The 70,708-nt window shown below is 45.4% G+C and overlaps 3 protein-coding genes across 6 annotated transcripts; 2 read left to right on the top strand and 1 right to left on the bottom strand.

Annotated features, from left to right (window-relative positions):
* The first annotated feature begins 20,476 nt into the window (after positions 1-20,476).
* Positions 20,477-24,985, top strand: LOC115196401 (motor neuron and pancreas homeobox protein 1). Its single transcript, XM_029757203.1, has 3 exons — positions 20,477-21,570; positions 23,533-23,690; positions 24,249-24,985. Exons 1-3 carry the CDS (start codon positions 21,063-21,065, stop codon positions 24,633-24,635), a joined length of 1,053 nt encoding a protein of 350 aa, XP_029613063.1. The 5' UTR covers positions 20,477-21,062; the 3' UTR covers positions 24,636-24,985.
* A 6,414-nt stretch (positions 24,986-31,399) lies between these two features.
* LOC115196400 (bifunctional purine biosynthesis protein PURH) lies at positions 31,400-37,623 on the top strand. The gene is made up of 14 exons (XM_029757202.1): positions 31,400-31,510; positions 31,872-31,998; positions 32,280-32,423; positions 33,183-33,271; positions 33,734-33,885; positions 34,948-35,104; positions 35,316-35,441; positions 35,531-35,724; positions 35,800-35,889; positions 36,016-36,141; positions 36,240-36,332; positions 36,519-36,701; positions 36,886-37,041; positions 37,201-37,623. Exons 1-14 carry the CDS (start codon positions 31,447-31,449, stop codon positions 37,318-37,320), a joined length of 1,821 nt encoding a protein of 606 aa, XP_029613062.1. The 5' UTR covers positions 31,400-31,446; the 3' UTR covers positions 37,321-37,623.
* Positions 37,624-39,655: 2,032 nt separating this feature from the next.
* Positions 39,656-68,821, bottom strand: LOC115196398 (fibronectin). Of its 4 annotated transcripts, none has more exons than XM_029757198.1 (42): positions 68,455-68,821; positions 68,091-68,213; positions 67,767-67,904; positions 67,537-67,668; positions 66,531-66,668; positions 66,287-66,433; positions 65,518-65,751; positions 65,132-65,314; positions 64,806-64,982; positions 63,959-64,114; positions 62,754-62,882; positions 62,063-62,206; positions 60,552-60,673; positions 58,193-58,361; positions 57,804-57,983; positions 56,106-56,234; positions 55,670-55,954; positions 54,533-54,811; positions 54,017-54,280; positions 53,356-53,619; positions 52,995-53,081; positions 52,344-52,535; positions 50,703-50,984; positions 49,045-49,236; positions 48,759-48,848; positions 47,261-47,527; positions 46,459-46,740; positions 45,924-46,079; positions 45,604-45,720; positions 45,177-45,446; positions 44,866-45,053; positions 44,643-44,730; positions 44,364-44,543; positions 43,833-44,114; positions 43,630-43,719; positions 42,615-43,039; positions 42,205-42,343; positions 41,831-41,995; positions 41,482-41,607; positions 40,829-40,935; positions 40,603-40,704; positions 39,656-40,487 (listed from the first exon to the last, which is right to left on the bottom strand). In XM_029757198.1, the coding sequence occupies exons 1-42, from the start codon at positions 68,600-68,602 to the stop codon at positions 40,398-40,400; spliced, it is 7,458 nt and encodes a 2,485-aa protein (XP_029613058.1). In that variant the 5' UTR covers positions 68,603-68,821; the 3' UTR covers positions 39,656-40,397. The 4 variants fall into 4 exon arrangements, with proteins under 4 accessions (XP_029613058.1, XP_029613059.1, XP_029613060.1 ...); XM_029757199.1 differs by having other exon boundaries at positions 57,804-57,980; XM_029757200.1 differs by lacking the exon at positions 50,703-50,984.
* Between the last annotated feature and the right edge of the window lie 1,887 nt (positions 68,822-70,708).

The raw sequence follows: 70,708 nt of genomic DNA, 5'->3' as shown, positions 1-70,708 counted from the left end.
GTCAGGCCAGGTGTATAGCGGTTAAGAATACAATTATGAATGTTTCCTTCATCCTTGTTCTCCGCCTTTAATTGGGCAATCCGGGATTGGTATGTTATTTTTTTACTTTAAAGTGATTGGTATAGCATATACTGCAGCCATGGATTGCTGAAGAATATAACTTATTAAAGCCTCATGAGGTTAGTTCAAATGTCCAACCCATCAGAACCCAAAATATAAGCCTGTTCTACTCTATGTATCGTCGTGGCCAAAAGTTTTGAGAATGACACAAATATTAATTTCCACAAAGTTTGCTGCTTCAATGTCTTTAGATATTTTTGTCAGATGTTACTATGGAATACTGATGTCACGGGTGTCATAGGGTAGAGACCAAGACGCAGCGGGAAAATGTACACTCATCTTCTTTTTTATTGGTGAAGAAGGAAAAACATATAACGTATACAAAACAAAACGAACTTGACAGTCTTGTCAGGCAAAACAGCTAAACAAGAACAATCTCCCACAAAAAACCCATGAAAACAAACTCCTAATTATAGGACCCTCAATCAGAGGCAACAATAACCAGCTGCCTCCAATTGAAGGTCCAACCCCAATTAACTAAACATAGAAATACACAAGACTAGATAGAACATAGAAAATATACTAACATAGAACAATCTAACAAACCCCGGACTAATAAATCAAATACCCCCCTACCTAAACACATACACAAAACACACCCTGAACCACATAAATAAAATACCCCCTGCCACGACCTGACCATACTACAATAACAAATAACCCCTATACTGGTCAGGACGTGACAACTGAAGTATAATTACAAGCATTTCATAAGTGTCAAAGGCTTGTATTGACAATTACATGAAGTTGATGCAAAGAGTCAATATTTGCAGTGTTGACCCTTCTTTTTCAAGACCTCTGCAATCCGCCCTGGCATGCTGTCAATGAACTTCAGGGCCACATCCTGACTGATGGCAGCCCATTCTTGCATAATCAATGCTTGGAGTTTGTCAGAATTTGTGGGTTTTTGTTTGTCCACCCGCCTCTTGAGGATTGACCACAAGTTCTCAATGGGATTAAGGTCTGGGGAGTTTCCTGGCCATGGACCCAAAATATCGATGTTTTGTTCCCCGAGCCACATAGTTATCACTTTTGCCTTATGGCAAGGTGCTCGTGCTGGAAAAGGCATTGTTCGTCACCAAACTGTTCCTGGATGGCTGGGAGAAGTTGCTCTCGGAGGATGTGTTGGTACCATTCATGCCTGTGTTCTTAGGCAAAATTGTGAGTGAGCCCACTCCCTTGACTGAGAAGCAACCCCACACATGAATGGTCTCGGGATGCTTTACTGTTGGCATGACACAGGACTGATGGTAGCGCTCACCTTGTCTTCTCTGGACAAGCCTTTTTTCCGGATGCCCCAAACAATTGGAAAGGGGATTCATCAGAGAAAATGACTTTACCCCAGTCCTCAGCAGTCCAATCCCTGTACCTTTTCCAGAATATCAGTCTGTCCCTTGTGTTTTTCCTGGAGAGAAGTGGCTTCTTTGCTGCCCTTCTTGACACCAGGCCAACCTCCAAAAGTCTTCGCCTCACTGTGCGTGCAGATGCACTCACACCTGCCTGCTGCCATTCCTGAGAAAGCTCTGTACTGGTGGTTCCCCGATTCCGCAGCTGAATCAACTTTAGGAGACGATCCTGGCACTTGCTGGACTTTCTTGGGTGCCCTGAAGCCTTCTTCACAACAATTGAACCGCTCTCCTTGAAGTTCTTGATGATCTGATAAATGGTTGAGTTAGGTGCAATCTTACTGGCAGCAATATCCTTGCCTGTGAAGCCCTTTTTGTGCAAAGCAATGATGATGGCATGTGTTTCCTTGCAGGTAACCATGTTTGACAGAGGAAGAACAATGAATCCAAGCACCACCCTCCTTTTGAAGCTTCCAGTCTGTTATTCAAACTCAATCAGCATGACAGAGTGATCTCCAGCCTTGTCCTCGTCAACACTCACACCTGTGTTAACGAGAGAATTACTGACATGATGTCAGCTGGTCCTTTTGTGGCAGGGCTGAAATGCAGTGGAAATGTTTTTTGGGGATTCAGTTCATTTGCAAGGCGAAGAGGGACTTTGCCATTAATTGCAATTCATCTGGAGTATATGCGAATTGCCATCATACAAACTGAGGCAGCAGACTTTGTGAAAATTAATATTTGTGTCATTCTCAAAACTTTTGGCCACGACTGTAATTGTAAACAAACACGGTTAAGTTTCAAAACATGGTTAAAACTGTATTTGATAACATGTACGGTTAGTCCTTGCATCCATAGCTCTGTCTTACATAAAACAAGTGGAGGGGTGGCCGATTTTTTGAATCCCGGATTACACCTTTAAGGATTGTACATTGACATTTGGGATTATAACACTGCAAACATTTTTGGGGAAAATCCAACCGACCATTTCAGTTGCCAAGGAGATAATAATAGTTCTAAATCCATATCATCATCCACTGAGTCTCCCAGTCTCACCTTGTCCTGCCTTATGCTGGTCTACAGTGCAGAGGTGGGTGATCCAGGGGGAGTGGGGGACTGGTTGTCTCTTGTGTGTAGGGAGGGGCTGCCGTTGGGGGTGGGGAGTGGTTTAATTAGAGCGAGTGCCTGGTCTCCGCCTGGTCCCTCGTCCACATTACAACATGCTGCCAGGGGTTAACTAGATTGATAAATGGGCCCTGACACACACACACGCACACACACACACACACACACACACACACACACACACACACACACACACACACACACACACACACACACACACACACACACACACACACACACACACACACACATACATACAGAATGCGAATACATCTGTTTAGTAAAACGACCCTCACACTCTCACTCATGCATCCATACACTACAGTCAAAGACGTGCACACACATACACACACTTTTACCTGGTCCTCTGTGGTCAGCCTGTAAGACGGTAATTGAAAGATGCCCAGACAAGCGCTCGTTAAGTCTCTGATTGGGTAGCAGCCTTAATGACCCCGGCCCAGCGCAGTGACATCTGGTGACTGGGCGTAAAAGTGGAACTACCGTCTCCATTAGGTTTGAGTGTCTGCATCTGTCTAGGATAACTCTCTCACCTCATCTCTCTCCTACTAATCAGACTTCATGTTCTTTTCCGTTGCCAGTACAGAATTCAAATGTTAATACTTTTAGGAACCTTTGTCTTGCGTACATTAGAATATATTGGAATACATTTTTAGCGTAAATCATGAAATGAAAACAGAACGATTGCTCTGGTTGCGAGGATGTGTGTGTGAGTGCATGTGTGTGTGTGCGTACGTGTGTGTATGCGTGTGTGTTACAGAGACGTGCCACTAGTGTGTGTTTCTTCATAAATCATGTGTCTTAATCAAAGGAGGCCTGGGCCATTAATAACTCTGTGTTGTTGGCCGGACGACAGAGCATAATGTAGTATAATGGAACTATTTATTCCATAACGCCGCATTGTCACCGCAGCCACCAGGAAGGGGACCGAGGGGAGAGGAGAGGAGAGGGGGAGGGGCAGAGGGGAGAGAAAGGAAAGAGCGACAGGGGAGAGGGAGAGTGAGGTAGAGGAGAAGAGGTGAGAGAAAGGTGGTTGAAAGATAAGTTAGGGTTATGATGGGGAGAGAAATGGATGGAGGAAAAGTGGGAGGAAAATCAAACACAAGGTTGGGGTTTGAGGTGAGGGATGAGAACACAAGGTTGGGGTTTGAGGTGAGGGATGAGAGCACAAGGTTGGGGTTTGAGGTGAGGGATGAGAACACAAGGTTGGGGTTTGAGGTGAGGGATGAGAACACAAGGTTGGGGTTTGAGGTGAGGGATGAGAGCACAAGGTTGGGGTTTGAGGTGAGGGATGAGAGCACAAGGTTGGGGTTTGAGGTGAGGGAGGAGAACACAAGGTTGGGGTTTGAGGTGAGGGATTAGAACACAATGTTGGGGTTTGAGGTGAGGGATGAGAGCACAATGTTGGGGTTTGAGGTGTGGGATGAGAACACAAGGTTGGGGTTTGAGGTGAGGGATGAGAGCACAAGGTTGGGGTTTGAGGTGTGGGATGAGAACACAAGGTTGGGGTTTGAGGTGAGGGATGAGAACACAAGGTTGGGGTTTGAGGTGTGGGATGAGAACACAAGGTTGGGGTTTGAGGTGTGGGATGAGAACACAAGGTTGGGGTTTGAGGTGTGGGATGAGAGCACAAGGTTGGGGTTTGAGGTGAGGGATGAGAACACAAGGTTGGGGTTTGAGGTGAGGGATGAGAACACAAGGTTGGGGTTTGAGGTGAGGGATGAGAACACAAGGTTGGGGTTTGAGGTGTGGGATGAGAGCACAAGGTTGGGGTTTGAGGTGTGGGATGAGAACACAAGGTTGGGGTTTGAGGTGTGGGATGAGAACACAAGGTTGGGGTTTGAGGTGAGGGATGAGAACACAAGGTTGGGGTTTGAGGTGTGGGATGAGAACACAAGGTTGGGGTTTGAGGTGTGGGATGAGAACACAAGGTTGGGGTTTGAGGTGTGGGATGAGAGCACAAGGTTGGGGTTTGAGGTGAGGGATGAGAGCACAAGGTTGGGGTTTGAGGTGTGGGATGAGAACACAAGGTTGGGGTTTGAGGTGTGGGATTAGAACACAAGGTTGGGGTTTGAGGTGAGGGATGAGAGCACAAGGTTGGGGTTTGAGGTGAAGGATTAGAACACAAGGTTGGGGTTTGAGGTGAGGGATGAGAGCACAAGGTTGGGGTTTGAGGTGAGGGATGAGAGCACAAGGTTGGGGTTTGAGGTGAAGGATTAGAACACAAGGTTGGGGTTTGAGGTGAGGGATGAGAACACAAGGTTGGGGTTTGAGGTGAGGGATGAGAACACAAGGTTGGGGTTTGAGGTGAGGGATGAGAGCAGAAGGTTGGGGTTTGAGGTGAGGGATGAGAGCAGAAGGTTGGGGTTTGAGGTGTGGGATGAGAGAAAGAAGAAGGAGAGAAGGGTCAGAGAGCGACATAAGGAGAGTGAGCAGGACAGAGAGGTGGCAGGGGGAGGAGGGAGGTAAAAAGGGGGGAGTACAGAGTTCTAATTAGCTATTGAAGTTTCATGTTGGGCGAGGAGCAGGACAGGGCGGGAGATAAATCGGCCATTGACAGCTGCAGCCTTTCAGCTTGTCACCAGGCCTGACAGAACGGGCAATTATAGGATTTCTAATTCCTCAGTTAGCTCCACTCCTCGCTCCGGTCCCGTCCTGCCCTGGCACCGCTGGACCACTTCCTGAACAGAAACACATAGTAACACAACACCGGCTCGGCCTGGACAGAGAGGAGAGGTGTAGTAAAGCTAGAGGTGACACAGGACAAATAGACATTAAATAGAGATTCAGCAGCCACAGGTAGTGACTGTTATAGCAGTGTTATAGCAGTGTTATAGCAGTGTTATAGCAGTGTTATAGCAGTGTTATAGCAGTGTTATAGCAGTATTATAGAAGTGTTATAGCAGTGTTATAGCAGTGTTATAGAAGTGTTATAGAAGTGTTATAGAAGTGTTATAGAAGTGTTATAGAAGTGTTATAGCAGTGTTATAGCAGTGCCCTGTACTAGTCTTACCATAATAACATCTCCATCACTACCATTGTTTCATATTTGCAGGTGAATTCACGTTGGTTGACAATTCAATCAAATATCAACCAAATGTGGATGTTGGTCTGATGTCTTTGCCACATGGGAGCGTTTGGTACTTACAGTCATTAACATATCATTGCTTTTCCAGTCTCCTTTAGTTAGATGGAGTGAGATGACCCTGTTGATTAAACCTACCTGCTGTATCGGGAGGAGGGGCCGCTCAGTTAAACCAATTAGACTCCAGGTCTGAGAAAGATGAGCTCATTGACCTGTCACCTTTTACACAGGTCATCTTCTACAGGGAAGGAGGAAGGGTAGGGAGGGAGAGAGGAAGGGAGGGCAGAGGAATGACAGATATGTAAAGATTCATGAAGAGGACACACACTACACACACGTGCACACACACACACAGTCAGATGGACAGCCTGTCTGAAGGGTTAATTAGGCATGGAGATGATTGGATCAGGAGCTGAGACACACTGTGACATCATCTATCATTGACCTCCAGTAACAGACACTACATAAACATTACTCACACTGGTATAGTCAGGCATTTTCCTCAGAATGCACTTTAAGCTTCAGAGAGCAAATGGGTTCAAGAGCATGTAGATGATAGACTCTACATCACATCATATCAGTTCCATATAATACATGTCTCTCTGACTCAGAATGTTCTGGAACGTTGGGTCGTCCTGATCAGGGCCAAGGTCTCCTGATAACAGAATAGCAAAGTCACTGTGACCCAATCTTGTCACAGCTAAGGTAATGTTACCCTCATCGATCAATTCAAAGCCATCACAAAAAGCACCAAAGCCTTGATTTACCCATTCGACAATTTCATAGATCGACAAAACTTCACACTGGTCAACTATTGATAAACCAATTGATTAATCGATTGATTTTCACATTTTTTCACCCCTGCGATTCTCTACCCATTTTGAGATGGATTGAATATGAGGTGACACATTTGCTGGAATTGACAAAGTTAACACTAGCCAATGATTTGTTTTGCTTTAGCCAATGAACAATATTTATCACTTTGAAGGACTTATCACTTTGAAGGATCTACACCAGTAACCAATGTTCCCTCTAAACTGCGCACTTCCTCCAGGACTGCCACGCAAAATAAATGCCAGGCTGTTCAGAGACGCAAGATATTGAACTTCACTGAGTTCGCCCCATTAGCCTGCACTTTATAGATCAACGTTCTGTGATTGAATCAACATTATATCAGCCCCTTTGCAATGCAACAAACCAAAACATGATTTTGTTGTAGGCAGAGTCAGATCGCAACGGAGTAGAATTCTACTGACAGGGGTAACTAACGACCGGACTTTCAATCACGGGAGAGAGAATGCGCTTTTCATATCAGTTCAGATCAGTGCGCAGAGCCGCGCGTGTGCACATTTGTTGATATTCTTTGCTATTTAGCGAGTTATTAGCCCAGTTGTAGATAAGTATAGGTCAGAAATGTGGAGTTACTGCTCCCTACAAGAGCACAAAACCTGTTGGTTTCATTTTAAGCGTTCTTTGAAAAGCCAGTCAGGTAAAACGTTTATGTCTTAGTTAAAGGGACAGTGTTGTATTTTGAGACAGACTTGAATATGCAATAATGCCAATAGGGAGAGAGGTAGTCTACATTGTCTAATTGTCTGTATGGTAATAACAATTCATTGTATTTTGTAAAGTGATCTCTTGCATCATACAACACAATACAATGCAATGTAAAGTCACCTATTTGGCCCATGGTGTTACAGACCAAGTAAAAAATGATTAATTAATGTCAAGCCCTTCATAATGTTTTTAAAAGTCTCAAGCAATTTAGGCCTGCATTGAACACCACATATAGACTACTGTAGGCCTGCATTGAACACCACATATAGACTACTGTAGGCCTGCATTGAACACCACATATAGACTACTGTAGGCCTGCATTGAACACCACATATAGACTACTGTAGGCTTTATCATAGAAATCAAAAGTTATTTCCATGTGAAAATGTTATGGGATTTGCTCCATTGGTTTTGTTGGTAGGCCTACATTATGCTCCAATCCCCAGAATAGCCTTTTGGCTACTGTCTAAAACTGTAAGGATACAGCCTATTGGCTACTGTCTAAAATTGTAAAGGTACAGCCTATTGGCTACTGTCTAAAACTGTAAGGGTTCAGCCTATTGGCTACTGTCTAAAACTGTAAGGATACAGCCTATTGGCTACTGTCTAAAACTGTAAAGGTACAGCCTATTGGCTACTGTCTAAAACTGTAAGGATACAGCCTATTGGCTACTGTCTAAAACTGTAAAGGTACAGCCTATTGGCTACTGTCTAAAACTGTAAAGGTACAGCCTATTGGCTACTGTCTAAAACTGTAAGGATACAGCCTATTGGCTACTGTCTAAAACTGTAAAGGTACAGCCTATTGGCTACTGTCTAAAACTGTAAGGATACAGCCTATTGTCTACTGTCTAAAACTGTAAGGGTTCAGCCTATTGGCTACTGTCTAAAACTGTAAGGGTACAGCCTATTGGCTACTGTCTAAAACTGTAAGGGTACAGCCTATTGTCTACTGTCTAAAACTGTAAGGGTACAGCCTATTGGCTACTGTCTAAAACTGTAAGGGTACAGCCTATTGGCTACTGTCTAAAACTGTAAGGATACAGCCTATTGGCTACTGTCTAAAACTGTAAGGGTTCAGCCTATTGGCTACTGTCTAAAACTGTAAGGATACAGCCTATTGGCTACTGTCTAAAACTGTAAGGTTACAGCCTATTGGCTACTGTCTAAAACTGTAAGGGTACAGCCTATTGGCTACTGTCTAAAACTGTAAGGGTACAGCCTATTGGCTACTGTCTAAAACTGTAAGGGTACAGCCTATTGGCTACTGTCTAAAACTGTAAGGGTACAGCCTATTGGCTACTGTCTAAAACTGTAAAGGTACAGCCTATTGTCTACTGTCTAAAACTGTAAGGGTACAGCCTATTGGCTACTGTCTAAAACTGTAAGGGTTCAGCCTATTGGCTACTGTCTAAAACTGTAAGGATACAGCCTATTGGCTACTGTCTAAAACTGTAAAGGTACAGCCTATTGGCTACTGTCTAAAACTGTAAGGATACAGCCTATTGGCTACTGTCTAAAACTGTAAAGGTACAGCCTATTGGCTACTGTCTAAAACTGTAAAGGTACAGCCTATTGGCTACTGTCTAAAACTGTAAGGATACAGCCTATTGGCTACTGTCTAAAACTGTAAAGGTACAGCCTATTGGCTACTGTCTAAAACTGTAAGGATACAGCCTATTGTCTACTGTCTAAAACTGTAAGGGTTCAGCCTATTGGCTACTGTCTAAAACTGTAAGGGTACAGCCTATTGGCTACTGTCTAAAACTGTAAGGGTACAGCCTATTGTCTACTGTCTAAAACTGTAAGGGTACAGCCTATTGGCTACTGTCTAAAACTGTAAGGGTACAGCCTATTGGCTACTGTCTAAAACTGTAAGGATACAGCCTATTGGCTACTGTCTAAAACTGTAAGGGTTCAGCCTATTGGCTACTGTCTAAAACTGTAAGGATACAGCCTATTGGCTACTGTCTAAAACTGTAAGGGTACAGCCTATTGGCTACTGTCTAAAACTGTAAGGGTACAGCCTATTGGCTACTGTCTAAAACTGTAAGGGTACAGCCTATTGGCTACTGTCTAAAACTGTAAGGGTACAGCCTATTGGCTACTGTCTAAAACTGTAAAGGTACAGCCTATTGGCTACTGTCTAAAACTGTAAAGGTACAGCCTATTGTCTACTGTCTAAAACTGTAAGGGTACAGCCTATTGGCTACTGTCTAAAACTGTAAGGGTACAGCCTATTGGCTACTGTCTAAAACTGTAAGGGTACAGCCTATTGGCTACTGTCTAAAACTTTAAGGGTACAGCCTATTGGCTACTGTCTAAAACTTTAAGGGTACAGCCTATTGGCTACTGTCTAAAACTGTAAGGGTACAGCCTATTGGCTACTGTCTAAAACTGTAAGGGTACAGCCTATTGGCTACTGTCTAAAACTGTAAGGGTACAGCCTATTGGCTACTGTCTAAAACTGTAAGGGTACAGCCTATTGGCTACTGTCTAAAACTGTAAGGGTACAGCCTCATTGTTCACTGTAAAGGCGCGCCGGAAGGTGCACAAAATTCTCACAACATTCAAGTTTTCACTCACAAGACCTAAAATTTGCTCAGTGCACCAAACAATTGAGGGAACATTTCCAGTAACCCTAACCGTGACCCTAACCCTGACCCTAACCCGAACCCTAACCGTAACCCTAACCCTAACCCTAACCCTGACCCTAACCCGAACCCTAGCTCAAACCGTAACCCTAACCCTAACCCTGACCCTAACCCGAACCCTAGCTCAAACCGTAACCCTAACCCTAACCCTAACCCTGACCCTAACCCGAACCCTAGCTCAAACCGTAACCCTAACCGTAAACCTAACCCTAACCCTGACCCTAACCCGAACCCTAGCTCAAACCGTAACCCTAACCGTAACCCTAACCCTAACCCTGACCCTAACCCGAACCCTAGCTCAAACCGTAACCCTAACCGTAACCCTAACCCTAACCGTAAACCTGACCCTAACCGTAACTCTAATCCTAGCCCAAACCTAGGTTTGAACTGTGCTCCGATGCCTCTGGCACTCAGTGGCTAGATTAGATGAACTAGTTTGCGTTGTGTGACAGATGTTCACGAATGACTCACTCAACTAGGTGTCTGTGTGTCTCTGTTTCAGGAGCACACACACACACACACACACACGCACGCACGCACGCACGCACGCACACACACACACACACACACACCCTCCATTGTTGAGACATATTTTTATCTCTCCTGTCATCAAGTCATCTGGTGGTCAGCTCTATTGCCTTTGTTGTGGAGGAAGTTTTCAATTCGCTCTCGTCTTTAGAAGGAACGTGTGAACGAAACAATAACAGAATAGAGAGTCTGGGTGGCTCATTGTCCCCTGTGCGTGTGCGTGCGTGTGGTGTGCGTGTGTTTGTGTGTGTCTTCAGTGTAGCCATCCAGCAAACCAGCTGCCAAGGCTTCCCAGAAATGAGATTTCATCATGACATAGCTTCTATGTTTTATTTGATGTCACTGACTCAACAGTAGACTGATACTCTGTCAAACTAATTAACAGTAATCATTTTCAATCATTGACAGAGGTTGAGACTTAGGTCTCTCTCTCTCTCAATTGAAGGGCTTTATTGGCCTGGGAAACATATGTTAACATTGCCAAAGCAAGTGAAATAGACAAGAAACAAAAGGAAAATAAACAAGGGAAATAAACAATGAGAATTTAACAGTGAACATTACACTCCCAAAAGTTTTAAAAGAATAAAGATATTTAAAATGCTATAATATTGGCTATACAAAAAGGAGCTATCTAAAACTTAAAAGGGTTCTTCGGCTGTCCCCATAGGAGAACCCTTTGAGGAACCCTTTTTGGTTCCAGGTAGAACCCTTTTGGGTTCCAGGTAGAACCCTTTTCACAGAGGGTTTTAACCTGGAACCTAAAAGGGTTTTTCTTTGGGGGTTGTAACCCTTTTGGAACCCTTTTTTCTTAGAGTGTAAATTCAGTGTTGTAACACTGTGCAAATAGTTGAAAGGGGAAATAAACAAACAGGTTGTGTTTACATGGTGTTTGTTCTTCACTAGTTGCCCTTTTCTCGTGGCAACAGGTCACAAATCTTGCTGCTGTGATGGAACACTGGTATTTCACCTAATAGATATGGAAGTTTATCAAGATTGGATTTGTTTTCAAATTCTTTGTGGGTCGGTGTAATCTGAGGGAAATATGTGTCTCTGATGGTCATACAGTTGGCAGGAGGTCAGGAAGTACAGTTTGGTTTCCACCTCATTTTGTGGGCAGTGGGCACATAGCCTGACTCGTAGCCAGGCCCGCCCGATGGCACCCTTTCTCAATCTCAATCTCTTCATTCAAAGACTCAGTCATAGACACTCTTACTGACAGTTGTGGCTGCTTTGCGTGATGTATTGTTGTCTCTACCTGCTTGCCCTTTGTGCTGTTGTCTGTGCCCAATAACGTTTGTGCCATGTTTTGTGCTGCTACCATGTTGTGCTGCCGCCATGTTGTGTTGCTACCATGTTGTTGTCATGTTGTGTTGCTAACATGCTGTGTTGTCATGTGTTGCTGACATGCTGTGTTGCTGTCTTAGGTCTCTCTTTATGTAGTGTTGTGTTGTCTCTCTTGTCATGATGTGTGTTTTGTCCAATATTTTTTTTTTTTTTTTTTTTTAAATCCCAGCCCCCGTCTCCGCAGGTGTCCTTTAGCCTTCTGGTAGGCCGTCATTGTAAATAAGAATTTGTTCTTAACTGATTTGCCTAGTTAAATAAAGGTTAAATAAATCAAATAAATAAAAGAGTGAGAGTGTTTATGCGCCTCTCGAGTGTGTGAGAGAGAGAATGAAACAGAGAACAAGTGAAGGAGATGGCGTTGCCGCGACGGAGATCTTCAAAGAGCTTGATGGTTCTCTCTATCCCTCCTAAGTGGTGAGATACTGCAGTGAGGAGAGGGATGGGGAGATAGCAGGGTGAAAGTAATGATGTCTTATTGTGCCTGATAACAAGTGTTTATCTGCTATCAGTGCCGCTGCACACAATGGGGCCCTTGTATAGGGAGCAGTAAAATACAGACTGTTAGCTGGAAGAACACATTAAATGGCCATAAAGATCACCAGCTGCCCTGATAGGCTCAAAGGAGCTTTTGTTACCTGGGAAAAAATCCCAGGAGAGACAGGAGAGAGGACGGCAGGAGAAAAGGAAGGAGGGCTAGAGGAAGGGAAGGAGGGAAGCAGATATGGGAGAGAGGGAGGTCATGTGGGAGAGAGGGAGGTCGTGAGGAAGAGAGGGAGGTTGTGTGGGAGAGAGGGAGGTCATGTGGGAGAGAGGGAGGTTATGTGGGAGAGAGGGAGGTAGTGTGGGAGAGAGGGAGGTAGTGTGGGAGAGAGGGAGGTAGTGTGGGAGAGAGGGAGGTCATGTGGGAGAGAGGGAAGTCATGTGGGAGAGAGGGAGGTCGTGTGGAAGAGAGGGAGGTAGTGTGGGAGAGAGGGAGGTCATGTGGGAGAGAGGGAGGTCGTGTGGAAGAGAGGGAGGTTGTGTGGGAGAGAGGGAGGTCGTGTGGGAGAGAGGGAGGTAGTGTGGGAGAGAGGGAGGTCATGTGGGAGAGAGGGAAGTCATGTGGGAGAGAGGGAGGTCGTGTGGAAGAGAGGGAGGTAGTGTGGGAGAGAGGGAGGTCATGTGGGAGAGAGGGAGGTCGTGTGGAAGAGAGGGAGGTTGTGTGGGAGAGAGGGAGGTCTTGTGGGAGAGAGGGAGGTAGTGTGGGAGAGAGGGAGGTCATGTGGGAGAGAGGGAGGTAGTGTGGGAGAGAGGGAGGTAGTGTGGGAGAGAGGGAGGTCATGTGGGAGAGAGGGAGGTCATGTGGAAGGGAGGGAGGTCGTGTGGGAGAGAGGGAGGTCGTGTGGGAGAGAGGGAGGTAGTGTGGGAGAGAGGGAGGTAGTATGGGAGAGAGGGAGGTTGTGTGGGAGAGAGGACGGTAGTGTGGGAGAGAGGGAGGTAGTATGGGAGAGAGGGAGGTAGTATGGGAGAGAGGGAGGTTGTGTGGGAGATAGTGTGGGAGAGAGGGAGGTAGTGTGGAAGAGAGGGAGGTAGTATGGGAGAGAGGAGGTTGTGTGGGAGAGAGGACGGTAGTGTGGGAGAGAGGGAGGTAGTATGGGAGAGAGGGAGGTTGTGTGGGAGATAGTGTGGGAGAGAGGGAGGTAGTGTGGAAGAGAGGGAGGTAGTGTGGGAGAGAGGGAGGTTGTGTGGGAGAGAGGACGGTAGTGTGGGAGAGAGGACGGTAGTGTGGGAGAGAGGGAGGTAGTGTAGGAGAGAGGGAGGTTGGGTGGGAGAGAGGGAGGTCGTGTGGGAGAGAGGGAGGTCGTGTGGGAGAGAGGGAGGTCGTGTGGGAGAGAGGACGGTAGTGTGGGAGAGAGGACGGTAGTGTGGGAGAGAGGACGGTAGTGTGGGAGAGAGGGAGGTAGTGTGGGAGAGAGGGAGGTTGTGTGGGAGAGAGGACAGCAGTGTGGGAGAGAGGGAGGTAGTGTAGGAGAGAGGGAGGTAGTGTAGGAGAGAGGGAGGTTGTGTGGGAGAGAGGGAGGTAGTGTGGGAGAGAGGGAGGTAGTGTGGGAGAGAGGGAGGTTGTGTGGGAGAGAGGGAGGTCGTGTAGGAGAGAGGGAGGTAGTGTAGGAGAGAGGGAGGTAGTGTAGGAGAGAGGGAGGTAGTGTAGGAGAGAAAAGGAGGAGTGGAACAGAGAGAGGAAGAGGACAGAGCAGTGTGTCCCAGTCAAGGCGTAGATTAGACCGTTTTTTAGAAGGAATCTGAACTTTTTAACTGTTTGTTTGTCTGGGGCAAACATATCCTTTCTCTGAATCGATATGATAGAGAAACAGCTATGTAACGATTGTGGGAAAATGTTATCAACCAGTTCCCATTTTACAAATCACCATTTTACTATCAGATTTTCCATCAGGCTATGTATAGTACCCATTATGAGATATTCCAGACAGATCACTGTTATACAAGTCAGTATTTAACGTACGTCTATGTCTGAGGACGTCGGGAGATGAAGTGAAAACTGGCCACTAGGGGCAACAGTGAGCGCTGTAGGTTTGGATTTTGCGAGGGCGTTGTGGGCGAGGATGGGCGTAAGCATCTGTCTCTGATTCCAAAGTTTGCAAGTTAGAAAAAAAAAACTGTTTGTTTCTTATATTTTTGTTATAAGCCTATACCAAACCTTAACCCTTACATTAACCATTCTGAGTTAATGCCTAATCTTAAGAATTCTCAGTTAATGCCTAAAATTAACCCTAACCTTAAAAATTCAGAGTTAATGTCTAACCTTAAACACTTTGAAATTTGACGTTTGGAACAACATCGAAATTTGGCGTTTGAGAAACATGGACGAGCGTCTAATTCTGACGTGAGACTGTGAGAGCTTATTGAATATTCAACCTTGGTTTCACTGCTGATGTGAAACTATGTGAGGTAGCTACCATGGTGATAATAACCTTCATTTGATGAGCTTGTACAAAAAATTGCTGATGCGACAAGTTTTCCAGTCGGCCCAGTAATGTTTTTTCTCTCGTTGAGATTCATCTATCTATTTGGTCATTTCATTCACATCCAGTTAAGGCAACCTGTTTTTGTCCAATTTAGTAACAAGCAAACAATCTCCTAATTAGCTAGTGCTTTGTGATGACACAGCAGGGAATCAGGCCTTATCGCCTGTCCTCGTTTAATATTTGTGTGGTCACAGATCAAAAAATGCTGATACTCACCTGCTGAAGACCCACCAACACCTTTAACTAAGAGAGAGAAGAGAGAGAGAAGAGAGAGAGAAGAGAGGGAGAAGAGAGAGAGAAGAGAGGGAGAAGAGAGAGAAAAGAGAGAGAGAAGAGAGGGAGACAGAGATAGATAGACAGAGACATTCCCATGTCCAGTGTGCATATCATAAAGCAAAGCTCAATATTAGTTAATAAATTACAGAAGAAAAAAGGGAGAGAGAGAGAGCGGGAAGAGAAAAAAACTCTAATAAATTACCGTTATCTCCTTAATGAGACGACATTAATTAGGGTCTCAAGGTCTGGCGGAGAGCAGGGTGATTTATCGAGCAGCCCTAACAGTGTGGGAATTAGTCTAATTAGGAAAGAGATAGAGAGCTGATTTTCACTTCATAAAAAGACCATTGTTGAACCCAAACCATTTATCAGAACCAGGGTTGCCAGGCTGAGACGTGAGTACAGGAAGAGCTGGGAGTTCACACAGTGTCCAGGTGGCGTAACTTGTCTGTGGATCTTTGGTGGAATGTCAATTGTATTTCCTTGAATCCTCGTGTCCTCTCCTCACGCCCTTCACTTACTTCCTATTGAAAACATCAGAGGATTCAAGGAAAGGAAACCTGAAATGATGGATCAGACTTAGAGACAGTCGTCATGTTGGCCAGACAACCATAGACGTACATCTACTCTATGTTGGCACCAAAGGTATCAGGGGGACAGTTGTATTATAGCTATCGTACAGTAGTATTATAGTTTTACACATAGTTTGCCAATACATATATAGGATCTTAATTTGAGGATTTTCTCACAGCAGGAAAATATAATTATTCTTTGGATTATAATTAATAGACATTTTTGTAGGGCTTGATAAATGTTTTAGTTAGGGCATATCAAGTCTGACATTTTTAAGTGGAAATTACACACCTTAGAAGCCTTTTTAAACCTTGAATACACTTCAAGTTTGTATTTCCTGGAAATGTCCTTCATCAACAGGGTGATCAAATTGTGTTTAGCATTGTGTCTGACCTGCTCTTGGCAGTGATTCCTCTCAGAGTAACCAAAAACTGTGTGTGTGAAGCAACATGTCCTGTATCCAGAATGTTATCACAGAGTCTCAAGTTCAGGAGGATTGTCACGCCCTGACCAGGTGAACTCTGCTATTTTGGTCAGGGTGTGGCATTTCTATGGTTTATTTTCTATGTTTTGTTATAGCCTTTCTTTGTGGTTTATTTCTATGTTGGGCTCGGGGGTGATTTCCAATCAGACAGCTGTCGCTAGTTATGTCTGATTGGGAATCACATTTAAGTTCCTTTTCCCCCACGATGTTTGTGGGTTGTTGTCTCTTTGTTTTGAGCACGTAACGTATCGACATTTTTCTTGAGTTTTGTGTACATGTTTATTTCCAGTGTGTTGAATAAACATGTGTTCGCTCCCAGCTGCGCCTTGGTCCACTTCTTCCTTCCTGCACGACGATCGTTACAAGGATAAATATTCTGAAGGAGGCGATTCACATGTTGTTTCGTAGAAATAAGTGACTCTTTTATAGAAATAAGCAAGTGTTTTATAGAAATAAGCGACTGTTTTAAAGAAATAAGCGACTGTTTTATAGAAATAAGCGACTGTTTATAGAAATAAGTAACTGCCTAAAGTGAGGGTGGCTCAATTTATATATGTGCATTCCAGGAACATTATCAGTCAACAGGTGTGTGTGTGTGTGTGTGTGTGCGCTTTACTTTTTTTGACTGATTTTGCTGGTGAATGCACCTCTGCGAGATCAGACATGCAGGTCCTTATCAGCAGGTTGAACAAACCCTGAGGACCAGTAACCCAGAGAGAGTCAATAAACTGCTGACTGACTGGGACGGCAGATCACTGCAGACCTGCGTTCAAACACTACTCAAAATCTTTTCAAATACTTTAAACGTTTGTTTTACTGCGCCTGGAGTGCCAGGTGATGCAGATGTGCACTTTTGGGACTATTCTATTGGTTCCATTGCACCAGGTAAGCTTAATGAAGCGGAGATGTATTGTAAATGATTTTGAATACTAATTGAACCCTGGTCTAGATCACACAGGGAACACATGGCATGAGAACAAACCCCAACCTTCATGGCTCCTGTCATGTAGATCACAGCCCAGGGCCGTGGTAATGATTGAAAAATATGCCTGTAATGACGATAAGCTCTTTAATGTTTCCTAAACTCCGCCGGCACTAACCTTTAAGGCCAGAGATCTAATTAATTAACGGATCAACTTTGACTTTGTAGTGCAATGTGGCCCGCTCTCTCAGAACGACTCAAGCACCTGCCTGTGGGGACTTGCAGGGTGTGTGTGTGTGTGTGTGTGTGTGTATGTGGTGTGGTGTGCATGTGGTGTGGTGTGCGTGTGCGTGTGGTGTGTGTGTGTATTCGTGTGCGTTACGTGTGTGTGGTGTGTTCAAGACAAGAGCAGCTCTGCAAGTACTCCTGTCTTTGTGAGCAGGCATGCCAGGGTGTGTTTGTGGGTCCATCTAGCCCTACATGGCCAGCAGGACACTCTGGGCTTCTCATTAAAAACTATTCAGACACCCCTGTGCTGTTAGGAGATACATCTAACCAAGAGGGCAGGCTAAAGGTACTGAAATAGTCCTATACAGTTTCTATGGCCTTTATACCTGCTGACAATGTTGACACAAAACAAACACAGAGCAAATCTTAATTTGAGATTGTGTGCATAACTCTTAATTTCGTGTAAATGTCATTTTACGCACACAGATGTCAGGGTAGGATTCGGCCCAGTGAGTCTACGGCAGCGGCTGAGACAGAGTTCCATCGGATGCAACAGCAGCAGGAAGGATTTTGCTACTGAGGGACGAGCGGTGATGATGTGAATGTTTGTTCTCCTGTGTTGTTTGAAGGTGGATGGGTGGTGGATGCGCGGTAGGGTGCGTGCCACCGTAGAAGCAGCGCGTTGCTAAGTGTTCAAACCTAGGGACCTGACATCGGGGGCAGCGGTGCCATTTCGATCATTGATTCAATTTAATTTGTGCACCTCAGACACGGGGTGCGGATGACGGATTTACCCGCGGCCGGGCTATTTAAATTACTTTAAAATCATAAAAGCAAAGAAACGAGGCGCGAGGGGAAGAGGTTGGGAGGAATAGGCAGAAAGCACTCGCGCGGCGGCGGCTGATTTCCCTGGAGCAAATTAGCTCTATATCAGACCTGGCGACAGGCGGCATTCTGGGTGATAGGGAGCAGAGAGGGTTGGTGGGGGAGGAGTATCACTGCTTCAATCTTCTAGGGGTCAGACGCAACAACAATAACCACATACACCACCTCGCTGTGAGCGACGGTCTACAGCGGGGAGAGGTGACAATATAAGCGTTGTATGCATCTTCCTAGGCCTGATTTCAATTTCTTGAGATATAATTTAGAGCCTTTCGGATTAGGCCGCGTGCCCCTTGGATTTTATGGGCCTAGTCCACTATTGCAATTCGTGGGGCTCATTCACTATTTGATTATTCAACATTGTAGTGCTATTGCCTACTTCTGATTACTTAAGCTAATATTTTATAATATTGGAATATTCATTATAAGTCTTTGACAGTTATTATAAAAATACAAAAATCCCTCTAGGATTTATTTTCTATTGTCAACCTTTTCACAATTAGGCTAAATAAATCACAAAAAGTGATTTGTGGATGATGTTTTGTATCCTTGAAAGATTCCTGGATAAAATTGTTCTGATCATTTGAAAGTAAATGATCTAATCAAAATAATGTGTGCCTGTTCTCACAACATAACTTAAGTCTGTTTTTATTCAAATCTACCAGTTTCTTCAAAAAACGTATTGCAAGAATAAATGCACAGGCTTAGGTTAATAGTACAAAATATTTTGCAAATATTACTGCTTTAAATAACGAATATGAAATTACTTTCATTTTATTATTCATTCACGGTTATTAAAATGCAAATCGAAGATGTGTTGTGTATAGGTTACCATGGCATTTTTAGGCCTATACTTTAAACTATGTTTTTCAAAGGTTGTTGCTGAGTGGAGCGTCATGGATAAATACATATGAGTTGATCAAATAATGTATCATGTTCAGTAACCTATAGGCCAGTGTGACACAACTATGAGCAAGTGGGCTTTATATGTTTATTTCATAAAAATGTCAAAATAACTATCACTTAGGACCTTATAACAGTTGCTAGTGATTGTTGGACTAGTGGTACATTTGGTCTGGGGGTAGTAATTACAATAGTATCTCAGGAGTTAATGCCATGACGACGACGTAGTCTGCGTCACCTGCTTGACCTGTTAGAAACGGGATATGTGTTATTTTTTGAAGTGCTTACGGCCCAACAGTGTTCACATGACCTGAGGTGAGGACCACCTACAGTAGGACCATGTCTGCTTCCTTCACACACCTGCGCGCATTCCTCCTCAGGGTTCAGTCAGATCATGCAGATTGCGGTTGTTAAAGGTGGGAGACAACAGGGAGATTCCCCATAGTTCACTGACCGGAGCGGGGAGGCAGGATGCAGTGTTGTTGCACCACATGCGAACATATAGAGAGCAAAGCGATTGTTATTCTACTTCTTATTTCTGCAAATATCTTAAAACCTTAGGACACATACCAATATAAGCCTATTTCACGTCTAAAACTAACGGTGCGGATTTAAAACGAGTTGCAAAGCCTAACTAGGAATATGACAGACTAATAACTGACAAATTATTATTTAAATCATGTTGTTTTTCTGATTTCTATCATTTATTATGTTTTTACATGATTACCGATATGCTGGGGGCCTATGTAAATAGGCCTAATTACATAGATGAATAGAAATGAGTCTTGGACGTGGAAGATACGACACCTGGAGGGTGACCTAGCTATTCTATGCTAAATCAGCTTTATTAATGCACTCTTTTACGGTTGATGTATAATTCTAGCTCATAAAAATGAATTACATTAGTATTTCAACCTGGAGAAACCCCTGGGTTTTAAAATAAGCAAATCGTTAATATTGTACTAATTAAAATATAAATCACTTGCCAATATTTCCTCTGAATAGACACGCAGAACAAATAATGATAGCAGGATTTATTTGATTTAGGCTATAAATAGATGTCCAAAATATGGCTTGAGATCCAAATGTGCAAAAAGTACAAATCTGTAACATAGATTTATTATTTTCATCATCATTGTTATTATTATAATCACAATGTGGTAACTTATGTTTAAATAATTATCATCATTATTATAAATATTGTATCAATTTGTACTAATAGCTATGTAATAACTATTACAGTATTTGTTCTATTATAGCCTAGACCACTTGTATCTTGTTATCTGATTCAGGCGCGTTCATAAGGCAACAACACATACAGTAGAAAAGGTAATATTGCTACCAGCTCTCACAGTCTCACGTCACAATTAAACACAGCAGAAAGTGTTGCTGACAGACAGAGGGAAAGAGGTTGGACATTTCTCACGCAGGAGACGTGTGAGGCGCGTTCAGAGGGTTCTTGAGTCGCGTGGAAATGAGAGAGTAATTAGTTAATTAGAAAACGGTCGACTAAACTCACCCCTGGAGTACCTGCATTAGCCAATCACAGCTCAGACAGCCACAGGGGTGGGGAGACGGCGTCTGAAGGAGTGAAACACTTGCTTTAGTTGGTTAAGTTGCTATTAAACACCAAGACCCGGCTGTTAGTCATCACATGTGATGTGAATGCGCGGATAGAGGACTACAGAAACCAAATGGACACTCGGAAAGCGTTGCAATTTAGTATTTTGATGTATCATTTTATTTGCTAATAATTTAAGCTCTTCAGGGTTGTTCAGAGAATATTGTACCAAAACTGTTACAGATAGGTGATAGCGAGGGGGTGAGCTAAGCTAAGGAGCCTGCTATCGAAACGCATACTAAAAGTACCTTGTCTCAATTGTATTTATCATTGCTCTGACTTATTTTGGTTACGAGAGGGTTGCACTGGCATCCTCAGAGTGACTTTTATCAAAAGTGAAACATTTAAATCAGAAGATTGGAGTTGGAGCTGTATGCGCTCTGACGCACAGAACAAGTGTACATTGGCAGGTCTGACCTTTGAGCAGCTCGCGGCAGTTTTCCTGATGAGAGTCGGAATGGAGAAATCGAATAATTTTCGAATCGATGCTCTGCTGGCCGACGAGACTCACCGGGGGAACCGAGACCTCTCCCCAGGTCTGAGCAGCGACAGCCCTGCGGGCAGCCCCGTGTCCTGTCGGCGAGCGGACACCCCGTCCCCGCGCAGGACGCCCATCCATCTTCAAACCGGGATAATCCCCAAACCGGGACTGCTGAACCTCCCTCACACAGGACTCGCCTCGCTTCCCCAAATGTACCCTGCCCCTATGTACCCAATATCGGCTTTGGGTGGCCAGCACCCTGCCTTCGCCTACTCCGGCTTCACACACCTTACCCAGTCGTACCCAGACCACCTGAAGGCGGCTGCCATGGCAGGGTCTCTCCCGCTGGAGCACTGGATCCGGGCTGGAATGATGATACCACGTCTTCCAGACTACAGTTGTAAGTATAGTACACCTGTGGGCTGGGCAGCACAGCCAATAGGCTTTACGCTTTTACAAATATATCAACAAACGAAACATCTTTAAAAGATGCGCTAGGCCTGTGGGGTTTCTTTTAAAATCGGGGTTCTAAATGGAGTTGAACTCTCTGTTGGTGATGTGTTTTTGTACTTGCTCAGAACACATAGGCAATAGAATTAATATAGCCAAGCAGATGCAAAGCGAAGCCTAATTGCTGTAATCAATCATGTTTTTCAAATAGGTGTGGCGGGTATCAAGCAGAAATTAATTTACGCCCAGATACCGGAGGTTTATTGGTAGGGAAGGGATCGTTTGATCACTTAACAACCACTTCCAAAGCATTGAACCCAACCGCCTAGAGGTGTCGTAAAATCACTTATTGTTCCTCATTGCATGTAATCCAAAGGTGAGAAAAAGCAAATACAGGTACACACACACACACACACACACACACACACACACACACACACGGCAAATGTTCTAACCATAATCAAATATATGTTCTAAGATTAGGCTAAATGTTGCAATTAACTTTAGCTAGGTGTGCAAAACTTAAACGTATTTGATATCAGTATTGATAACAAAACTCAATATATTATCACATCTCTCATAACACATTTTACAACAAAAATAAAAAATAATAATTATCTGAAGAATAACATCAACAACAACAATAATAACAATATTCATACATTTCAATTTGTAAATAATGAAAACATTTAATACGTAGGTTATTGGTTAATAATACGTGTTATTATGTATTTATTATAATAATATTGTGTTACTAATTGTATTCATATTATTTCTAACTATTGCTAACATTTTTACCAATCAGGCAAGATCTGTTTCAAACCATTTTTATTTCAATATAAGAGCACGCACAATAGGGCTACATACAATATATTATCATAGAATTGTAATATTTTAATGTGTATTATATCATGCTATAGGCTTATATTAATCCACCTTTAGAGCAATATTTAAACACATATTTTTAACTGCTTTCTGAACGAATAATAGTGCACATTCAATCTCAATGGTAGAAAGGTTTTGTTCTCTGTTCAGTCATTAATACACAATGTCTGAAAAATAAAGGCTATTTAAATATCATTTAGAGGTATAGGCCTAAATATTGTTTAAGTGTAGTCTCATGAATAGTCTTCGATCGATTTACTGCTAACTGTAATATCATGTTTTTATTTTTGGCCTTTTCATTTCGCTATAAACGTCAACTCGATGAACATTGTCTTTGTACTGAGGAGCAAACTATAAACAAACACCTAAAACATTCTGCTAGTTCACCAATAAAATCACTAAAGCTTCATCGAATTTTCATTAAGTTAATGGTGCTCGCGCTTTTTATGGCCCTCGCGCCCAGCTTCTGCCGTGTCCTCTCGTCAACAATAAACTGGAGTAAAGCTATTATAGTTAATGATGGCGAGAGAGTGCGGGCATGTGTGTGTGTGTGTTCCTCCCTCAACATTATATTGGACTTCCTATGTCCTTGGTATTGCTGAAATAAGACCATTGAAACAGTCTGATATTAAATCTACTCACATGTGTTGTCCAATAGCTTGAATTGACCAGAACACAGGCTTAGTAGCCTAGACACCTCATTACATTTGGGAAGAATATAGTTGGGGAGAATTAAGCTATTGATTAGGCCAGAGTAATTGTCGCTTTTTACCCACTTGTTCACTGAAAATGATCCACAATGAAGAATATTGTACTCTCTCTCTCTCTCTCTCTCTCTCTCTCTCTCTGTCTCTCTGTCTCTCTGTCTCTCTCTCTCTCTGTCTCTCTCTCTCTGTCTCTCTCTCTCTCTCTCTGTCTCTCTGTCTCTCTGTCTCTCTGTCTCTCTGTCTCTCTGTCTCTCTCTCTCTCTCTCTCTGTCTCTCTCTGTCTCTCTCTGTCTCTCTCTGTCTCTCTCTCTCTCTCTCAGCACCCCAGGCAGGACTCCTGGGGAAGTGTCGTAGGCCCCGGACGGCTTTCACCAGTCAGCAGCTCCTTGAGCTGGAGAACCAATTTAAACTCAACAAGTACCTGTCCAGACCCAAACGCTTTGAGGTGGCCACCTCTCTCATGCTGACCGAAACACAGGTGAGAGAGAAAAGGTGTCATTTTATGTGTGTCTGTGTATATATGTGTGTGGATTCCACCTGGCAGGCTATTCCAGCGTTGGCCTCTTATCCTATGTTCCTCTGTGAAGAACCTGTACAAATGATCCCTGGTGTGTTTGTCCTTGAGGTAAACTGTCTGCTATGGCATGCTCCATTAGTCACTGGAGAGTAATGTGACGTCAGACAGCAGCAATCAGGCCGCTAGTTCCTTATTTAGCTAATATATTACAGTTCACTTGTTTCACCTGCCTCATCTAGTCCCAAATACCACCCCCTAATGAAGCAGTTGACATGTTGATTTAAAAGATCAACTCCTCTGTGTTCGAACATATTCAGCACATTTAGGAATGACTTCTTAGATAAATCTTTCTGCAAGTGAGTAACGGTTGTTTTGGACATTTCAGCCCGGTTTAGTAGAAATAAAATGGCAGCCCAAATGTACTAAACTGAGTGTGGGGACAGAGAGATAGAAACTGCCAGTGAGAGACCTCTACTCCTGCGTTAGTGGCTGACAGGCCTGCGTTCTGTCTCTCCACAGGTGAAGATCTGGTTCCAGAACCGGCGGATGAAGTGGAAGCGCAGCCGCAAGGCCAAGGAGCAGGCATCTGCGTCTGCCCAGTCTGAGGCGGAGCGACTACGCACCGGGGGAAAACCGACCAATGGCAAACCAGCTGAGAATAGACGAGCTTCCACTCAAGATGACGAGGGAGAGCTAGACCTAGAAGAAGCAGAGGAGGAAGAGGAGGAAGAGGAGGAGGCGCCACACGAGTTTGCTGTTACCATGGGTGGCGCTGTGGGGTTGCAGCGTTCAACAGACTTTCTGAAGCTCACAGCGGAGCTTGGTTACAATCCCCACAGTCCCTTCTCTGAGGACGACTTAGTGGGGGTGCCAGGGGGGGACAGGAAGATAGGCGCAGGGTTGTGAAAAGACAAAGACACACCCAGAAAGGAAATTGCCAGAGACACTGCTGCTTGACACTGGCTCTGGGAAAGTGGGTGTCTTCAGTGTAAAAAGAGAAAAAAATGGATGTGCCATTTCAAAAGCCTATGACAGTGTTTTTTGTGTACATAATGCTTAACGCAATGTAATGTTTCTGTGACCCTGACGGAGTTGTTTAAGGCAGTGGTTTCCAAACTGTGGGTCGCCCCCCCCCCCCAATTTTTTTTTTTAAAGGAACTCAATCCGGCTTTAAACATATTCTTGAAAGTTGTAATAGTAGAATGCACAAGGTGTCATTTCTATATTAGGTAGTGCATCATCAGTTCCTCTTGTCATGTTAGTCATTACATACCTTAGAGAGCTATTTATAACTTGTTAGAAATGTCCAGCTCCACTAGCCCATGTCAGCTAAAGTTTATTTATATGTTTTTCAGCTCATAGATGTTGGAGTCATTTTTTTGTCACTCAAATATCACATGAATACACATTAGGCATGGCAAAATGTACAGAATTGCAGGAAATAAGCTTTAAACCTGCAAAATTCTCTCCACCAACAAGAAGGATGTGAACAGTTTGTGTCATGAACAGTGCTTGTGCCTATAGAAATAGACATTCTGCGCGTGCGGGGGGGGGGGGGGGGGGGGGTGGGATGTTCCCCAATGCTGGAAGGGGGCCCCGAGTGAAACAATTTTGGGTACCCCTGGTTTAAGGTAGAGGTGTTCTTTAGGTTGGACTCGCATCTCTAAGGATGAGGGAATATAAAGCATTTTATATTCATCATCACATCAATTAAGGCTGAACCCTGTCTCTCTCTGCTGTATTTTTTCATGGCATGCAACCCCCAAAAAATGTTTTTACACAGGACATTCACCGGCTGTAAGACTCCTGTGTTTTTCATCCAATTGGACTGAGAAGTACTGTAGCAGCAGTGAAGCAACACCACTGACCTCTATTACCTTGTCATCCATCTCAGCTAAACTCCGCCCCCCGACAGGCTGACTGACAGATGTGGCTCCTCCCACCAGCAGTGCTAAAGGATGTGATGCAACCAAGTTACGTTCAGAACCGTTGGACTGTTGCAAACTGTAACTTACACTGACAGGAGTGAACAAACCCTGAGCAGTTTGCATTAGCTGAAAACGAAGGGGAAAGTGTTGCAAAGTGTTGTGAATGTGCCCCCATGAATGTCAGACATCTTGGATTTACAGACTTTCTATGATGTCTCATATACTCTATCTTGTGTGTGCAATTGAACATTGTTGTCATGTAAATTCAGATTTCTGTTGTTATTGTTGTTTTTTGTTTATTGTTGTTATTTAACCACATTTAAATGTATCTAATTTATTTGAATTGACAGGTAAATGTCAGGGAAAAAGTGAATGTGTTTATTTGAAACTGGTCTGTGTTGATGTCAACTGCGTGAAATAAAAAAACAGAAATGAAAATTGTTCAAATAACTTGAGTTATGTAGGATTTATGCAAAGTTAACTCATGAAAATGAGGGATTGATTTGTGGAGAACATTTAGAACATCTATAAGTAATCTAAAGGATTTTAAAAGTGGGTTTAGTGGAGAGCAATGAGAGGGAGTTACACAAACACATTGAGCAGGCAAAGCTGAGCATTTCTTTAAGAAAGTTATTAGTGTGTGGAGCCTTCATAATGACCTTGTGAGTCTTCTGCAACCACAGAGGGATGGTAACAACAGGGTAGTGAGGTCCAACTATAAATCCAGCTAAAATAGACATATTGGCCAAATTTCTACTTCCAATCCCACTTAATGGAAAATCTCTCAAATGAACACACTTTTTTTGCTGTATCACACATCCTTCCCTTGTTTCCTGTCTATTTCAGCCACCTTGTTGTCACAGATAACAGATGGCAAGATGGCAAAGAGAAAGGAAGAGAATCCAACACTGCATATTAAACCAGCAGAGACCCTTTAATTTACAACCCTGGGGCTTTCAAATATGAATTACTCAGGCGGGTTTTACTGATAGTCAAATAATTAAGTTAATGAAGGAGAGGTAAAGGCTTATGTTCCAAATGGCTCCCTATTACCTATAAAGTGCACTACTTTTTAGGGATCTGGTAGTGCACTATATAGGGAATAGGGTGCCATTTGGGGCGCACACAAAGTAATCAGCGCCTGATGGTGATGTCACCCAGGCTACATTTTAATTTGCAAGAAGAAACAGAAGATGATGTGTGTCTGACCGAAACGGGCCGTTTTTATTGGCCGTCCAAAGTACGGGTGGTGATTAAAAACCGGACTAGAGGACACACACGGCATAACTCGTCTCCTCCCGCCCAGCCCGCCCAGCCCGCCGGCAGGCCCCGACCCACAACATCATGCTTATATAGTGATTAAATGCATTTTTAACTGGCCGGGCAAGACGCTGGCCTGTCTCGTGAAACGAAGCCGGGATGGTTCTGCTACATGAACTTGAGACGGAAAGGGGCCTTTGTGCACAGCTACAGGTCTGGAGTCAGTTTAGTTTTAATTTTGGTGGAGGTGGAGGGCAGTATGGGATCAAGGGGCACTAGTCCTAGATAAGTTTAAGGGTTATTTTCTGTTTGGAGAGGGCTGGGTGCTCAGAAACTGAGAGCCGGACAAATGCAGTAATAGATAGTTATGGAACAAGGTGGAAGACAATGATTGGAGTTATTGAATGTGTTTGACAATGTAGTGGATTGGATTTAGTGTCCAAGGTTTTGCATGTGTTTGACAGTGTGGTGGATTGAATTTAGGGTCTAAGATTTTGAATGTGTTTGACAGTGTGGTGGATTGAATTTAGGGTCTAAGATTTTGAATGTGTTTGACAGTGTGGTGGATTGAATTTCGTGTCTAAGATTTCGAATGTGTTTGACAGTGTGGTGGATTGAATTTAGTGTCTAAGATTTTGAATGTGTTTGACAGTGTGGTGGATTGAATTTAGTGTCTAAGATTTTGAATGTGTTTGACAGTGTGGTGGTTTGAATTTAGTGTCTAAGATTTCGAATGTGTTTGACAGTGTGGTGGATTGAATTTAGTGTCTAAGATTTTGAATGTGTTTGACAGTGTGGTGGATTGAATTTAGTGTCTAAGATTTTGAATGTGTTTGACAGTGTGGTGGTTTGAATTTAGTGTCTAAGATTTTGAATGTGTTTGACAGTGTGGTGGATAGGATTTAGTGTCTAGTGACTTCATCCTACTCCTTGTGGCTCACAATCAGGGTCTCAAAAGCAGTTCACTGTAGAGTAAACAGTGCTTATAGGCCTTAAAGCACTATGTCTCAGACCTAACCACTACTCCCTCAATGCAGCATTTAATTTGGCTGATGAAAAATCATATCAATCAATAAGAGTTAATTTAGATGTGTGACTAATGCCATTCGGCCTGTTTTATGATACAGGGCCGTCTGACAAACACAACTAAAATCATAGTAAATTGATAAGCAGGCTGAGCGAAATATAGAGATCATTGATTCAGTTTCTCAATTCTAATTTAATCTGAACTCACCTGTCATACTGATAAAAAATGATTGGTGTAAATTCCATCCACTGGTGATAACGCTGTCAATAGTGGTTTCTCAACAGCCTGGTCTGACAGAATTGCTGACGGCCCCTATACTTTTTCTATACCAATAATGCAATCGCCTCATTGTGTGTGTGTTTGTGTGTGTATGTATGTGTGTGTGTGTAAGTGTGTGTGTATGTGTGTGTGTGTACATGCATGTCTGTGTGTGCATCCATATATGTATGTGTGTGTGTGTATGTGTGTGTGTGTGTGTGTGTGTGTGTGTGTGTGTGTGTGTGTGTGTGTGTGTGTGTGTGTGTGTGTGTGTGTGTGTGTGTGTCTATATGTGTGTGTATGTGTGTGAATGTGTATGTGTGTGAGTGTGTGTTTATGTATATGTATAACATTTTGTCCTGTCTATTACAGTGTCACAATCACTCAAGCGACTCGCCGAGACATCAGTGCGACCTGCATGAGTCCTCCAATAGGGAAAATGGTTACCAGAAAGGCCATTTTCATAGTTAAATAAATAAATGCAGTTTTCTTTCACTTTGTCAGATGGTAAATCAGGAACAATAACTTAAGCGGCAAGACCTTGTAAAATATTTACATCCTGTAGTTTAATCAATCAGCAAAATGTCGGCCTCATTACGGAAATATGAACAGATTGTCTGATCTTTTAAAGTAATCACCCATATTGGTTTAGGTTTCCCTTGGCCCTGTCGTGTTACTTAAACTAATGGGTAAGCTAGGTAAGGGAATGAGGGACAGGGGCTGTAAATTCACATCTGTCAGACTTTAACCGCTGTTCAAATGCATGAAAAAGGCCAAGTTTTGGGTAATAAAGTTTATTGAAAAGGGTTGGCCCTCTGTCGGAACAATGGGGAATGTAATCATGAGAGGCTTTTATTGTTGCAGGAATCTATGTTACGGGTGCTCAGAAAAGCAATGATCGTGACACAACAAAGCTTTGGTAATTGTGCTTGTCCCAATGTCATTCTCCAGACAGACAGACAGACAGACAGACAGACAGACAGACAGACAGACAGACAGACAGACAGACAGACAGACAGACAGACAGACAGACAGACAGACAGACAGACAGACAGACAGACAGACAGACAGACAGACAGACAGACAGGAGTCTCACTGTCATGGACACAGACCTGGGGACCTGCCCACCTTTTGAAAAACATAGTCGTGTATACATACAGATCAAACAACTTAGATAGGCTGGGATCCTATTAATATCTCAAAACAAAACCATGCTATAGGCCTACTAAGGCTACATTATTCAGTACCCCTCCAGTGGCTTGGTGTATGTTAGTACCCCTCCAGTGGCTTGGTGTATGTCAGTACCCCTCCAGTGGCTTGGTGTATGTCAGTACCCCTCCAGTGGCTTGGTGTATGTCAGTACCCCTCCAGTGGCTTGGTGTATGTCAGTACCCCTCCAGTGGCTTGGTGTATGTCAGTACCCCTCCAGTGGCTTGGTGTATGTTAGTACCCCTCCAGTGGCTTGGTGTATGTTAGTACCCCTCCAGTGGCTTGGTGTATGTCAGTACCCCTCCAGTGGCTTGGTGTATGTTAGTACCCCTCCAGTGGCTTGGTGTATGTCAGTACCCCTCCAGTGGCTTGGTGTATGTCAGTACCCCTCCAGTGGCTTGGTGTATGTCAGTACCCCTCCAGTGGCTTGGTGTATGTTAGTACTCCTCCAGTGGCTTGGTGTATGTCAGTACCCCTCCAGTGGCTTGGTGTATGTCAGTACCCCTCCAGTGGCTTGGTGTATGTCAGTACCCCTCCAGTGGCTTGGTGTATGTTAGTACCCCTCCAGTGGCTTGGTGTATGTCAGTACCCCTCCAGTGGCTTGGTGTATGTCAGTACCCCTCCAGTGGCTTGGTGTATGTTAGTACCCCTCCAGTGGCTTGGTGTATGTCAGTACCCCTCCAGTGGCTTGGTGTATGTTAGTACCCCTCCAGTGGCTTGGTGTATGTTAGTACCCCTCCAGTGGCTTGGTGTATGTCAGTACCCCTCCAGTGGCTTGGTGTATGTCAGTACCCCTCCAGTGGCTTGGTGTATGTTAGTAGTCCACAAATGCTTCTAAACCTTTTCTCCTTTCTTTCATCCCTACTGATCTGTAAATAATGGATTGTTTAAAGTAAAATGGTGGATGTCTACTGGGCATTCACTTTAGTGTGTTTAGTTCTCTCAGATCAACAGCACCACTATTTGCCCATATGGTCCTTCTATAGTGGTGTAAACTCACCCTCCAGTGGCAGAGCGAGAGAGTCTAAACTCTCACATTGTTATCATTTCAAATAGCCTAAATCTCTCTGGCCTAATTGTGTGGTGGTGGCATGTGGTCAAGATCATTGGTGGGATCCATTTATATGATCCATAGTCATATCCCCAGCAATTCATTTTTGTCTCAAATGGACATGTGTTTTTGGTCTGTATCTCTAATGCCATACATGCCACTGTGTTAGGTCACGAAGTACATATGAGAGGACATTCTGGGCTTTTCAATGATATCATGTGTGGGGGGTGTCACCTTGATCATTCTTTTCTTTCTGCTTATCAAAATAGCCACCATCACAATTAGCACATGTTATGGTGTAATTGTGTAATGATCATTTTTAACAGTTTGATTTTCAAATAGTTTCTAATAGGTCAATATTTAGTTTGGTGAGTTTCAGAGCAGTGTAATAAATACATTAAATAAGAGCAAAATAAAAGCTGGTTAATAAATGTAATCTGTTATGTTTACTGTAATGTTAACTTTTTATATATTTACTATCAACTGAGTCTTAATGGCCACTACAGTCCACATACAGTCAAAAGAACAATATATGTGTTCACATTTTTCCTTTGTAACATGTTTTTTGCACCTCAAACCGTTATCTGATGTTTAATTTTTTATATATATATATATATTAAAATTCCAAAACGTGTTTTTTACTGGACTCAGGATAGAACATTTGCGAATTTGCATTTTACTGCGCAGAAGGCAACGAAGAAGTTGTGTGAGGGTACAAATGGGTCATCATGGCTAGCAAACAATAACTCTATTTTCTAACCGTAATCTAATTCTAACCTGCTACATTAATTCTCCTAACCTGCTGCGTAAATTCTCCTAACCTGCTGCGTAAATTCTCCTAACCTGCTGAGTAAGTTCTCCTAACCTGCAATGAAAAGTCACATCTGACAAAAGCTGTATCCCGTTTAGTCAAAACCCGTGAAAGGGGCGGTCCTGACAATTCACAAAGTTCCCATCATGCCATAAATTGATACAACTCTACACATGCTTCTCGTCTCGTGTCCCAGACAGAGAACGTTATCCAAAACCATGGCCTGCTCAGAACTGGGTAAACGTTCTTATTTTTTAAAGTATTTTATCTAGCTTTAGCTAATGTAGCTTAGAGACTGAGTAGTCTATGTTGAAGCATAAGCTTGAGCGTAGTGCTATATGCTGCGTGGTCCATATCCAATTCCGTTGTTTCTTGCGTCGTGCTAGACAGGCTAACTACAACTAGCATGCCACGAAAAACATGCTTCCATTTTAGTTAGCAACGGGTGGCTACAAAGGAGCAATTACCTATCGATGACGTCTCAGTGGAGACAACATATTTACAGATATTTGAAAAGCAAACTTCGATTCACAGTGGTGCCATTCAATAAATCTCTACAACTTTGTCACCGTTTTGTCTCTTAATTCTACCCACACAGCACTGTTGAGTGTGTCCGACAAGTCTGGACTTCTGGACTTTGCCAAAAGGCTGGTGAACGTGGGACTGTCACTCGTCGCATCAGGTGGCACCGCCAAAACACTGCGCGATGCAGGGCTGGCTGTTCGGTAGGTGTAACCGTTTACATACATTTCCAATGCCTCATCTATCCTTGTTGATAGTGTTCAGCCAGCAACATTCTCTTGCGCTAATGCTCAAATGATTCAATGTTATGCTGATAACAATGTATTCCTTTAAGTCTCCTTACTGTTTGGAACGTCAACGAGTAGGCCAATCTAGTATTCTGCAATCATTGACCACCTTTCAGATGAGGCAATTCCCTGCCTCTAAATGCAATTGAGAATGTGTGCCTCTGAATCACCTAACATCCATCTCCCTTTTGTTCCAGGGATGTGTCTGAGCTGACTGGCCATCCAGAGATGCTGGGTGGGAGGGTGAAGACCCTGCACCCTGCTGTACACGGGGGCATCCTGGCCCGGCACACCCCTTCGGACAAGGCTGACATGGAGAAACTGGGCTACAGTCTGGTCAGGTAAGAGACAGGGAAGTGGGTTTAATTTGGCTCTAGACGCTGATCTAAGATCAGATCTGTTTTCCTCAATAGTTAAGGGTAGGACTTGTCCATCTCAGTCAACTTGTCTATACTTATTTCCAGAGCCACTACTGCTTTACTGTGGTTTTTAGGGGTCTTTGAAAAAGTGTTTTTGTGAACAAGCAGACCTAAAACACAATGCATGTGATCGGGCACAAGACTTATTAGATTTGGCCCTAATGCAGGGCAGTAAGGTTGTAAAGTGGGGAAACTAGCGACGCATGCTTCGAAATCTAATAACCGGCTAATTCAAATGCTGCTGCATCTGCACACATCTGATCATGTTACACACTTAAAAAAAAAAATGTATCCCTGGGAATCTGATTGGCTGTTTAAGCTGCCAGTTTGACATTCATGGAATGTGATTGGCTTTGAGGAGAAAGTGTGCAATACATACAGCCTCTGAAATAAACCATGAATTCTCATTGGAGCCTATGGGCACGTATGTTTAACAATTTGGGTTCAAGGCTGCAAAATGTGACCTGCTTAATTGACACATGTTCCCATTACAAAGGTCATAACTTCACCTTTTTTCTTTGTAAGATATTTTTTCTCAAGTCATCTAGGGCACACACAATGTGGGGGATTAAACAGCCATGATACTCATTATTTCAAATTGCCTAGATGGCTAGAAAAAACCTAGTGAAATGCATTGCGTTTCTTGATTTGTATTGCTTTCCTTTGCCGGTCTTTGCCCAGGGTGGTGGTGTGTAACCTTTACCCGTTTGTGAAGACTATCTCCAACACTAATGTGACCGTGGAAGACGCAGTGGAACAGATTGATATTGGTGAGTGGAATGTTAAAGCTGCAATAACTTTTGTCTGACCTGACCAAATTCACATAGAATTGTGAGTTAGATCTGTCATTCTCATTGAAAGCAATTATAAGAAGCGGTAGATCTGTTCTATGTGCACTATTTCTATGCTTTCTGTGAAGTTTAGTTTTTGCTGCTTTTACTTTCAGTTTTGTACACCAGCTGAAAATACAATATTTGGGCTTATGGAAAATAATTCACAGCGGTGTAGATTGTACAATGATTCTCTACCATATACTTGCTTGTTTTGGCACACAAACTGAATTTAGGCAAACGAATAGAATTTTAGCAACCAGGAAATGGCAGTGCAATTTATTCATATTGCACCTTTAAAGCCAGCTCTACATTTTACTTTCTGAAGTCTGTTCTACAACCTGAAATGCCCTAGGTTGCCATGGTGATTACCCTGTTTGACACTGGCTGTGTCCTCCTCAGGTGGGGTAACCCTGCTCCGAGCAGCGGCCAAGAACCACGCCCGTGTAACCATTGTGTGTGACCCTGCCGACTACCAGCTGGTTGCTGTGGAGATGGAGGGTTCCGAGGGCAAAGACACCACCCTGGACACCCGCAAGACCCTGGCCCTGAAGGTAACTATGGCAACTTGAAAGCACGGGTTGAAAGTGGACTTTTTTTACATGGTCCTTTGTCTCGTGTATATCAATCTACTTCCTGGACAAGTTGAGAATGGTGATCTAGTTGATCTAATTTAACTTCCCATGTGCTCTCCTTCTGCGTTCCTGTTTAGACATGTCTGCCAACCTCACCTGTGAACAGAGAGGATGTTGAGTGATAGAGAAATGATGCTATCAGGAACCAAACTGTACATAGACAAAACTGAACTCTTAAGAGATTCTACAATAGTAGCAAATCGGACATCTCAGGACAACTGGGGAAGGCCTCATACTGTGTCTTTGACAGATTATTGACCCTCTGTTAAAAGGATCAATTTGTACAATTGCAGACCAGATAGCATGGAGTCTGTATAGTCCAAAAGCACAATTGGGACACCATAAAAATTCAGGTCATTGGGTTTTTTGTTTAATTGAGGTAAAGTTCAGAGTCCACTACCTCCCATGCTGCTCTCCTTTGTCCTTGGGGCCATGTTGTTCAGGTCAGCCCACAGTATTCTATTGATCCAGTATCCCTGGACATTGTACATATGCTACTGGAACTTATATAGTATGCTTGCTTGATTGTTTTTGTCGTACCTTGTTTTAATATTACGTTGTTATTGATTACTGCGTTGTTGGTTAGCTTGCAAAAAATCATTTCACTGTACTTGTGCATTTGACATTGAGACTTGAGACTACATGGAGTAGAATGGATACATTTAGCACATGATGTTCCTTGTGAAGGCATTACAAATCTTAGTGATAGTTTGTATGAAAGCTGCCTCAGATAAAACTGTAGAAGCCCATGTTGGCTTTGATCATGGAATAGGTTACAACGCTGTAGCGTTCAGCTGTTTACCCTGGGCTATGTTCATTAGGGCACACCGTAGAGAAACATTGTGCAGCGGTAAACAGATGTGCATTTCCTATTGGACATCAAGGTTTTCCCTTCCTGTTTCAGTCCCTTTTCTTCCATATGTTGCCTAATGAACATGATCCTGGTGTCTGCGATCTAGTTGTCCTCATTCTCTCTCCCAGGCCTTTACTCACACAGCTCAGTATGATGAGGCCATCGCGGACTACTTCCGGGGCCAGTACAGCCGTGGGGTATCCCAGCTGCCCCTGCGCTACGGCATGAACCCCCACCAAGCCCCTGCCCAGCTCTACACCCTGCGCCCCACCCTTCCCCTCACAGGTAGGCTTCACCCCCCCCCCCCCCCCCCTCCCCCCCATTGTGTAGCCAACAGTCTCAGAAATTACAATAGGGAAACATTGTCAACCCTCATTTTAATTGGTGTCATATGTTCAACTGAAACTGTCCAGGGGGACTTTGGGGACCTTGTCTTGTCTGTGTAGACTAACTGTATTGACCCTCCCTTCTCTCATTCCTTTTCTGCCTCTGTCAGTGGTAAATGGTTCCCCTGGGTTCATTAACCTTTGTGATGCCCTGAATGCCTGGCAGCTGGTCCGAGAGCTGAAGAGTGCCCTGGGCATGCCCGCTGCCACCTCCTTCAAACACGTCAGCCCTGCAGGTCAGACATGCAGCGCTTCCAATGCATATGCCAACAAGATTGCAAGGAATCCCAGTAACATTGACCTAGGCTGTCCTCTCCCTCTCTAGGGGCTGCGGTGGGTGTTCCTCTGAGTGATGAGGAGGCCAAGGTGTGTATGGTGAATGACATGCTGAAGTACCTGACCCCACTGGCCACAGCCTACGCCCGGGCTAGAGGGTCAGACAGGATGTCCTCCTTCGGTGACTTCATCGCTCTGTCTGACGTGTGTGATGTCCCCACTGCCAAGATCATATCCAGAGAGGTAGGGCTTCCCAGGTGTGTTGTATGACTGTCCTGTGTGTTTCCTGCATTTCCAACCCCTGTCTGTCATTCTCAGGTCTCTGATGGCATCATCGCCCCTGGTTATGAAGAGGAGGCCCTCAGGATTCTGTCCAAGAAGAAGAATGGAAACTACTGTGTTCTCCAGGTATGATTGGACATGGAAAAGCACGGTTAGTGATCATCCTATGTTGTAGCCTTTCCTAGGAAAACAAAGTTTGAAGTTCATTTGCATGTTCTCACCGGTTGGGGGTGCTGAATGTCTAAATCTCAGATGGACCCAGCCTATGAACCAGACGAGCCAGAGGTCAGAGTTCTCTTTGGCCTCCACCTCAAACAGAAGAGGAATGGTGCTGTCATTGACAAGGAGCTCTTCAGCAACGTCGTCTCCAAGGGCGTGGTGAGTGTCTTTGGTTTGTGTGTGTCTTGATAGTGTGAGATGGTCACTGATGACATGTTAGGTTCTGACCTTTTGTCCTCTTGTCTGTCCTGTTTAAGCTGTCGGTGGAGGCGCTGCGTGACCTGATTGTGGCCAGCATCGCAGTGAAGTACACCCAGTCCAACTCTGTCTGCTACGCCAAGGATGGACAGGTAGCCAACCTGGAGAGAGGAAGTGGACATGGGAGGTTGCTGTTGAAATAGTATTTGGGCACAGAGTTTCCACTTGTTGTCACCTATACCCTTGTTTTCCTTTTTCAGAAGTCATTTTTGAAACCTTCAACACTATGTACTGTTTCTTTTCTGGGTCACAATCTGTCTCCTCTCCCTGTGTACCAGGTGATTGGGATCGGTGCGGGTCAGCAGTCTCGTATCCACTGCACGCGGCTGGCAGGGGACAAGGCTGATAACTGGTGGCTGAGGCACCACCCGCGGGTGTTGGGCATGAGGTTCAGGAGTGGAGTGAAGCGGGCGGAGATGGCCAATGCCATCGATCAGTACGTCAGCGGCACCATCGGAGAGGTGAGGGGTTAGAGGTCAATTATGGACATGCACTGTACACATCTGGAATGGCTGTCGGATGTACAGTTCTGCTGTATGTTTTGTGTAGGTTCCTACTGTAGGTGTCTATTTAAAAAAAAAAATATATATATCTAATTCCAGATTAGTCTGTCTTACTCTCTAACCCCATGTCCTCTGTGTTCAGGGTCCAGATCTGGCAGTATGGAAGGCCATGTATGAGGAGGTCCCAGAGCCTCTGGATGAGACTGAGAAAAAGAACTGGCTGAGCTCTCTGCAGGCTGTAGCGCTCAGCTCTGACGCCTTCTTCCCCTTCAGAGACAACGTGGACCGCGCCAAACGGGTAAACACACACTGCTGAATTATTACTTTTCACTGGTCTAAGATGGCCGACTTTATGCTTTTGGTTCTTTAGTTGGTCTCTAGCCTTCTAGTGCCTTCCAAGGTCTTTTCTGTTTGAAGCCCACATGGACTGATTATTCTGAGGTGTCTGTCTCTGTAGAGTGGTGTGGAGTACATTGCTGCCCCGGCCGGGTCCACAGCTGACGAGGTGGTGATCAATGCCTGTAATGAGCAGGGCATCACCCTGGTGCACACCAACCTGAGACTCTTCCACCACTGAATACCTGGAGTGGCTGTCATACAACGCAACCTGACACACCGTTATGGCCCTGAGTAACTTAGAAGTAGCTATGTGTGTCTACGTGTTGGAGGTCCATTAACTGCTCTAGAAGAGGGATCAAAGGTACTAACAGTGTTTTCTTTACACTGATACATTCCTGTCCTACGGTTATCATGCACAAACAGCATGAGTCATGCTGAGGATCATTCAGATTCTGTTACATTCCGAGCTTGCTGTCGTAGTTGTATCTACATTACTGTCTGGAAGGTCAAGTTTCACTGAAATAAACTGTTTCTTGAGAAATCCTGTGGAGTGTGAATATGCAAACACTATTTTACGTTATAGTGATATTAAGCTGTGAGTCAGGGGGGACTGAGTACTACACTAACATGGAATTGTTTTATGATGGTCATACCATGGACCATTTGGCGATTTTGAATTTTAGGATGCTTTTAGGTATCTCAAATATATAATATACAAATATTTAAAGTTTTGAAGTGGCCCTTTATTATAGCTCATAGAAACGCATTGAATAACACATTAATAAATGGCTAAGAGTCCCCCCACCCCACCCAAGTTTTCATTGTTGGATATAAGACTGTAAAAACAGCAGGAAATCTGCTCCAAGTCATTAATCTAAGAAATCTGTTCCCAAGTTTCCCCACACATATTAGTGAAATGTGAGCTAGGTTTGAAATTGTTTTTAAGCACAAATGTTTTGGGAGATTTTAACCCCTTTTGTTATAGCTCTACCTCCATACTTTAATTTGTATGGGTTACCTTTAGACAAGTCCTGTGACACTTGTGTGGGTCGTAGAGAACACCTTCCACCGCAGATGGTTGACATACAATGCCTTCAGAAAGTATTCACACCCCTGTACCTTTCCCATATTTTGTTACAGATGGAATTTAAAATGGATTAAAAAATAATTGTCACTGGCCTGCACACTATCCTATAATGTGGAATTGTTTTTCACAATTAGCTTTAATTTGTAAAAAAATATATCTTGTCAAGTATTCAACCACTTATGGTAGGTTCAGGAGTAAAAATGTGCCTTAGTGGCATGGACTTACTGAGTGTAATGATGGTGCTTAACATGATTTTTAAATGACTACCTCATCTCTGTACCCCATGTACTGTAACTATCTGTAAGGTCGCGCAGTGAATTTCCAACAGATTTGACCAGGGACGTTTTCCAATGCTTTGCAAAGGGCACCTATTGGTAAATACAATTCTAAGACATTAAATATCCCTTTGAGCATGGCGATGTTCTTAATTACAATTTGGATGGTGTATCAATACACCCTGTCACTACAAAGATACAGGTGTCCTTAACTCAGTTGCCGGGGCGGAAGGATACCACTCTGAGATTTCACAAGGTCAATGGGGACTTTCCAACAGTTTGTATTGGCTGTGATAAGAACTGGGGATGGGTCAACATTGTTGATGGTGTGAAAAGGGAGCCTGTACAGGAATATTTTCTCTCCAAAATATTCATCCTGTTTGCACAAGTAATACTGCAAAAACTTTTGGTCCTGAATACAAAGTGCTATATTTGGGGCAAATCCAACACATTACTGAGTACCACTCCATATTTTCAAGCATAGTGGTGGCTGCATCATGGTCTGGTTGTAATTGTTAAGGACTGGGGAGTTTTTCAGGATGAAGATGAGCTAAAGCACAGGGAAAATCCTAAACCTGGTTCAGTCTGCTTTCCACCAGACACTCGGAGATGAATTCACCTTTCAGCAGGACTATAACCTAAAACACAAGGCCAAATCTACACTGGAGTTGCTTACAAAGAAGACGGTGAATGTTCCTGAGTGACCTAGTTAGTTTTGACTTATATCTGCTTGAAGATCTATTTCAAGATGTAAATGGTTATCTAGCAATGATCAACAAACAACTTGACAGCTTGACGAATTCAATAAAATAAGTAATATGCAAATATCGTACAATCCAGGTGTGGAAAGCGCTTGGAGACTTACAGCTGTAAATCGCTGCCAAAGATGATTCTAACATGTATACTTATGTAAATTAAATATTTCTGTATTTAATTTAATAAATTAGCAACAAACAAATGTTTTCACGTTGTCATGCTGGGGTATTTGTGAGTAGATGGGTGAGACATTATCTAATCTGTATTGAAATCAGGCTATAAAACATGTGGAATAAGTCCAAGGCACTGCAGGGATTTAGACGCAGCCCACGCAAAAAAAACTGGATCTCTAGTTTATACTGACAGATTTTGATGGGGATTTATTTTATGTTATGCAGATTGACCCACCAGTGCATCAATCTATGTATAAACAGTTATTCAAGAAACAAAGGCAATTCGAGGTTCTTTTCAACTTTATCAAAACAAGGGAATCTCCAAACTTTGGCACCTTTTAGTACAAAAATAAAACCAGAACAAAGTAGACACCCCAGGTCTCACATTCACACAACAATGCTGTGATTAAAGGGATAAATAAAATGCATTAAAGAGTTTCAAAATTACAACAACTCAGTGTCAATCACACACACGCAGTGCTACCCCTGTCTACACAGAGGCTACAGAAAAAGAAAAATGATTTCAAACACTTGTCGACATGGCAACTACACCAACATTCTCTCAAAACAGTGCTTTTGATTTTAGACGGTTTTAGATTTTATAGAAGTAAAAAAAAAAAAAAAAAAAATTAGGACAAATGGTAATACTGGACAGGTAGTCTTGGAAATGCATAATTTGTAAAAGACAAGCACATCTGAACTGTTAACAAGCACACAAACACATACATTCAGGGACAGGGGAAGATTTTCATCTCTTTAAGGCACGAACACAAGGAATGTTCCTTTTTACCTCTTAAGTGTCTCAAAGGGAAATTACAAGAGTCACAACTTAACCATGACTGAGTGTGCAGGGGGTTCTCTTAAGACTAGGAAGGCATGGGCCTACAGTATGTAGGTATGTTAGATATGGTTAAGCTGATCAGTAAGGCACCAATGTGTTAGTTCAGGTCTGTCTCTGACTGGACAGGGCGACCTCTTCAAGGAGACTTGACAGACCATGGGTAAGGAAGAGGAGATTTATCTTTTACTCCAGGGGATTCTGGGGGATGTGTCCTTCTGCCAGTGCGTCTGCCAGTAGTTCAGGTCGAAGGCATTCGATGGGGCACTGGATGTTCTGCAGAAGGAGACAGACAGACGAGGTCAGTATGGGTCCATCCTCAGCATGGGGATTCCAAGTTCTAATCCAACATTTTCTCAGTTGTCTTTTGAGAGCGTAGTCTATGACTCACCACTTTGCGTAGTGTGTTGGTGGGATCTCTGTATCGGACGGGCTGCAGCAGACTAGAGTCAACCTCAGCACCTGGTCTACGACAGTTCTCACAACGCCAGCCCTGAGAGGAGGACAAGCATTACATTTACACACCTTGGTCATTCAGCAGGTGCTCTTGTCCAAGTTGCATTCAACTAAGGTAGGTAAGACAAGCACATAGCACAGCCATTGCCAGTAAAAGTGACCTGTTGTCCTCCGTAGCAGGTGCAGGTACAGATGGCTCCCAGGTATTCTTTCTGCCACTGGTTACCAATCTGGTACATCTTCCCATCGTCATAGCAGGTGGACTCATCTGCAAACACACACGCAGGAGAGGGAATCACACACACAGGCAGACATGGAGGAGAACACACAGGCAGACATGGAGGAGGTCACACAGGCAGACATGGATGAGGTCACACAGGCAGACATGGAGGAGGTCTCGCAGGCAAACATGGAGGAGGTCACATAGGCAGACATGGAGGAGGTCACACAGGCAGACATGGATGAGGTCACACAGGCAGACATGGAGGAGGTCACACAGGCAGACATTGATGAGGTCACACAGGCAGACATGGAGAAGGTCACACAGGCAGACATGGAGGAGGTCACACAGGCAGACATGGAGGAGGTCACACAGGCAGACATGGAGGAGGTCACACAGGCAGACATGGATGAGGTCACACAGGCAGACATTGATGAGGTCACACAGGCAGACATTGATGAGGTCACACAGGCAGACATTGGAACTGTACTGTGTTGTATTCTGACATGCTGCCAGAAAAGACAGAAGTTCTGGATTCTTCCTTTAATATCCAAACAAGGCGTGGGTGGTGACTGATGTTAAAGTGCTACTTACGTGGTTCACACTTGAACTCTCCCTTCCCGTTGCCCAGGCAGGTGCAGCTCATCATGGGGCCCTTCTCCTCCTGGCGCTCCCATTTCTCCCCGATACGGTAGTTGTTACCTCCATCATGACACCACTCTGTTGATGGACAGGAAGCGAGAGAGAGGGGGGAGATAGAAGGGGAGAAAGAGAGGACAAAAAAAAGGTCAGACCTGTTGCATAACATCCGACACTGTCTCCCAGCCCCTAGATCGGATTGGTGTAACCAATATGGCAACCATTACACCCAGCCAATCAGGTGGCAAGGGATCAATAAAGTTTCTTAAATTGCTTTGAATTGAAGAGGTAGTTAAATACTCACTAGAGGAGTCACATCGGAAGTGTCCACTGCCTAGTCCCAGACACCTGCACCACAGCTTGAAGCCCGTCTCAGACATGCGCTCCCACTCAGTCCCAACGTCATGGTAGGTGGCTGTGAAGGTGTCGTAGCACGAGTCCTTATCTGTGCCGGTGGAACCCTCTGTCACTACAGGAGGAAGAGAGGGGGTTCATTTCACCACAGAATCACAGGCTAAGCTGTGTAAGTAAACGCTTATCTATGAACTTTCTGAACTATATTTTCTGACCGTGGAACAGCATGACTCAAAACAACATCAGGATTCACTCATACCATCTATAGGTTAGATTTCAGTACTGATCCTAGATCAGTTGTCATAGTTACAGCTGGTTCCTTACGGGTGTTGCCGGCGGTGACAATCTCCTCCAGGATCTTGTGTTTGAGCGCCCCCTTCAGGGCCTCTACGATAACGTTGTAGGAGGCTCCGCTTGTCAGGCCAATCAGAGTGGCACTGGTGGAGGTACCAGGCAGACGCATCTGAGACAGGAGGGAGAGAGAGGAGATGGAAGGAGAGAGAGGGAGAGAGAGAGAGATGGGAGAGATGGGAGAGAGAGGAGATGGAAGGTTAGAGAGATTGGGAGATTGGGAGAGATGAATGGGAATGAGAGGTGTAGACCGTCATTATAAATAAGAATTTGTTCTTAACTGACTTGGCTAGTTAAATAAAGATTACATTTAAAAAAAGTGTCTCTTAGATGTGTCTTTATGCGAGTGTGTGTGTGTGTGTGTGCGCGCCGTGCCCTCTCACCTGGAACATCTTCTCGTTGGTGTGTGTCAGAGGGTTGCAGGACACCAGGTACTCTGAACTCTGCTTGTAAGGCTTCCAGGCGATGGTGGTCTGGGTCTGGGCCTCCTGAGGGATTCCTGTGTCCTTCTCTGGAAAACCAAAGGGAGAGCCACCAGGCACATTCACGCTCACCACCGGCACCCTGCGCCCCTCCGCGTCCGGAAGGGGCACAAACACCAGGGGTGTCTGGCCGTTCCCATAGGGTGCCTGGGGGTTCTGGTTGTTGTACTCAGTATACTCCACATTCTGGCCCTGGCCCCCCAGGGTGTCTAGGCCGTTGTTACCTACTACTGTTGGGACACGGCTCTCCTTTTCTTCAGGCACGTCCAGGTGGTCGTAGCCTCCGGGGCGGTTGGGGAGTGGCAGTGTAAGCAGGGATTCACGTTCTGGCCGGGAGAGAGGGATTAGGAAGCAAGCGAGTTAGGGAGGGAGTAGGGAGTTAGAGGAGCTGCAGTAGCATGACGCCGACAGCAGGGGTTGGCAGTAAGTCCGCATACTAGAGCCACTACTGTACTGCAAAGCACTGCACTTGAGGTAGAAGTTGCCCCTAAGCACAGATCTAAGATCAGATTACCCTACACCCGTTTTAGTTTTAACCATTAAAGGGAGTGGAAGAATATCTGACCCTCTATCAGTGGTTTGGGAAAATATCTACTCCAAAGCCTGCCACTTCCGTCAATACCTTTTGAATCGCTTGTTTATTCAAAATGTATTCAAAGTGAGTGAGCAGTATTATTGTTTTAAAAGACACAGCTGTTTGTAACAGATGCTGGCACGACTACAAACCAAATCTAACATCTCGGTCTATGAGTTGCTAGGCTGTTCTTACAATATTCTACTGCAGCTAAGCACATATGCCGGGCTTCCCAAATCTTTCTTTGTAACATCACCATTCAAAGTACCAAAAAAAAAAATCTGATTTTGGGCCATGTATGTATGTAGACGTATGTGTAAAGCGTGTATGTGCTGTACTCACGAGTCCTGGCCGTGCCCACCAATGGGGTGCTTCTCTGGACATTCTGAAGAGCGATGATCTTGATGATGTACTCGGTGCCTGGTCTCAGACCTGAAAACATCCAACAACATCAAGCATTCATGTGTTTTCCATAAACTGAACGGGTTAAGAGGCTTAAGCTTTCAGAGGAAGGGGTAGAGAGAGAGAGAGAGATTGACGTCTACCAGAGATGGTGGCGTAGTTCTGGCCAGCGTGGGGCCGGGGGGTAAGCTCACGGGGCTGCGCCCTGCCTGCCTCCTCGTAGGTGATGTAATATCCTGTGATGCGCGTGGCGGGGGGTTCCCAGCTGAAGGAGATGGAGTTGGGGGTCAGGGAGGTGAACTGGAGGTTGGTGGGGGAATGCACCGCTGGTTTGGCTGTGGTGGCCGTGAGGGTGAAGGGGGCGCTGCGTGCATCACCGTTGATGGTGTAGATGTGGATAGTGTAGGAGGTGCCTGGCTCCAGACCTGAGGCACATCAAACACAACACACTGTCAGTCAGTCAAGAGCCCACTCTGTACTGTACATGGGTAATGTAGTTTACTATAATGATGATAGTTTAGGTGAAAGTGAGGATGGATAATGTAGTTGAGTGTAGATGGGGCGAAAATAGGTAATGTAGTTCATTTATAGATGAGAGTGGGGAAAGCTGTGTGATGTAGTCTACTGTAGATGAGAGTGGTGATAGCTGGGTAATGTAGTCTACTGTACAGTACCAGTGATGGTGTAGGTGCGCTGCTCTCCGGGGATTGTCTTCTTGATGGTGGGGCGGCTGCCGCCGAGGGGCTGAGCTTCGATGAGGTACCCAGTGATGGTCTCAACCTTAGCACGCCAGGTCAGCGTGATGGCTGAGTCCTTCACGTCAGAGATACGCACACGCCGAGGAGGACTGATGTCTGGGAGAGAGAGAGGAAGGGAGAGGGAGAAAGAGAGGGTGACTTTACAGTGAGTAAACCAGTGGCCAGTAGAGTTAAAACTCTGTGAAAGCTGCTTACTGTCCAGCGTGGTGACCTCTCCCTCCAGGGGTCGGCTGGTCACAGAGTTCTTCAGGGCGTAAACGTGCACTGTGTACATAGTGGCCACCTACACAGGAAACACATGTTGACAGACACATAAATACAGTGACAATACATGACCTGAATTTAGACCGTTTAGCAGACACCTTTATCTAGAACACAGTTATGACATACATTCAGAATACTGTAGTCTGTTATTTACCATGAGTCCTGGGACCACGGCGCGCGTGGTGTCTGGGGCGATGGTCATCTCCTTGGTGGGTCCGTTGTTGTTCTTGGGGTTGACAACCACGCGGTACCCAGACAGCCCGGAGCTGGGGGAGCGCCACGACACGGTGAAGGAGGTGTCACCAACCTCAGAGATGTCCAGATTGGTGGGAGCAGGGATAGCTGGGGGCAGGGATGGATATTAAGTATTTGTGTGTGTGTGTGTGTGTGTGTGTGTGTGTGTGTGTGTGTGCGTGCGTGCGTGCGTGCGTGCGTGTGTGTGCGTGTGTGTCTGGTATCTCCTACCTGTGGCCTGTGTGCCCACCAGTGGGGTGCTGGGGGTGCGTCCGTGCAGAGCGATGACCTTAACAGTGTACTCTGTGCCGGGGCGGAGATTCCTCAGTACCACGGTATCGTCTGTCCCTCTGGGCGCCGGGCGCAGCTCTCTCTCGCCCTCCTCAGGGCTGGAGTACAGCACGCTGTATGATGTCACCGTGCCGTCCGGACTGTCCCATGTGATCCTCAGGGAGGTGGAGTCCACCTCAGAGAAGGACAGGGCCTTGGGACGGTCCATTGCTGCAAGGAAACGGGGGGGGGATGAAGGCCAGAAAGAAGGGAACATCAGAATAACATACATTTGAACGTTTCTTTCCTTCGTTATAATGACAGATCAAGTTTTTAAACTATTTTACAAACTGAATGCACGCATACACGCATGTACACACTCACGCACCTGTGATGGCGTTCTCTACCAGAGGTGTGGAAGGTTCTCCATCGGTTCCCAGAGCAGTCACACTCAGAACGTACTCCACCGTGGGCATCAAGCCAGTAAACGTAATCTCAGTCTGATCTAGATCCACGGCAAGAGACAGAGACAGACAGAGACAGAGAGAGATAGAGACAGAGAGAGGTTGAGCACAGGAGTATAGCTGTAGAACAACAGAGGCTAAAGCTCCTTTCTATCTATGTCTCACAACACGGTCACAAAATGGCTGCCGTACATATGATCACAGACGGGCAGAGGACAGGGGAGAGAGCAGGGGCCAGTCTTACCAGGGGCCACCACCTCAGAGAAAGAGGGGCCCTGTCCATTCTTGGGGACGCTGGTGACCCTGTAGCCCTTGATGGGGCCCTGGGCCGCGGACCAGCGCACTGTGATGGTGTTGTCCTTCACATCTGTCACGTCCATGTTGGTGGGGCCCTCCACGTCTACGGAGAAAGGAAGAGGGAGGGAGGGGGGGAGGGAGGGAGTGAACAAGGGAGATATGGGAGGAAGATACACATGAATCTAAAACTATTTTCTTCATCTGATCATTCCTCACTACTGGTAGATCAAGGCATCATTTCCAGATAACCAAATACATATGAAATCTGAAATTGTAATAACGGACACTAGCTGGCGACACCAGATCAGAGCCTGTCCTGTCCCAGACATGAACATATATATAAATATGTAGTTGATCACGTGTAATTAATATGAGCATGACACTTAACCCAAACTGCTCCTGTAAGTCTCTCTGGATAAGAGTGTCTGCTAAATGACCAACATATTGATGTAATAAAGGTGTATTAAACCATCAGCCCGTACCAGTCTTGTGACTGATGTAGATGGGTGTGCTGGAGGCTGGGCTGTCCCCCCTCCCTGTCACAGCGTAGACGGTGATGGTGTAGTCTGTCCCTGGGTTCAGGTTAGAGATGGTGGCCTCGGACTGGGAGCCGGGGACAGTGAACTCCTTAGCAGGGCTTTCTCCACCTGTCTGTCCGTGGGTGATCCTGTAGTACCTCACGGTGACAGAGGGGGCGTCCCAGCGGATGGTGATGCTGGTGGGGCTGGTTGAGGTCACTTCCAGGTCGGTGGGGGCGTCAGAGACTAGTGGAGAGAGGAGATCAGGAAATAAGACTAGACAGATTAGGAAGAACAAAGAGAAGGGAGGATGAAGAGGAGGAGAGAGAGAGAGAGACAGACAGAGCGAGAGAGCGAGACAGAAAGAGACAGGGAAAGAGAGAGACAGTCAGACAAAGAGACAGACAGAGAGCGAGACAGACAGAGAGAGAGAGACAGAGAGCGAGACAGATAGACAGACAGACCGACAGAGAGCGAGAGATAGAGAGAGCGAGACAGATAGACAGAGAGCGAGAGAGAAAGAGAGAGCGAGCGACAGACAGAGACTGAAAGCATAGAACGATAACAGATAAAGACAGAGACATGAGGCTGTATCACAACCGGCCGTGATTGGGAGTCTGATAGAGCGGCGCACAACTGACCCAGCATCGTCTGGGTTAGGGTTTGGCCGGGGTAGGCCGTCATTATAAATAAGAATTTGTTCTTAACTGACTTGCCTAGTGAAATAAAGGTTAATTAAAAAATGAAACCAGTCTATACTACTCACTAGTAGCCTGAGTGCCAGTGAGAGGCAGACTCTCCTGGTTCCCGCTGACAGCGTAGACCTCAACACTGTACTCTGTCTCGGGGGCCAAGCCAGTCAGGGTGAAGTGGCTCCTGGTCGGGGGCAGTCTCTCGTCCTTGGCCCTGCCTCCGCTGGTCATCTGGTAATGGATACGGTAGCCGGTGATCACGGCGCCGGGGGCCAGCCAGTGGATGGTGAAGGAGTTGGTCAGGACGTCAGCAAAGTCCAGGCCAGTGGGAGAGTCCAGGGCTACAGAGGAGAAGAGAGAGACACACAGCCATGATCTACATGATACACACGCTGTAGGCATACATGTCACTAACTACATCTTGTAGGCATACATATCCCTTACTACATCCTGTAGGCATACATATCACTAACTACATCCTGTAGGCATACATATCACTTACTACATCCTGTAGGCATACATATCACTTACTACATCCTGTAGGCATACATGTCACTAACTACATCCTGTAGGCATACATATCCCTTACTACATCCTGTAGGCATACATATCCCTTACTACATCCTGTAGGCATACATATCACTAACTACATCCTGTATGCATACATATCACTAACTACATCCTGTAGGCATACATATCACTTACTGCATCCTGTAGGCATACATGTCACTAACTACATCCTGTAGGCATACATATCACTAACTACATCCTGTATGCATACATATCACTTACTACATCCTGTAGGCATACATATCACTTACTACATCCTGTATGCATACATATCACTTACTACATCCCGTAGGCATACATGTCACTTACTACATCCTGTAGGCATACATATCACTTACTACATCCTGTATGCATACATATCACTAACTACATCCTGTAGGCATACATGTCACTAACTACATCCTGTAGGCATACATGTCACTAACTACATCCTGTAGGCATACATGTCACTAACTACATCCTGTAGGCGTACATATCACTAACTACATCCTGTAGGCATACATATCACTTACTACATCCTGTAGGCATACATATCACTTACTACATCCTGTAGGCATACATGTCACTTACTACATCCTGTAGGCATACATGTCACTAACTAAATCCTGTAGGCATACATATCACTAACTACATCCTGTATGCATACATATCACTAACTACATCCTGTAGGCATACATATCCCTTACTACATCCTGTAGGCATACATATGCCTTACTACATCCTGTAGGCATACATATCACTAACTACATCCTGTATGCATACATATCACTAACTACATCCTGTAGGCATACATATCACTTACTACATCCTGTAGGCATACATGTCACTAACTACATCCTGTAGGCATACATATCACTAACTACATCCTGTATGCATACATATCACTTACTACATCCTGTAGGCATACATATCACTTACTATTTGTGCAAAAATACGTGTGCATTTGTCTCTCTTTTGAAGACATTTAGCCTGACAAACTGTCCTGTGTCTGTCCATACTCACTTGTTCTCTGAGTGCCAGTGACTGGTGCGCTCTCTCTCTCCTCGTAAACACACACCACGCTCACCCTGTACTCTGTGTTGGGCAGCAGGTCTGGAGGAGAGATGGACAGGAAAACACTTGTTAGTTACCTCATAGTTAGTCTCCAAAGCGACGCCACAACACACTGCATGAACCAGTGAGGTGTATGACACAATACGGTAATAATACACAATGGTAATAATACTGTTCTATAATACTGTTCTATTTAGTTCAGGGGTAGGTCATAGGTCATGATGATGTCACTCACTCTGCAGCAGGAAGGTGTTGGTGGCTCCTCCCACGTTGAGCTCCTTGACGTCGTCGTCGTTGCTGTCGGGGTGGAATCGGATGACAAAGCGTGTGATGTCACTGGGCGTGGGGACGTTGGGGACGGTCCAGCTGACCCTCATGTGATCGGGGCCCACCCCTCCGAAGTTCAGGTTGGTGGGGGCGGGGACGGCTGGGGTGGGAGAGGGGAGATAATTAGGATACTAACTAGGAAATTATGTGGTAACAATAGATACCTTTAACGAATTTAACTTGATTGGTTCTATTCCCAAAAAGACCAAAATTAAAGTATTTGATAATGATTTGTTCATTTATGACAATTTTACCATGTAATGACCAGGTTATTACCATCTGACCGTCTAATGACCAGGTTATTCCCGTCTGACCGTGTAATGACCAGGTTATTACCATCTGACCGTGTAATGACCAGGTTATTACCATCTGACCGTGTAATGACCAGGTTATTACCATCTGACCGTCTAATGACCAGGTTATTACCATCTGACCGTGTAATGACCAGGTTATTACCATCTGACCGTGTAATGACCAGGTTATTACCGTCTGACCGTGTAATGACCAGGTTATTACCGTCTGACCGTGTAATGACCAGCTTATTACCGTCTGACCGTCTAATGACCAGGTTATTACCGTCTGACAGTGTAATGACCAGGTTATTACCGTCTGACCGTGTAATGACCAGGTTATTACCGTCTGACCGTCTAATAAACCAGGTTATTACCGTCTGACCATGTAATGACCAGGTTATTACCGTCTGACCGTCTAATGACCAGGTTATTACCGTCTGACCGTGTAATGACCAGGTTATTACCATTTGACCGTGTAATGACCAGGTTATTACCATCTGACCGTGTAATGACCAGGTTATTCCCGTCTGACCGTGTAATGACCAGGTTATTACCGTCTGACCGTGTAATGACCAGGTTATTACCGTCTGACCGTGTAATGACCAGGTTATTACCGTCTGACCGTGTAATGACCAGGTTATTACCGTCTGACCGTGTAATGACCAGGTTATTACCATCTGACCGTGTAATGACCAGGTTATTACCATCTGACTGTGTAATGACCAGGTTCTTACCATCTGACCGTGTAATGACCAGGTTATTACCGTCTGACCGTGTAATGACCAGGTTATTACCGTCTGACCGTGTAATGACCAGGTTATTACCATCTGACCGTGTAATGACCAGGTTATTACCATCTGACCGTGTAATGACCAGGTTATTCCCATCTGACCGTGTAATGACCAGGTATAGCAGACTGTAAAGTAAAGCATAACCAACAGGTATTTACAATGAGAAATAATATAAGTGCATGCCAAGGAGAGGGGAGCTCCACACAGTTACCTCCAGGCCTTCTGTGGCATGTCCAGATGGGACAAGTCAACCAGACAAGAGAGGACACACTAGAGAGCATGGCAGGTATGAAAGAAAAACCTGGACGCAATCAACAATGACATTACTGCTATGATCAGAGCATATATCTACAGCATGAGTATGTAAGGTGAGTATGTAAGGTTTGTGAGGCAGTATGTTCAGTATTTAGCTTCTCTCATAGCCCCCCCACCCACCCTGTCTAACTACCCCCTCCCCTTGTAAAGTTGAAGGGTCAAATCACCAGTCTGGGTTTGTGTTCTGCGTGTGGCCGGCTCGCTCTCCCCTTCCTCCGTTATCGTAGTGACACTGATGTCATAATCCACCCCGGGCTCCAGCCCGCGCACCGTATAATGGCCTGTCGACGAGTCCACCGTATCCATGATGATGGGCAAACTCTCGCCCGACGCCATAACCGTTACCCGGTAACTGGTGATGGCGGTAACGTTTACCAGGGCGGTCCAGCGCAGGCCCACAGTGGTGTCGGTGACGTCGACAAAGTCGAGGTCGTTTAGCTTGGGCACGTCTGAAAGGTTTGAGTGCAGAGCGAGGCGCAGGCAGAATGAGACATACAGACATAGAAACCATAACAGACAGACAGAATCAAAGCAGATGAATGAACGTTCCCTGAGATGCAGAGCCATACACAGTGGGACAGACAGCACTGTAGCAGAACAACAGTAGCCATGCTGGTAAGAGTTATATTATCAGACCCATAAATAACGTCGACTAGATCGATGACAGGAAAAGATGATCATGGGTTTTCAGAGCAATGGTTTTTCAACAGGCATATTCACATGATATCCTCAATGAATTAAGAGCTCTACCTTCTCCATGCATATCTTACAAACAAACAGCCATGGAATATAATTACAGTTCAGCCAATGACCATGTTAGCCGGACAGTGTGCAATTGAGGCATCACAACGGACAAAAGACAAACATGTACTGCAATGGTAATTCAGAATAACCTGAGGATTTCTACTGAAATTAAGAGTGCTTTTAGGAATTATCCTTCAGTGAAAAGTGCTTTCAGCGTGATCAGCCGTGACAGTGTGTTTTGCTGGCAGGGAGATTCCGTACTTCAGAGAGAAGCCAGACTGGGAGGTTTATGGGAAGTTGGGCCTGTCCAGGTATACCACTTTTATGGAACGTGTACCGGAGTGTAAAGTGGGAATAAATCGGAGTTGGGAACAGCGAATATAAGAAGGGGTGGCAGAAGTATCGAATCGTACTTCAACCTTTCCTGGCCACGGATTGAGAAATAGAGCTATCCAGTAAACTCACACACAGAGGGGTGCAACACACACACACACATTCAAACACTCCCCTTAAAATCAGCCAATAGCAAAGACTCAGACAAAACCATTGAATGTGTATGTATCTGTGTGTGTATCTGTGTGTGTGTTTATGTGTTGTATCTGTGTGTGTGTGTGTGTGTGTTTATGTGTTGTATCTGTGTGTGTGTTAATGTGTTATATCTGTTTATGTGTTGTATCTGTGTCTGTCTGTGTGTGTGTGCGCGCGCGCGCGTGTGTGTGTGTGTGTGTGTGTGTGTGTGTGTGTGTGTGTGTGTGTGTGTGTGTGTGTGTGTGTGTGTGTGTGTGTGTGTGTGTGTGTGTGTGTGTGTGTGTGTGTGTGTGTGTGTGTGTGTGTGTGTGTGTGTGTTGTGTTTATGTGTTGTCTCTGTGTCTGTGTGTGTGTGTGTATATATGTGTATTTCTATCTGTCGGAGCAACAGAACACCAGCTCCACAGCAAACAGACACTACCTGATCCAGAATCCGTCTAACCCTTCAACACAGCACAGCTCAACCTCAGCCCATGCTCAGGTCCACTGATCTGAAATCAGCTCTGTGTGTAGCTGAGTGAGACAGCCAGTCCTACCTTGGGTGACAGTGGTGGACACAGGGACACTCTCCAGGTGTTCTTTGACAGTGTAGACAGAGACGTTGTACTCCACTCCTGGACTCAGGTTCTCCAGGATTAACTGGTTCTGGACCGGCTGGACCAACTCCTCCAGGGAGTTCCCTCGCTGCCCATTGGTTGGGGTGCATGTCACTTTGTAGCCTGTGATGTCTGTAATAATAAGAACAATAATTATAATAAAAGAATAATTTGGTGGGTGTTTGTATTTGTCCTATTTCATATATGTACACGTGTGTATTATACGCATGTGTGAATTGGAAATGTGTTTTTTCTCCCCCTGAGACACCCTCAGAGAGTGGGGTCACGACCAAGGTCTGTTGGGGGAGGGGGGACAGGATGGCAGAGGAGACAGGGAAGTGACCAGTGGAGTTAACCAACCTAGATCTGCCAGGATTTCATGTAAGTACTTGTTACTTGTAACCATTCAAAAGAGAGACAGAGACAGAGAATCCTACAGAGAGAAGCCTTGTTCCTGCTGGCACAACGTTCTGAGGAAAGACAAGGTCCAGACAGAGTGATCCAGAGCCACAGTGAGCTGGTCCTGGTTCCTGGGCCTTTGGCAGTGTGTCTGTTGCGTGGGCTGTAGGAGGGAGCAGAGTCAATATTTACCTGGCGTGTTGGCGCCGCCCCACAGGACAGTCAGCTCACCCGTGTCCGCGTTGGACTGCGTACTGAGGTCAGTGGGGGGAGACAGTTCTGGAGGGGAAGAAACATCACATATGTGGTAAAAGAAAACCCTTTGGCACATTTTCAAAAACGACAGACTACCTTACATGGTTTAAGTAAACTTACTGCAGAAACCTTAAAACAACCTCATTACTTCCTAACTGTACAAAATCAATATAGATGTGTTTTTTACCCCAAAATGGCCGCAGCAACAACACGTCTTCCTTGGAAAAGAGGTCTTCTGACCTCAATAAAATAAAATAAATCGTTGACCGGAGTCTCTCTCTTTTTCTTGGTTACTTACGAGTGACAACGTTTTTGGTGATGGGGTTGCCGCGGTCGCGTCCGTTGATAATGGGCTGTACGCTGTAGGTGTACTCAGTCCCAGGGGTCAGGCCTGACACAAAGATACTTCCTGAGTCAGAGGTCACATCCCTGGGTGACTCTCCTCCCTGACTGGGCCTCACAGACAGCCTGAAGCTGAACCTGCTGACAGGGGTCCAGGAGATGATGATGGAGGTGTCTGTCACATCAGTGGTGAAGCGAGGGGCATTACCCATCTTGGGGGCTGAGGGGGAGGAGAGAGAGGAGGGGGGAGGGGGGGATGGAGAGAGAGCAAGAGTGAGAGACAGAAAAAGAGACAGAGAAAGAGAGAGAAAGAGACAAACAAGAGAGAGAGATGGGAGAGATAGAGACAGAAAACAAGAGAGAGAGAGATGGGGAGGTGGAGAGAGAGAGAAAGAGAGAGAGATGGGGAGGTGGAGAGAGAGAGAAAGAGAGAGGGGGGGGTGGAAGGAATATAACATCAGTTTCTTTCCTTTTTCTGCTTCATAAGTCAAATAAACTCAAATCTGGAGTTGAATTGATCAATACCATTGAAACACCCTGCCACAAGCTCAGCAGAACAGAAGACTACAGTACTCAACAGAAGACTACAGTACTCAACAGAAGACTACAGTACTCACAGGTGGTGAAGATGCCACTGACTTCCTCACTCAACACGTTGTCCTGCTCAGAGTGCAGTTTGACGGTGTAGTCTGTGTCGGGGCGAAGGCCTCGCAGAGGGAACTGGGTCTGACCGCCTGGGATTCTCTTCTGGGTGGGGCTGGATCCCTCCACGCTCAGGAACAGACGGTAACCGCTGACGCTAGCCCTGGGAGCCTCCCAGACCACCATCACACTGTCCTCGCCGATGTCGCTGAAACGCAGGTTGGTGGGGGTGTCGGGCTCTGACAGGGTTAACACACGTAGGGTCACAACATGGGTAGAAAGTACAAACACAGTACATCTATGAGAATCTCAGTCTGTCTGTAGGTTTGAAATGGACTACACTTCAGTCGGCCTGCTCAGCATCACTGATCTACCAAACCTTCCCACATACAGTAACTACTTATAACGTGATGAAGATTAGCTTCCTGCCCCTCGACTTGCTCAAACTGATTCCCTCAACACGCTGTTAGTGTCTGCACATGTATGCTCACTGGTGGCTCTCTCTCCCGTCAGCGGCTCGCTCTCCACTCCTCCGTTGATGGCGTAGATGTTGAAGCGGTACAGGGTTCCGGGCTGCAGGTGGGTGATCTCTGCGTACGCGTTGGTCGTCATGGGCAGCTGCAGGGGCCTCTGGGGCGTGTCACCGGGGGTAACGGGGGCGAAGGTCACGCGGTAACCTGACACCTCGCTGGGAGGGCCAGTCCAGGTGATGATGATTTTCACGTCAGACACCTCGTAGAACTGAAGGTCGGTCGGGGAGCGGACTTCCTCTGTGGACAGGAAGTAGAAGTGGTCAGTGAGTTGACTGAGGTCATCTTGTGTGTTGATGGTCTATTGCCTTGTGTTGCGGTGCAAGAAAGACGGAGTCAGATGAAGTTGAAACTATACGCTGATCTAAGGTCAGTGTTGGATTGTGATGTGAAACATACTTCTACTTTACCAGCTGAGAGGAAGTTGAAAAGACAATGCCAGACAGGAAATTGAAAATGGAGAAACTCTGCTGTCAAGATGAGAAGGATTTAGAGCTGAAGGGAGGAGTAAGACGTCAACAAGAATGTCCCAGATACCGTGGGGAGAGCAAGTGTGTGTTGTTTTTTTATGTGTGTGTGTGTGTGTCTGTGCGCGTGCAAGTGTGTGAGTCTATCTTTCTCATGTGAAAGTACTTAAATCAGTGAGGGAGGTGAGAGAACCAGTCTGACAGGCCCAGTCCAGAACCAAACAGAGGAGAAACCCTACCCAGGTTCCATCTGGCTCTACATGGCTAGCCCAGAGCCCTAGGCTCCTCCAAGCTCACACTAAAGCTCTCTACCAACTGTCACTCACAGCTGGGACTGACCGGGGGACAGCATAGCATGACTTCAAATGTTCCTCTTGAGAGATAGAGAGAGAAGCACTCCCCTAGAAGGTACAATGAAATGGCTCCAAACTATCATTTTACTTCCTGGGCCTACATTCTCAGAAGAAAAGATGCATTCAGCTGGAGGACATTGGTCAATGGCCTATGCTCCTTATAGGAGCCATGGGCTTAAGTCAAGTAAGTCAAGTCTGAGGTTGTGTTATGGTTAGAGTGTGTGTAGGGTTAGGGTCATGTTTAGTTCTGTTGTTCTGTATGCTGTCCAGTTCTCTACCTGGTGCTGGCTCTCCGGCCGTGTTGACCTGGACGAAGATGGGCTCGCTCTCCTGGTTCTCCTCCACAGCGTAAATGCTGATGTTGTAGAGCAGGCCAGGTCGAAGGTCAACCAGGGTCACGGAGGTCTCAGTGTCTGGGAGGATGAGCTCGGTGCTGCTGCCCTCTACTGACGGGGTGAAGACCAAACGGTAGCCTGTGATGGGGGCCTGGGGCTTGGACCAGCTGATGGAGATAGAGGTTTCTCCCACCTGGTTGATCTGATGTTCAGCAGGGGCATCAGGAGCTGAGGGGGGATCAGAGAAGAGGTCAATGGATTCCTGTCAGAGTGTCAATTATGATGGTGAAGGGTGAGGGTGATGAAAGGTGAGGGTTATGAAGGGTAAAGGTGATGAAGAGTAAAGGTGATGAAGGGTGTGTGAAGGCTGGTATAATACCTGTGGTCTGAGAGGTAGTGAGGATGAGGTTGTGTTCTCCCTGAGGGGAAACCTCATACACGTTGACGTTGTATCTACGGCCAGGCAGGAGGTCACTGATGCTCACAGAGGTGGTGGTACGGGGCAGGTCTGATGGACAGAGACAATCAATCAATCAAATAAAACATCAATCAACCAATCAGGGTAGTAACCAATTAACACATTAACCAATCAACCAACTAACCAATAAAATAAAACCAATCAAAGGCCTGCACACACAGCAGCCCTCCGGGACCAGGAGTGAAGAATGATGGACTAGTGTTTATTCATTAGCTCACATAACTAATCAAAAGATTTTCCATAACACATTGGGAACCACAGTCGTGGAGCTCGAAAAGATCACCCGAGACCAGAATACACTGGAAAACTCTTCTGGATGGTCTATGCTGCAGAAGTAAGACCGGAATACACTGGAAAACTCTTCTGGATGGTCTATGCTGCAGAAGTAAGACCGGAATACACTGGAAAACTTTTCTGGATGGCCTATGCTGCAGAAGTAAGACCGGAATACACTGGAAAACTCTTCTGGATGGTCTATGCTGCAGAAGTAAGACCGGAATACACTGGAAAACTCTTCTGGATGGCCTATGCTGCAGAAGTAAGACCGGAATACACTGGAAAACTTTTCTGGATGGCCTATGCTGCAGGAGTAAGACCGGAATACACTGGAAAACTCTTCTGGATGGTCTATGCTGCAGGAGTAAGACCGGAATACACTGGAAAACTCTTCTGGATGGTCTATGCTGCAGGAGTAAGACCGGAATACACTGGAAAACTATTCTGGATGGCCTATGCTGCAGAAGTAAGACCGGAATAAACTGGAAAACTATTCTGGATGGCCTATGCTGCAGAAGTAAGACTGGAATAAACTGGAAAACTATTCTGGATGGCCTATGCTGCAGGAGTAAGACCGGAATAAACTGGAAAACTATTCTGGATGGCCTATGCTGCAGGAGTAAGACTGGAATAAACTGGAAAACTATTCTGGATGGCCTATGCTGCAGGAGTAAGACTGGAATAAACTGGAAAACTATTCTGGATGGCCTATGCTGCAGGAGTAAGACCGGAATAAACTGGAAAACTCTTCTGGATGGCCTATGCTGCAGGAGTAAGACCGGAATAAACTGGAAAACTATTCTGGATGGCCTATGCTGCAGGAGTAAGACCGGAATAAACTGGAAAACTATTCTGGATGGCCTATGCTGCAGGAGTAAGACCGGAATAAACTGGAAAACTATTCTGGATGGCCTATGCTGCAGGAGTAAGACTGGAATAAACTGGAAAACTATTCTGGATGGCCTATGCTGCAGGAGTAAGACTGGAATAAACTGGAAAACTATTCTGGATGGCCTATGCTGCAGGAGTACGACTGGAATAAACTGGAAAACTATTCTGGATGGCCTATGCTGCAGGAGTAAGATCGGAATAAACTGGAAAACTATTCTGGATGGCCTATGCTGCAGGAGTAAGACCGGAATAAACTGGAAAACTATTCTGGATGGCCTATGCTGCAGGAGTAAGACTGGAATAAACTGGAAAACTATTCTGGATGGCCTATGCTGCAGGAGTTAGACTGGAATAAACTGGGAAACTATTCTGGATGGCCTATGCTGCAGGAGTTAGACCTGAGTTAGTCCAGTAAATGTTGGAGCTACTCACCCAGGACCTGAGGTTTGGCTCCGTCCTCACTCAGCTCATACTCCACTCTGAAGCCTGACACGGTGTCGGAGGCTGACACCCAGGAGATGATGAAGCTACTGGACGTGATCTCTGTCACCGACTCAGACGTGTCCACCACAGGAGGAGGCTGGGTCGTCTCACCCTCAGAGGTCACCCCTACTGGACAAGGGGGGAAATAACACATTAATAAGACTTAATTAAGGTATGTGGGAGAGAAAAAGAGAGGGTGGGGGGGTTTTGGGTAAAGAGAGAGAGAGACAGGCTTGTGAAAGTGTAGCTATAATAGAGGAACCAAAGAGACGGACACAGATATATAGTACGGTCGGTGTAACATTAATACACTCAAAACACACAGTTGGGAGACTTACGGGAGCCGTAGGTGGTGGTGAAGTCGAAGCGGGTGACCTCGCGGCGTCCATAGCGCAGGATGCTGATCAGCTGACCCTCATAGGTAATACCTGGCCGCAGCCCAGCGATGGTGTACGAGTTCAGGTTACCTGGGATGGTGGCCTCTCTCCAGGGGGCACGGGTGTTTTTCTACCAGGGGTCAAAGGGCAGAGCAGAAGGGAGAGGTCAGGGAGTGAACTTCAAAGATAGTAAGGGTCAAAGTGGTGAATACATCATGGTGATAGGAACCCATTTGTATCTGAAGTACCGTATATATATATATATATATATATATATATATATATATATATATATATATATGTAACCTACAGTGTCAGGAGTATGAATGAATCCTGAGAGTTGAGATGATATGGAATGAAAAACGGTGGGCAACGTTTACAGTCTGCACCACTAAGACTCTGAATCTAACACTCTCTCCAAACCCAGCCTATGGCCAATGTGGTCACTGGCATTGACTCTCTGGCACCCCGTCTCTCTGCCCCTCCCTGCTTCTGGGGACATTCAACTTGGCTCCGGACGATCGGAAAACTACAGGTTCTTCACAACATGAGAGAGAGACAGACACACAGAGAGAGAGACACAGAGCGAGAGAGAGAGACACACAGAGAGAGAGAGAGACAGAGACAGATGGGAGACAGACAGAGAGAGAGCGAGAGAGACACAGAGAGAGACACAGAGAGAGAGAGAGAGAGACACAGAGAGAGAGAGAGAGAGAGAGAGAGAGACACACAGAGAGAGAGACACAGAGAGAGAGACACAGAGAGAGAGAGAGAGAGAGAGAGAGAGAGAGAGAGAGAGAGAGAGAGAGAGAGAGACAGAGAGAGAGAGAGAGAGAGAGAGAGAGAGAGAGAGAGAGAGAGACACAGAGAGAGAGAGAGAGAGAGAGAGAGAGAGAGAGAGAGAGACAGAGACACAGAGAGAGACAAGACAGAGAGAGAGAGAGAGAGAGAGAGACAGAGACAGAGAGAGAGAGAGAGAGAGAGAGACACAGAGAGAGAGAGAGAGAGAGAGAGAGAGAGAGAGAGAGAGAGAGAGAGAGAGAGAGAGACAGAGACACAGAGAGAGAGAGAGAGAGAGAGAGAGAGAGAGAGAGAGAGAGAGAGAGAGAGACAGAGACACAGAGAGAGAGAGAGAGAGAGAGAGAGAGAGAGAGAGGACACAGAGAGAGAGACACAGAGAGAGAGAGAGAGAAGAGAGAGAGAGAGACAGAGACACAGAGAGAGAGACACAGAGAGAGAGAACACAGAGAGAGAGAGAGAGAGAGAGAGAGAGACAGAGACACACAGAGAGAGAGAGAGAGAGAGAGAGAGAGAGAGAGAGAGAGAGAGAGAGAGAGAGAGAGACAGAGACACAGAGAGAGAGAGAGAGAAAGAGAGAGAGAGAGAGAGAGAGAGAGAGAGAGAGAGAGAGAGAGAGAGAGAGACAGAGACACAGAGAGAGAGAGAGAGAGAGAGAGAGAGAGAGAGAGAGAGAGAGAGAGAGAGAGAGAGACAAGGAATAGCGGACTGCCATCCAAAACATACAAACCACTACCACTTAGGAAATATGTTTGAATTAAATAAGGGGAAACAGCTTGGCAGATCAGGGCCCCTTCAGAGAGAGTGTGAATCGAGAGAAAACTGGATTTTTCCTTTAGGAGAGAAACACACTGTAGCTGGATGTTGAGGGTCGTTCGTGACGTTATAATTTGGATCTATGTGTATGTGAACCCCCCACAACCTTGTTTTTCTGTGCTCAAAACCTGTCCTCTTCTTCAGAGTTGACACACAGACAACTAAATGTTGCAACCTCCTGTTTGAGCACTGGTTTAGTCATTACTTTTCAGCAACACTTTCAGGAATGGAATAGGAACATCCACTTCCAGTGAATCATGATTTTTTTTAAAGAACATCATATGAAAAACAGTACCTGGAATAACTTGTTTCCACTTTGGATATCGGAGAATTAAAACAGGTAGAGTACTTCAAGAGAGTATGTTCAACTCTTGTGGTACTGCTTCCTATAAGACAGTCAGTCCACCTCTAGTGGCATAGGGCTTCAAGGGCTACCGAGTGGTGCAGCGGTCTAAGGCACTGCATCGCAGTGCTAGAGGCGTCACGACAGACTCAGGTTTGATCCTGGGCTGTATCACAACCGGCTGGGATCGGGAGTCCCATAGGGAGGCGCACAATTGGCTGAGCGTTGTGAGGGTTTGGACGGGGTAGGCCGTCACTGTAAATAAGACTTTGTTCTTAACTAACTTGCTTAGTTAAATAAAATAGTCTGGCTGCACTACCACTAATGACCAGTATCTAGGATGAGCAGTAGAGAGCCACTTACCACTCTCCACTTGAGGATATACTGGGTGATGTGTGAGGAGGCAGGAGCGTTCCACTGGATGGGGTGGGAGTCAGGCTGCTTCCCTGCCTCTGTGATAATCACCTGGACTGGGCGGTGGCCACCTGGGGGGAGAGGAGGAAGAAGAGAGGGGATCTTTTATTAGAAGTCTGTAGTCTACTATCAAGCCAAATGTCACAGACAAGATGGTACTGAACAAATGCTAAGTATTCTCCTTGAACAACTTTATATTAAGGTTCTGTAAATAAACACACAATTGTTGAAAGTCACATTTGCTTTTCAGTGTCAATTGGTTCACTGTTCACACCAGACAGACCTGGTGTGACCAAAAAAGATAGTAGACTAGCTTGTCAGTACAGTGGCTTGGATGGAAACTAGTCCGAACCAGAAGTCTCTCCACTGTCTGGTTTCAACTAACTATGACACCCACTGGGCCTGTAAATCACTAGGTGTCTTCAGTGTCTGAAATCACACCAGGACAATATGTCCACCCCCACACACACACACACACACCATACATACAAACACCTCCCTGTCACAGGTGAGCAACTTGCAGCAACAGCGGGGAGTCATTTGGGGCAGTCAGTGAGGTCATTTGACCTGCACTCTTAAGGTCCCTGGCCTGCACCAAACATAACTCTAAACAATCAGAACATACATTTATTCCTCTGTATCTGTAACAGGCCACATGGGAAAACTAGGGCAGGATAACAGGGTGCAGGATTCAGAGTTTGGACTGGGGTCAAAGTGTTTCAGAACACTGCATCAAAGTTGCCAGTTGGTAACTCCTGGTTGGTGTGGTCTGAACACAGCTCAGCTGAGCTTTTCTGATTGACACCATCACCTATAGAGCACTGGCTCAGTGCAGGACTAGCCAGTGCTGTGAGGGGCCTCTTAGGAGGTGGGACTGTTTCACCCAAAGCGTGTTACCACCCAGTGGATTGAGAGAGAGACAGGAAGTGTGCGCATGTAATTAATTCCCCCAACCTCTCGGCCCTCCCTGCCCAGCTGGGTAGAACAACAGTACTCAGCCTCTCAGTAGGGGAGAGCCAACAAAGACCTCCGAAACTACAAAGACCCACGGAGGGAGGGGGGGCGAGAAAGGTAGACGGACGCACCCCTCTCCATTTGCCCCACATCAACATTTAGCAGTCCCCTCCCCCCTCCCTGCAGAGGTGGTGAAGGGGTGACACACCGCCCCCTCGTTTAATTTCAAAGGGCCTTTCGATAGAGGGGGGGATGGGGGGTATTTAAAGGAGGGAGCGAACGGGAGAGTTAAAAAGAAGAGCTAACAACGATTAACTCCCAGCAGGTGTCCCAAGTGTAAAGAGAAGGGGGTCGGCATGGTTGGAGAGGGAGGGGTAATGTCCTTGATCAACACCCCACTGAAGACAGTCCTGACCTGGGTAATCTGCCCAGAGGACACACTCAGACAGTTCCACTTATGCTTCACTGGTCACACTTCTGTTAGCCAATCAGACTTCTCTCCTTACCTGGGAAGGTCTGCTGTGGCTCGCAGCTCATCTCACCGATACCGTTGCCGTAGCAATAGCAGCGGTAGAGGACTTGGTGGATGGTTTTGTCCCAGGTCTCTCCAATCTGATAGAACACCCTGCTCTCAGGCTCCTGGCACTGGTCTGGAGGGAGAGAGAGGAGGAGAGAGATAAACTCCCATATCTATTGGGTGAAATACCACAGTGTGCCATCACAGCAGCAAGATTTGTGACCTGTTGCCACAAGAAAAGGGCAACCAGTGAAGAACAAACACCATTGTAAATACAACCTATATTTATGTTTATTTATTTTCCGTTTTGTACTTTAACTATTTGCACATAATATGACATTTGTAATGTCTTTATTCTTTTGCAACTTTTGTGAGTGTAATGTTTACTGTACATTTGTATTATTTATTTCACTTTTGTTTATTATCTATTTCACTTGCTTTGGCAATGTAAACATATGTTTCCAATGCCAATAAAGCCCTTAAATTTAAATTAAATTGAGAGAGAGGAGGGGAGAGAGAGAGAGACAGAGAGAGACAGAGAGAGGAGGGGAAGGAAAGAGATTCAAATTCCTGCTGCCAAAAATCTCTTTAGAATTTCAGCCCCTCCTCTTGGATAGAAGGTGCCAGAGGTGCGACAAGGCTTCATTGAAGCTCTGAAGAGGAACCAGAGAGAAACTCACCGATGGCGTCGCACTTCCAGCGCCCGCGTCCCTGTCCATAGCAGGTGCAATTCATCATGTAGCCCTGGTCATGGCGCTTGGTGAAGGTCTGGCTCACCTCGTAGGTCAGCCCATCCACAATGCACTGGTCTGGGGTAGGATTGAGACAAGGAGTTTTAATGATGTACTGGTCTGGGGTAGGAAAGAGACAAGGGGTTTTAATAATGTACTGGTCTGGGGTAGGAAGGAGAGGAGACAAGGGGCTTTAATAATGTACTGGTCTGGGGTAGGAAGGAGACAAGGGGTTTTAATAATGTACTGGTCTGGGGTAGGAAGGAGACAAGGGGTTTTAATGATGTACTGGTCTGGGGTAGGAAAGAGATAAGGGGTTTTAATAATGTACTGGTCTGGGGTAGGAAGGAGAGGAGACAAGGGTTTTAATAATGTACTGTCTGGGGTAGGAAGGAGAGGAGACAAGGGGTTTTAATAATGTACTGGTCTGGGGTAGGAAGGAGAGGAGACAAGGGGTTTTAATAATGTACTGGTCTGGGGTAGGAAGGAGAGGAGACAAGGGGTTTTAATAATGTACTGGTCTGGGGTAGGAAGGAGAGGAGACAAGGGGCTTTAATAATGTACTGGTCTGGGGTAGGAAGGAGAGGATATAAGGGGTTTTAATGATGTACTGGTCTGGGGTAGGAAGGAGAGGAGACAAGGGGTTTTAATAATGTACTGGTCTGGGGTAGGAAGGAGAGGAGACAAGGGGTTTTAATAATGTACTGGTCTGGGGTAGGAAGGAGAGGAGACAAGGGGTTTTAATAATGTACTGGTCTGGGGTAGGAAGGAGAGGAGACAAGGGGTTTTAATAATGTACTGGTCTGGGGTAGGAAGGAGAGGAGACAAGGGGTTTTAATAATGTACTGGTCTGGGGTAGGAAGGAGAGGAGACAAGGGGTTTTAATAATGTACTGGTCTGGGGTAGGAAGGAGAGGATATAAGTGGTTTTAATAATGTACTGGTCTGGGGTAGGAAGGAGACAAGGGGTTTTAATGATGTACTGGTCTGGGGTAGGAAGGAGACAAGGGGTTTTAATGCTGGTTGATCCTTTCAGTTCATTCTACATTCCAGTTGTCAAGGCTACTGGGTCTAGAACCAGGTAATGACAGTACAACTCCTATGACTGTTGTCTAACAACACATAAGAGAACAGGTGCTAGTAAGGCGGTAGGACCTTTGAGTTGGGAGTAGGCAATGCAGCTCCACTCTCCGCGGTTGTTGCCCAAGCAGGTACACTGCATCATGTGACCCAGGACATCGTGGCGTTTGTCCCACTGGTCTCCCACACGGTACATGACCCCGTCGTTGGTGGTGCAGGCCTCCTCGTGGGCTGGACGGAGGGAGAGAGGGGTCAGTGAGGGGCTGTGTGTGCGTGTGTAGGTGGTATGGATAATCTCTTTTGGCACTGAGACAGATTTAGTTTCCAGACAGACTCTGGACCCATGCCAGTGTGTGGGTCCTATCCTCTGCCCAGTGGAGCCAAGAGTCATTCATAATCAATCTAACAGGCTCCTATAGAGGCATTACTCAGTCCTCTTCATGTCTGTTCCCCTTCATTCATAATCAATCTAACAGGCTCCTATAGAGGCATTACTCAGCCCTCTTCATGTCTGTTCCCCCTCACTTAATAGCTTTTAAAGACCAACTCATTAACTGCCCATTGAACCTCTAACGGCTCTGTAGACCGTAAGTGACCCATTCAGTTAAACAGTCCTTATTACCATCTGTAAGGGCAACATCAGACGGATGAAGACAAGCCTAGTACATTTATCTTGATAAATGTCAAATAGAGGATTTCAGTGAACGTTGAAGACAGTAGCCCACCAGACCTTCCCACGCTCACCAAACAGAGCCTGAAAGACCTTTTAAAAGAGGGATCTTACCTAACAATAGTATTGTTTGCGTGCCGGTAAAGATGGGCTAGTCAAGGTACCTGACAGCTACTGTGATTGTTTATTGTTTGGTGTGAGGGCCTGAGACAGGAAGAGACATGTGAATTGACAAATCACACACACACTCACCAGCCATGGGGCAGAATCCGTAGCGCTGCTCTCCTTCGTAGTTGGTTGTGGTACCGCACCACCTCATGCCGTCACGGCGCCCATCGGCGGTACAGTCAGTGTAGTTACGCCCGTTGTAGAGGAAGGGGAACTGGCACAGGGCACCATTGGAGTTACCCCCTCGGGTCGACACCAGGGCTACAGAGCAGATCAAACGTTCAACAGTTAGATATGCTGCTATCTATCTTGCTAGCTACAGTATATATCTATCCATCCACCCACCCACCCATCCATCCGTCCACCCACCCACCCACCCACCCACCCACCTCCCTCCCTCCCAGACTCACAGTTCTTCTCGGTACAGAAGGAGTACTGCTGGTCTCTATGGTAGTCAGAGGTGGTGCTGCACCACAGCTGTCCATCAGTACGTCCCTCTGAGGTACAGGAGTAGTAGGTCTTATCCATGAACACAAAGGGGAACACACAGGCCTGGCCTTCTGAGTTCCCACCGTACACCTGGCTCTGGCCCTCTGGGGGGGGAGAAGGTGAGACCGGTTTAGACCAGGTGAGACAGGTTTAGACCAGGTTAGGTGAGGCGAGACAGGTTTAGACCAGGTTAGATGAGGTGAGACAAGAGGTAAGACACGCCTTGACTATGGAAATATACTTTTTTGAGACACAACCTTTTACTTTCAGCGGAACTCTTGAAGTATTAGTCTGAGTTAAGACTCACCCTTCTCCTCACAGCTGACGGCCCCAGTACCCTGGCAGGTACACAGCATCTGCTTGCTGCCCTGGGTCCTGATCCAGCGCATGCCCACGTGGAAGGTGGCGCCCGAGTCCGTGCGGCAAGCCCCCTCCTGGGGGGGTTCGGGGAGGGTGGAGGGCTGGTGGAGCTCCGTCTGGATGGTCACACGAGTACTTCCTGTACCTGTTCCTACACCTGTTCCTGTACTAACACCTGTGCCTGTGCACCAGGAAGACAAAGAGACATGTATTTTACCTATCCCAAGTGGCTGGTGGTAACTACATTGGGGAGGACGGGCTCATTGTAGTTGCTGGAACAGAATTCATGGAATGGGTTTGATACCATTCCATTCACTCCATCCCGGCCATTATTATGAGCCGTCCTCCTCTCACCAGCCTCCTCTGTTACCTATATATTAATTTATAACCTGTATGTCAGTGTATAACCTGTTCATTTAATTATGTATGCATTTAAATATATATATATATTTTAAAATGTACCTTTATTTAACTAGACAAGTCAGTTCTTATTCTTATTTACAATGACGGCCTACCCCGGCCAAACCCGGATGACGATTGGCCAATTGTGCTCCACCCTATGGGACTCCGAATCACGTCCGGATGTGATACAGTCTGGATTTGAACCAGGGACTGTAGTGACACCTCTTGCACTGAGATGCAGTGCCTTAGACCACAGCGGTAATCTTGTAATCTTTTACAAAGAGTGTGTGTAAAACACAAGAGGGCCGACTCACCAGTAGTGGCAGAGTGTCTCTCACACTTCCACTCTCCTCTGCCATTTCCTGTACACAGACACTGGAGTTGGTGTCTGTTAGCATCTGTCTTGGTCCATGTGTCTCCGATGCGGTAGGAGGTCTTGGTGTCCTGGTCATTACAACGATCTAAAGAAATAAGGAAAGGAATGATGAGTGTGTGTGTGTTTAAGTGTGTTTGCGTTTACATGAGTGTGTATGCATGTGCTTGCGTGTGTGTACTTACTCCTAGAGGTACAGGTGATGCGTCCGTTGCCCTCCCCCAGACAGGTGCAGTCGACCATCATCCAGCCTTGGTACGGCTTCTCCCAGGTCTGCCCCACCACGTAGGACGCTCCGCCCGCGTTGTCATAGCAACGCTCCGCTGCACAAAAACAAGTTCCAAAATGTTGTTGTTATTATTGTAATCTAATTATTTAAAGTTAATTATCCATCACCTTCTCCAAAGGGCCTGTGGGTTTGATGATGGAGGTACTATCAAGTTATTTTCTATACGTTAAGCAGCACAAAAGTTACCATCACTTCCCTTCTCTGTCACACATCTCTCCTGTGAATCCTCCTCGCGCAGGTGAATCTTGGAAAGGTATTTTCAGAATAAGATTTACTTTGACAGTGTGCACCTCTCCATCTCTTCCAGAATAAGAGTCCCAACAAACAATCTAAATGGCAATGCCATAATTGTCTCAGATACACATGTCATATTTCTGATTATAGAAGATATATTTCTAATTCCAAAACCATGCCTACATTATCACCAAATCATCTTCACCATTAGAACCTACCACCATATGAGTCACCTCACCTAACTGTCCATGAAAACACTAAGCTGATCTAAATCAATAGTTTTGGGGCAACGTTTGGGATAGAGATGACTGTTATGACCTTCAAATATTTACAACGACATCTAGCGCTATTTCCAATAAATGAGTCAAAGAAGGACTTTGAACTGCAGTTTGATTGGTTTAAGGACATCCCCATATTAAACGTTTATCCCAACAACCCACAGGCCACACATTCATTCCTTTCAGATTACATCTAGTCTCTCTTCTACTCCAAGGACTCAGACAGACAGACACTCACACACGGGTTTACAGGTCCTCAGACAGACAGACACTCACACACGGGTTTACAGGTCCTCAGACAGACAGACACTCACACACGGGTTTACAGGTCCTCAGACAGACAGACACTCACACACGGGTTTACAGGTCCTCAGACAGACAGACACTCACACACGGGTTTGCAGGTCCACTCTCCCTTGCCGTTTCCCAGACAGACGCAATCCAGCATGTAGTCGCCGGTCTCGTGGGGCCTTCTCCAAGTGTCCCCGATTTTATAGGATCTGCCTCCCTCGTGGCAGCGGTCTGGAAACAAAAAGACCAAACATCAATATTCATAAACACTAACGTACTACATAAGTGCACAAATAATACTATACGGGTTGTCGGGAAGGGCAACTCACTTCCTATTGTGCAGCTGATTTTGCCGCGGGCGGAACCGATGCAGGTGCAGTCCCACATCATGCCGTCCTTCGCCCTCTCGTAGGTCGCACCCACAGAGTACGTCTGGTCGTTGTATTTGTCATAGCAGGTCTCCTCACCTGCAGAAGGCACCAGAGAAGACTTTCAACATGTGGCCTAAACGTTTGAGATAAACGAAGCGACTTCTGTGCGCAATGGCAAAAGTGCCAAAAAGGGAACGCACTCTGGAGCGCACGGATGTTGTGCCAAAAAACGAAAGAAACTGCCTACTTCATTATACATTCAAGTCTGGTGCTCCAGCATACCTTGGGGTTTTGTTTTACATTTGATCCCTGCCGCTCCGTTGCAGGTACAAAGCAGTGTACTCCCACGGTAAGCCTTCTCCCATTGATCGTTTAGTCTGTAAGAATGTCCGTTCTCATCGCAGCCTGAAAGATGATGGAGACACACACAAAAGAGCCATGAGTTCTGAGCAAATTCGGCGCATGATAGGTTAGCTGAACACCCATATTCAATACATGTACAGTAGTGATTTATAAAAAATAATCTTAAAAGTCCTTCAAAAATGGAAATGGAACTACAATTGCCAATTACAAGCTGTGGGTTCAAGGTGCATTCAAATGCTTTGTCTAAGGGGCAAAATATGACATTAAGAGCAAGTCTACATACCTTGAGCCAGGGGTACTGTGTCTGCGAGTTCGGGGTAAACTTGTTCCTGAGCTTGTCTCTTGTTTTTCCCTTGGTTCTTTGGCATACAATGTACCGCGCTGCTTACGCACAGCGCAACCAGCAGCCCTGTCACTGGGCTACCAGTCATTTTGGTCAATTTAAGAAGAAGAAAAAAAAAAAAGATACTTTTACGTTTCCAGTTATGTCCTAAGTAAAAATAAGAATCATCCAGGTGCGGTGAAGTTGACCGTCAGGAGCGGATAGTATTCTCTCTCCTTGCTTTCCAAATATTACCCCGTGCTGCTTCTCCCAGCGGCTACTTTGACCGCCTTTCCTGCAGCCGATGCGATAGACCGACTGGAGGGATGCAGACCGTTTTTATATGTGAGCACAAAGACACTGTTTGGGGGGAGGGGCAATGTGCGTCTGGGTCCAGGGGATCAACACAGACGAGTCACTTACCAACCATGCTAAACCGCAGACCCAGACCAAGAATGAAGACCTCACAGAGTACAGCACTAACATCCTGAGGCTGGGCTGGACTGTGCAACCTGGACTCAGAGGTAGACATAACACAGTAACAAGTAAACCTGTGAAACTAATGTAAATGTTACATTTAGTATGGTATGTATTCATTTGTGGATGTCCATCATCCATTTTGTAGGATATGTTATGAATTGCAATTCATACAATATGTTACGAATTCCAATTTGTTGTGGCTAACATTAGCTACATGGCTAACGTTAGCTAGGGTTAGGGTTAAGGTAAGGGTTAAGGTTAGGGTTAGGAGTTAAGGTTAGAGGAAGGGTTAGCTAACCTGCTAAGTAGTTGCAACATAGAGACATTCCTCCTTTCGTTTTTGGCTTAAGTAACCTTCTGTCGTATGTAAACATACAAAACATAACACATCATACTCATTAAAGCATCACAGATTTACATTTACTATGTTACGTCTTTGAGGCCAGGCTGGATAAATAGGCCTACTACAAAATCAACCAGAATTATTTTATTTGACATATTTTACCAAATTGATATGAATCGAATCCGTTAAATCGGAAATAGACTGCTTACAGAGTAAGGAAACCAATGTGTACATTTGTAATTTGGGTGAACTACACTCAGACAAACTTCAATTTATAGTCCTAATGATAATGACAGCCTAATGTTGATAGGCTAATCATGCTTAACTGGTCCTTTACAGAAGTCAATGTGACCCACAATGACTTAGCTATCAAACAATGGCAATTAAAGCGTTAAACGGAAAAAACCCTGAATAAAAGTATAACGATAAAACTAGGCCTGCAAGATTGCAGTCTCATTTCTGTTTGGACTTAAGAATGACATGTTTTGGTAGGTCGATGGGGGATGGGGGGGTTACTGACAGCTCACCCCTACGTTCCATCACTGTGAAGAGGGAAAGAGTTGACCCTAATCCACCCAGACTGGTTCACTGTTAGGGAGGATCCCAACAGTTTTCATCTTATCTACACATGAAACAGAAACAGTTTTAGTGCTATTAGCTACATTTATGTTGATTGCGTAAGAGCAATTATCCAAACATTATTTTGATGGAGAACTGTTTTGATATTGGCTCATTCTGTTGAATTATTGTATACAGTTCTATCAGTACATTTGAGATGTTATGAATTGTGAAACATCACCCTCCCTTCCTCCCTCCATCATCCCATCCCTCCTCCTGTTGCTCCTCCCCATCCCTCCTCCTGTTGCTCCTCCCCATCCCTCCTCCTGTTGCTCCTCCCCATCCCTCCTCCTGTTGCTCCTCCCCATCCCACTCTTCTCTCTTTCTTGCCCTCCTTCCAACACTTATTTTTTTCCCTCTTCTCCTCTTCAGTATGTGTGTGTGTTTGTGTATGTGTGCGCGCTTGCATGTGTGTTTGTTTGTGCGTGTGTGTGTGTTTGATCATGCGTGTGAGAAAGCAACAGAGCAAGAGGTGTTCTTGAATTTTTCTTTGCATATTTTTGTCTGCCTCCTGCCCTTACCAAACAAATCAATGCTAATAGCACATTTTCTACGCTCAACGACAGAAAATAAACCCCTCTTTTCATGAGTCATGTTTGGTTGTCTGTGGTTGAGGTAACTTTCTCCCCAAATTACACACTAATGAATCCCTCAGCTGAGGAAAGTAATGTTTTCCCAATGAGAGGAAGAAAAAGAGGACAGCGGGAGATGACAGATGATAGGACTCCTGGTTTTGGCAGTGGACTGTCAACCTGGGAAAACCTCAAACGGATG

Source organism: Salmo trutta, chromosome 6 (genome assembly GCF_901001165.1).
Source record: "Salmo trutta chromosome 6, fSalTru1.1, whole genome shotgun sequence".
Classification (NCBI taxonomy): domain Eukaryota; kingdom Metazoa; phylum Chordata; class Actinopteri; order Salmoniformes; family Salmonidae; genus Salmo; species Salmo trutta.
Note: the sequence above shows the minus strand (reverse complement) of the source record. Positions and strands in the feature narration are given on the sequence as shown.

What these genes read in the sequence shown, in the direction of transcription:
- LOC115196401 (XM_029757203.1), top strand. Translation starts at nt 21,063, where the DNA reads ATGCGCTCTGACGCACAGAACAAGTGTACATTGGCAGGTCTGACCTTT. An exon ending in ACGTCTTCCAGACTACAGTT is followed by an intron (nt 21,571 to 23,532) that starts GTAAGTATAGTA and finishes TCTCTCTCTCAG; the next exon opens with CACCCCAGGCAGGACTCCTG. An exon ending in TCATGCTGACCGAAACACAG is followed by an intron (nt 23,691 to 24,248) that starts GTGAGAGAGAAA and finishes GTCTCTCCACAG; the next exon opens with GTGAAGATCTGGTTCCAGAA.
- LOC115196400 (XM_029757202.1), top strand. Translation starts at nt 31,447, where the DNA reads ATGCTTCTCGTCTCGTGTCCCAGACAGAGAACGTTATCCAAAACCATG. An exon ending in CATGGCCTGCTCAGAACTGG is followed by an intron (nt 31,511 to 31,871) that starts GTAAACGTTCTT and finishes CTACCCACACAG; the next exon opens with CACTGTTGAGTGTGTCCGAC. An exon ending in CTGGGCTACAGTCTGGTCAG is followed by an intron (nt 32,424 to 33,182) that starts GTAAGAGACAGG and finishes GTCTTTGCCCAG; the next exon opens with GGTGGTGGTGTGTAACCTTT.
- LOC115196398 (XM_029757198.1), bottom strand. Translation starts at nt 68,602, where the DNA reads ATGACTGGTAGCCCAGTGACAGGGCTGCTGGTTGCGCTGTGCGTAAGC. An exon ending in ATATCCTCAAGTGGAGAGTG is followed by an intron (nt 58,362 to 60,551) that starts GTAAGTGGCTCT and finishes GACCCCTGGTAG; the next exon opens with AAAAACACCCGTGCCCCCTG. An exon ending in AGAGTTCAAGTGTGAACCAC is followed by an intron (nt 40,936 to 41,481) that starts GTAAGTAGCACT and finishes GTGTGTTTGCAG; the next exon opens with ATGAGTCCACCTGCTATGAC.